Genomic DNA, 72,089 nt, shown 5'->3' on the forward strand with positions numbered 1-72,089 from the left:
AACTTGGAAATACAAAACATTACCAAACCCATTTAAGGTTAAAAATTTAATTGATGTTCAACAAATAAAAAACAGATATAATACAAATGAGCAAATGATAAAGCTTGGGTTGCTGAATATTCGATCTCTTACTTCAAAAGTGCTAATAGTTAATGATATGATTACAGATTATAACCTAGATGTGCTGTGTTTGACAGAAACCTGGCTAAAACCAAACGATTACATTGCTTTAAATGAGTCAACCCCACAAGATTACGGTTATAAACATGAACCTCGTCTGAAACGCAAAGGAGGAGGTGTTGCTGTAATTTATAGTAATATTTTCAAAACCACTAAGAAATCTAGTTTTAAATATAATTATTTTGAAGTGTTGGTGCTTAATGTAAAAATATATAGTGTAAACGATAAATCACGTTTGAAAATTCTACTGGCTACTGTATACAGGCCACCAGGGCACCATACAGACTTTATCAAAGAATTTGCTGACTTTTTATCAGAATTAGTATTGGCTGCAGATAAAGTGCTAATTGTTGGTGATTTTAATATACACATATACAATGAAAAAGATGCATTGGGATTGGCATTTAAAGACATTATAAACTCAATTAGAGTTAGACAACACGTGTCAGGACCGACTCATTGCCGTAATCATACTCTAGATCTAATACTATCACATGGAATAGATGTCGATGCCGTTGAAATACTGCAGCAGAGCGATGACATCTCAGATCATTATCTAGTCTCGTGTAAATTACATTTAGCCAAGGCTGCAAAGCCGACTCCGTGTTATAAATATGTTAGACCGATCACTTCTGCCACTAAAGATTGCTTTATCAATAATAGGGCTGTCACTTTTGTGAAAAAATCCTTTTCGATTTTCGAGACATAAGTGTTCATTGAATCGATTGTAAAATCGATTTTCCATGTTTAACCCCCTGGGGTCTGAGGTGTTTTCTGGGTCCTGGAGGTGTTCTGACATGCTCTAACATTTGTGCTTATTTCTGTTACTTGTGACATTTTCATGGCTAAGGTCTTATTACACTGCATTCAGCACAAACTCTGCTACAATAATATGTCAGCAGCATGTATGTAAAAGTTTGTAATTTTGAGATAATAACATTTATGCGTGGTTTGTGAAAATGACCAAAAAAAAAGTCACTGAAATAATGTCATGAAACACAAACTAATTATTTATTCGCAAGGCTTTTGAAAATTGTATCACGTAGCCTAGAATATTTGCTTCAAAACTATGTGAAAATCATCCTGAATACTCATTCAGATAAGACAATATTTTGATTTAAAATTTGTATGACATGTTTTGTGTAAGAAAGCTTTATGCGAGGAGGCGTAAACTACCATGAATATTGAGTGTTTCACACCTGAGAGAGACAAAGGCCCTCCCATAATGGCCCTATTAGGAGCTCTCAGGCACTATCATTACATTACCTTGCACAAAGAATGAGGAGATTTAAAAAAGAATGGCTTTTTGATTGTTTGAATTTATTTACAACACAACATAATCCAAAGATACACAACAAATGGCAAAAAGCACATTATTTAACACACTGAACTAAAGACAGAGACTTAACCAGTCACACACCTTTCCTTTCCTGAAACATAGTACATAGCCTACCTGTCATTTCCAAGGTGTTTGATTTTTCACTTTACCTCCTCATGCTCATGTTGAAGTCAGCAGGACGGGTAGCTACCTAAAATAAATATATATATATATAAAAAAGCTGTGAACATGCTGATATCAAGAAGAAACCAGGGCTGCATGATTGTGGGAATACATTTTAGATTTCTGGTGAAAATTCCTTTTTAAAATTTACAAAATACACACACACACACACACACATATATATATATATATATATATATATATATATATATATATATATATATATATATATATATATATACATATATATACATTTGTTGTGCCTTGTAGGCATATACCTGCAGGGCTGAATCAAATAATAAGAACAATAGTATAGCAGGCATAGTTAAAAAGGAACACTTCAGTAACACTACACTAGAGAAAAACATATTGATTATCATATGTTACTTCAAATGTTTACAATCGATATGACGTTATGAAATGAGATTGGAGTAAAATCATGGTGCGTTTTGCTTTTCAAATGCACGTCGCGCGAATGACTCAAACTCACAGCGCGTGCAGGGAACATTCACTGTAGCATCGAGCAACAGTTCAATGGCAATATGAAGTTTATGCAACAATAACACTAACTAATATAATTCAGAATTATTTCTTACCTTAAAATCGTTCTTGTCTTCAAATCGCGATCTTCTTCTTCAGATGTAAACCCAATAATCTCACAGCATGTCTTCCAAACTCGACGCCTGCAGAGGACTGATAAAGTTTGCCGCTTTGTTGTTGAGGTAATGGGGGCGTTCGCGCGACACATGGACGATTTGCATCTCTATGTTTTGCGCGTGTGGGTGTGGTCACATTAAAACTAATGAGGAAGGGTTAGAGAAACTGAATATCTTGTTGGTTTTATACAAATTACTTAAACAGAGAATATTTGTTTTCGTTTTGAATCAGATAATTTAAAACTACACACTTAAATGATTATAAATATATAGAGCTCACAAATGTGTGACAAGTATTCGCTGAGTTTTGTTTATGTTTAGAGACGTGCTCAAGAAAAAAAAAGTTCACGAGACGGAGAGGCAGAATGCACACCCTGTTTAATTTCTTTATTTTACAAAAGCACAACGTTTTGTTTTGATTGTAAGTGGACACATACAAAAGTAGACATCTTACAGATTCTTTTTTAATTTTTATTAAGTCTGTATGACCATATATGACGGAGTATTTTAAGTTTATTCAGCTGCTATGTGAAAAAAAACGTGCAAATCACGCCGGCGTGATTGCCGACCCCAGGGGGTTAAAGACGTTTCCATTTTTAACGCCAAATATAGTAACACAGCCACGTCGAAGTGATCTGAGGGCGCGGGCGCATCCTTCTGTGTGACGTGTACGCAGACTGGTGCATAGATATATATACACTAGATTTCGCATTAAAGACATTCGTTCCAATGAACTGCCGTAGCCAAGGCGACATCTAGTGTATACATCTATGCACCAGTCTGCGCACATATCACACACCAGGAAGCGCTCGCGCCCTCAGATCACTTGGTCGTGGCTGTGTTACAAGAGGTAAAAACGATATAAATACCGTTCGTTTTCTCACACAAACCGCTCGTTTCGGGGATACGATGGGGAATTGTTTAATTTGGACGATGGGGAATTGTTTTAATTTGGACTCTGTGCATGCTCTTTGAGACAGTGACCATAGACCTGCATGATATGACTGTCAGACAAGAACGGTTTGAGACAAACAATCTGTTACCTTAAATTATCCGTTTATCTCTGTAAAGCAGCTTTGAAACAATCTACATTGTTAAAAGCGCTATATAAATGAAGATGACTTGACTTGATTTTATCAATCAGATTTTTAATAGCGTTTGGAATAATTAATTTATCACAAATAAATGACTAAGAACATGCAATTGTGTCATTAAAGTAATTTATGTCACACAGATGATCTTAGAAGTCATGAGGTTTTCACACTGAGCATCTACAATGAACTGGAAAGCGGAAATTTCTATTCTAACCCTAAATCAATTTTGTTTATCTGTTTGCGATCAGATCATTTTAAACCGCTAAACTCTGGGAAAGTTTTCAGTCCAGTGATCCAGTAAGCGAATTCATTTAAACAATCAGTCTAAAACAGCGCTAACGTACAGCCTGGGACATCAGCCGCCGGGAATGTTGGGCCGTTTTTGAGTGCCGGTCGGCTTAGAATTTCTGTTCCGCACTGTTGGCTCTATCCGAACGCAGTCTGTGTTTCTGCCGAATTGGTGGTGGAGCTCATCGGTGAGAGAGATCACTTTGATTGGCTGTTCAGCTTAGCGAATCAGCGCAACTGATGAAAGCAAACAAACGACGGAGTAAAGAGGGAACATACTACAGACGTTTGTCATTCATCTCATTTCCCAACACGGTACAACCAGATGATATGCAAACTTCTTGACTGGATAAAGCAAACCAGCGTCTCGCTAGTAAAGTTCTGATGGATGCGGATTGCAATCAAGTTGAAGACAATTCCGGTGATTCACGATGCTTTCTGCACACATTCAGGATAATGTTTTGTCATGTGTATGTTGCTGTGTTTAGTGATTATGAATGGCTCGGAGTACTGTAGTAAGTATATGCAGCCGGGTCCAAGAGGTTTGTTTTAGTTTTTTTTTTTGCCATTGGTCCTGTTGCAGGGTTCCCACTCTAAACCAAATATCAAATTCCCTGACTTTTCCCTGACTTTCACTGACTACAAAGATGAATTTCCATGACCTAAAATGAACGGCAAAACAGGCTGCTGTTTTGCGGAGCATCGAGCGGTTTTGTTTTGTAGAAAGCCTTTCTTTAAAGTAAATTTGTTTTGTATAAATTGTATCTTAATTTTAATAATTTTTGGCCTGTATTTAATAAATGAGAAGCAAATATATAGCCGACAACATAATCATGGAGGCGCGCCGCGGTCACTTGCATTGCACGTGAATTGGAGCACATCTCATCATAAATTAACCGAAACTCTGTGTATGCCTCACATGAGAAATACATCTGAAGATAGCTTGGAATGTCTTTAAATGAAACAATTCAAAACGAAAAGAAATAGGCTACTCTCGGATTATGTAATCAATGATGTGGGACCTGATATTCATTTATGTGATATTCATGCTTTTTTTCTTACAGTAAAGCACAGTCCACAAACAACCTCCCTATAATAAGACAAATCTCTGGAGGAAAGACACTAAAATTACCTTGAAAAAAAGCTTGCAGAAAGTACACTTTTGTGAGTATAGTTTATGTACAAATATGTACGTATATATACACAAGTCAAATACAATGTGTTTCGGTTCATGATATGAGTCTTAACATGTGTGTATTAAGTGCGTGACTCACATCACATCTCTCTCCTCCAGGGAAGCAAACATAATGGAGAACAGGTCATTCAGGTTTGGAAGATTTAACACCTACAAAACTCTACAGAAGTGCATTCAGAAAATAGTCAGACCCCTTCATGACACTTGTGTTCCAGTTAATTTAGCTGGTTCATCTTTCAGAAAGTCTATACCTGGAGTCCACGTGACAAATTAAACTGAAAAACAGCTGGAAAATGCTTATCAGAGTAAAAAAAGTCATGAGGTCGAAGGAACGGCCTGTAGAAACAGACAAACTTCTCGTTTTAAATGGCAGCTGGGTTACCAGCCACTTACTGTATTTTACAGGACTACTACAGTAAACATTTACAGTATAATACTGTTATTACCATCATACAGTATCTTGCCACAACATGTATTTTACCGTATTGTACTGTTTTGTCTACAGCAACTCATTGCATTTATACAGGAAATAGTCAATACTGCTTTCTAAACTGTACTTACATTGAATGTGTCATTTTATAAATATGTTATAATGTCATTTGTTATGACAAAGGAAATGGAAAACAACATACACTGAGTTTTAAAACAATTATTTGTTTTTAAAACATTTGTATTTGTTTAAGGAAAAAAGCAGAAAAATGCCTTTTATGAACACATAAGCTGAAATGTCAATATTTAAATACATTTAAAGTGCGGTAAACAGTTACAGTATCAATGAACCATACAGCAAACTTATTCTCCCATTCTCCCAAATGCGGACTGAAAACAGTTTTTCAAAAATATATTTTTCAGTTCTGCTATTTTTGCACAATGTTGCCAGTCTTGGAAGTCACTTTCCCTTTCTTGGTTCTTGAGCTACATTCAGGGTTGATGTCAAATTGCCTAAAATGCAGAAAAGGAGAAAAAAGAGGGAACTTGTGGGTTGCGGGTTTGCATGTGTGGGTTTGGTAATCGACAGAGTCACAGATATGAGCTGTGTGTCATGAGAAGGTTTTAGAGACTGTCTTCCACCGGCTCTCCACACAGCTGTTGGTTCATTTAGATCTGAGTGATAAGCTTGCACCAGGACTTTTGTTGTTTGCAAATGTAATGAGACTTTACAATTGTATTTACATTGGCAAATTTATTACTTCAGTCACTGTCACTATGCTGACAGGTGCTTTTCCACTGAATAAAGAAAGACATAAGAATATTTTGGATGACGTGGGGAAAGTTTAAATCTGAAGTGAACTAATCTTTTAACAGAGTTGCACTGCCTATACACGTAATTTTCTTGTATTAAATATGAGCTATTTTCACATGGATTTTGATCGAATCAAAATCTATAATATTTTCCAACAATGCACTTTAATGTTCATACATTGGTCCATCAGTGTCACCTCCTCTCAGTTGTGTGGTTCCACCATGGATCTGCGAGGAGCCAATCCCTCCTGGGCGGTATGAGGCCGGTATCCAGCCCCGGAGCGCTCTGCTCCAGCTCGACCCGTCGCCCCGGCTCCTGCGCTCCTTCCCCCCTCGACTCCAGCTCGAACCGTCGGCCCGGCTCCTGCGCTCCTTCTCCCCTCGACTCCAGCTCGACCCGTCGCCCCGGCTCCTGCGCTCCTTCTCCCCTCGACTCCAGCTCGAACCGTCGGCCCGGCTCCTGCGCTCCTTCTCCCCTCGACTCCAGCTCGACCCGTCGCCCCGGCTCCTGCGCTCCTTCTCCCCTCGACTCCAGCTCGACCCGGCTCCTGCGCTCCTTCCCCCCTTGACTCCAGCTCGGCCCGGCTCCTGCGCTCCTTCTCCCCTCGACTCCAGCTCGACCCGTCGCCCCGGCTCCTGCGCTCCTTCTCCCCTCGACTCCAGCTCGACCCGTCGCTCCGGCTCCTGCGCTCCTTCCCCACCTCGATTCCAGCTCGACCCATCGCCCCGGCTCCTGCGCTCCTTCCCCCCTCGACTCCAGCGCTGACCCGTCGCCCCGGCTCCTGCGCTCCTTCCCCCCTCGACCCATCGCTCCGGCTCCTGCACTCCTTCCCCCCTCGACTCCAGCGCTGACCCCTTGACCCGTCGCCCCGGCTCCTGCGCTCCTTCCCCCCTCGACTCCAGCGCTGACCCCTCGACCCGTCGCTCCGGCTCCTGCGCTCCTTCCCCCCTCGACTCCAGCACTGACCCCTCGACCCGTCGCTCCGGCTCCTGCGCTCCTTCCCCCCTTGACTCCAGCGCTGACCCCTCGACCCGTTGCTCCGGCTCCTGCGCTCCTTCCCCCCTCGACTCCAGCGCTGACCCCTCGACCCGTCGCTCCGGCTTCTGCGCTCCTTCCCCCCTCGACCCGTCGCTCCGGCTCCTGCGCTCCTTCCCCCCTCCACTCCAGCTCGACCCGTCGCTCCGGCTCCTGCGCTCCTTCCCCCCTCCACTCCAGCTCGACCCGTCGCTCCAGCTCCTGCGCTCCTTCCCCCCTCGACTCCAGCGCTGACCCCTCGAACCGTCGCTCCGGCTTCTGCGCTCCTTCCCCCCTCGACCCGTCGCTCCGGCTCCTTCCCCCCTCCACTCCAGCTCGACCCGTCGCTCCAGCTCCTGCGCTCCTTCCCCCCTCGACTCCAGCGCTGACCCCTCGACCCGTTGCTCCGGCTCCTGCGCTCCTTTCCCCCTCGACTCCAGCGCTGACCCCTCGACCCGTCGCTCCGGCTTCTGCGCTCCTTCCCCCCTCGACCCGTCGCTCCGGCTCTTTCCCCCCTCCACTCCAGCTCGACCCGTCGCTCCAGCTCCTGCGCTCCTTCCCCCCTCCACTCCAGCGCTGACCCCTCGACCCGTCGGCTCCGCCTAGGTCAGACCTCTGCTGTGGACTTGTGGGCAGTACGCTGCCCTTCGGCTCCAGCAAGCTCCGTCTTCCCTCCGGCCCCACCTCCACCCTCGGTCACACCAGCTCGTCCTCAGCCCTCATGATCCCCACTTCCAGGCGTCGTTGCTGCGGACGGCTAGGTCATAGGCGTTTCATCGCTCCCTCTGCTCTACGTCTGGAGTCGAGTGGTGACTTCTTCCTCCATGCACTATCGTCCTGGTCGCGCTGTAGGTTGGCAACATCCCATCCCTCCACAGTCCCATCTGCCGGTGTCCGCCATCCCTGCCCCATCTCCTCGGCCACCTCCAGTCCCTGCCATCCCTCCCTCACTTCTTCTTTACGGCGAGAGGTCGTGCCTGCTGGGAGGGGGCGCTGTCAGGGATATCTGGTTATGTTTGTTCCTAGTTTCACTTTCATGGAGTTTAGTTGGAATTCATTGGTTCCTGTCTTCCTTTGTTCAGTTCCCGCTCCTTGTCTGTTGTCATGGACACTAATTGATTTGTCAATCGTATAGTATAGTACAGTAGTATAGCTTAATAAAGCATATTTACCTAAATCTTCATCTTCGTGTTCCTGTCCTCAACCCTGAGGGTTGACAATATCATGATGTACAATGACCAATTCTTTTTTTTTTTATAATCATACAAACAATAATTTGTTGTTATACTGCATAAGTAATGAAACTAACGAGAACAAACACTTTTAACTTTTTTAATTTGGAAAATATTATTATTGTGTAGAATGTATCCCATTTGACTGTGTTATGCATTAGGCTAATACTGTATTGTTGTTGTATAGAATAATTAGCCTGTGTGGTCAGTTTTTAGATTGTTACTGTATGCTTTGTATTAATTATTAATGAATCAAAATCAATTATTAAAGTGATTATTAAATTCATGAATTAAAGGTAATGAACGCTCATTTTATATTTGCATTGTATTTGTCGTTTTCAGACATGACTGAGGTCTTTCTTCAGAAATGCCATAATGTGGGCTTTAAAATCTATTATTTGTTGTATAAAGTTTGCATCTTTTTTTAAATAATGAGCGGTGTTTAATTATTAGCTATGTTTTTTAAGATATTATTGGATTTCATATAGAGAAATGCAAGTTTAACTTGTTCAAGGCTTTGTTTCAAATGTTTATTTTGACTTTCATATGATTAAGTACAGTAATATTTGACATTAAATGCATCATACTCTGTTTCTTTACTTACTATTTTGTAACGACATGAACATGGAGGTAATATTATCACGTGATGCAGTCAGATGGAAAACACTTAACATGGTTAGACTTTTATTAATATTAAAAAAAGTTGTATAGGCTAGATATCATACTAACAATGAACTATATTGTCTCCATTAACTTTAAACATAACAAATAGGCCAGGCTTTAACATATTGTTCATTGTAGCTACTACAAAGTGACTTAAAATATTTAAATATTGTCTGTGTGAAATAGCTCATATCTAATGAAGGAGAATCCCAGTCTGAAGCAGCTGGATAGACCATGTCTAACTGTTAGTGGTTAAGAGAAGACACTGAACACGGTGGGTTTGGCTGTCGCGCGTGTGCGTGTGCGTGTGTGTGTGTGTGTGTGTGTGTGTTCAGTTAAACATTACCCGGAAACTAGCGTGCCCTGAGGCTTCAGTGCGACAGCAGAGAGGCAGTGCTCACTCGATCCTCGCCAACTCCTCATCGCTCCAGATCCAGATCCTGATCCAGTCAGGGTTTATGTGGAGGGACGGAAGCCTGCATCTGACCGAGACGGACGGCGACCGAAGACGGACACATAACGGTCAGACAGCGACTTTCTTTATTCGCTTATTCTCAGTCGATCGCAAGCATTATTATTTAAACCTGAACGCGCCAATTTAAAGTTTGTATGAAAGCTGTTTTTAGAATAATCACAGATCCTGAAGTACTTTGAATGACGTCTGGATTAAATCGTGTGTAATGAGGTGTAAGAAGCATTTATGTCGATGTTTGTGAAACACATCCTGTTGAATGAGGAGATAAAGCTGAGTATCGCTGATCTCCTCAAGATATATCGACATATATTTAATATACATTATTAACAAGTTAACATATAACTTTATATCATTGCCACATATTAGATATATTCTTACTGCTCAGATCTGATCCTGAACTAATTATTTAAATGTTATAAAATTAAAAATGACAGTTGACACCCATCAAAGAAAAGCATAAAACATTATCAATAGGTTATTTGTACACTTTATTCTCCACCCATGACAATTCTGTTGTCATGTTGTATTAAAACGGTGTGACTTTCTCCTGTTGAACATGTATAAGCCTATATACATATATGTGTGTGTGTGTGTGTGTGTGTAAACTTGTGTATAGTGGAAGTCAAGGGGCTCCAGTGTAGTTTGGCTCCCAATGTTTTCCCCTTTATTAAACTTCTTTACATCGATGATGTGAAACTGATCAGCATGAGGAGAATCTTCTCTGATGAAACACTTTCTGTAATATAAACACAACTATTCATCTAATGACTGTGCATTTGCAACTTTATTATGATCTAACTCATATGGTCCATGGTGGGAACATTGTGGATCAATAATTGTGTATTGGAAATTGTAGTTTATTTGTTATTGTTTATTTCATGGCCAGGCGTTTAGCAGTTTAATCTCATTAATGTCCTCATTTGGCCAAACTAATTACAGTTAACATCCTAAAAAGCATCTGCACTCAAAAAGTTTATGTATATTAAAGATTTGTGTATTTTAATTATATACAATATTGCCATCCATTTGAACTCAGTTGTAATAAAACTAATGAACTTAAAGTGATGCATATTTGTCAGTCAGTCTAACAATGAAACACATTATGTACTACTCAACTAATTGGTTTAAATACACAATAACCAGGTGTAAATATTTATCATCACTAAATCAATATTATTATATATGCCAATCTCATACATATAGATTGTTAGCTATACATATAGCAGTCAGCCATATTTAAACAATATTCACACTTTTTAGCTGCTTATTTTTTCATAATTAACAGATTTATTCGGATTCTAAGGAATGTAAATGAATGCATTTCGAAAACATTGTTATTTAAATAATTTTTATTATATAAAATAAAAAAATGTCCAATGGATACAAATACTTCATAATAACAGATGTTTTTTTGTTTTTGTTTTTTTTGAGTGTGTGAATGATGAATGCAGATCTGAATAGCAACAGTGTATAATGAAATATAATGATGTATTTCATGCACCTCTTGATTTAAGTTCAGTATTCTGTATTTTAGGTCACAGTCAAACTGTCCTGGACTGAGACATTGTTCAATGTGCAAATTATCCAATAATGAAGCACAGTTATTTTTGCCCTATGATCAATTAAGTTGAGAAGTTGCAAAAAGGAAATTACATTACAATTCTATGGATTCCATATTCAGCTGCACTATCAAATTATATTTTAATCAACTATCATTTTTAAAATACATGTTAATGAAATGTGCAAATATTACTGAAAAAAGCAGTATTTTCCTTTAGTTACAGTAGCATGAACCAATCAGGCTTTTACACAAGTGTGTATCTGTCCCGGGTGTGTGTGTGTGTGTGTGTGTGTGTTGGACTGTGGGTTTCCTGTGTTCATTGGTGTAGTTTTCATTAAAGAACTGCTTGTGAATAGATCTAGCCTTGTATTACCGTCTTTAATTCACCCGTCGCTGACAGTAACAGGTTTTCTTGTCAGATGTGACAAAACTATAAAACCCTCTCTAAAATAACTCCATCAGGTTATTGTTGTTGAAAACACGTCACTGTTGTTTCTCTAGAAACTGTCGAAGGAAACTTGTGAGCGTTTGTAGAGTTCCTGCTATGGAAGTTTTGTGTCTGTGTGTTACATTTTAGTTTGTTTGTTTTCTCTTTGTCTTTAACATCAACCTGCCAAATATATTACAGATGAAAATGAGCCATTTTGGCTTTTTACACATTGTCATGTTGTAGTGATGTGTATTGCCCCTGATTAAATAAACAATAATAAATAATCAACACATTTAAAAAGTCAGAATTATAAAGTCAGCTCACAGTTCAGAGATTTTCTTGCAATTTCAAGTTTAAATCTAGTAATTGAAATTACCCCCCCCCCCCACCCCCCGTTAGTTAGAAAGTAAAAATGAGAGATATAAAGTCACAATTACCCTTAAATAAAATTTTGTTCTCTAGTTCACTTTAAATCAGGGTGACCATACTTGAGTTAAGAGGACGGAGGCGTGGTTAAGATGACGGGCATGATTTTGGGGAGGCGTGGTTAAGATGACGGGCATGATTTGGGAGGCGTGGTTAAGTGGATGTGGGCGTGGTTAAGATGGCATGGGGCGTGGTTAAGAGGTGGGGCGTAGTTTGAGGAGGCATGGTTAAGGGGTGGGGGCATGGTTTGGTTAAGGGGTGGGGGCGTGGTTTGGTTAAGGGGTGGGGGCGTGGTTAAGGGGTGGGGGCGTGGTTAAGAGGTGGGGGCGTGGTTTGAGGAGGCATGGTTAAGATGGTGTGGTTAAGATGGCATGGGGTGTGGTTTGGTTAAGGGGTGGGTGTGTGGTTAAGGGGTGGGGCGTGGTTAAGAGGACGGGGGTGTGGTTAATGAGTGGGGGTGTGGTTAAGAGGTGGGGGCGTGGTTTGAGGAGGCATGGTTAAGGGGTGGGGGCGTGGTTTGAGGAGGCATGGTTAAGGGGTGGGGGCGTGGTTTGAGGAGGCATGGTTAAGGGGTGGGGGCGTGGTTTGAGGAGGCATGGTTAAGGGGTGGGGGCGTGGTTAAGAGGATGGGGGTGTGGTTAATGAGTGGGGGTGTGGTTTGAGGAGGCATGGTTAAGGGGTGGGGGCGTGGTTTGAGGAGGCATGGTTAAGGGGTGGGGGCGTGGTTTGAGGAGGCATGGTTAAGGGGTGGGACGTGGTTAAGAGGATGGGGGTGTGGTTAATGAGTGGGGGTGTGGTTTGAGGAGGCATGGTTAAGGGGTGGGGGCGTGGTTTGAGGCGGCATGGTTAAGGGGTGGGGACGTGGTTTGAGGAGGCATGGTTAAGGGGTGGGACGTGGTTAAGAGGATGGGGGTGTGGTTAATGAGTGGGGGTGTGGTTTGAGGAGGCATGGTTAAGGGGTGGGGGCGTGGTAAAGAGGACGGGGGTGTGGTTAAGGGGTGGGGGCGTGGTTACGAGGAAGGGGGCGTGGATGGGGGGGTGAATGCATCAAACAGTACTTGACAGATGCATTCACAACCTTGCAACTATGTTATTGTATTTTCATACATAAAGTAATACATCCTTTCGGTTCAACGTTTGGCCCGCAACAATAAAATAATATAACAAAAATAGTTTAGCTTTTAACACCTTTTACATTACACTATTTCTTTTCATGGCCATAGGTTAAAATAAAATAAAAATCTACTACACTATTTCAGTAAAAAAATATTAAAATTTTATATACATGTAAGTGCATCCTGCTCTACCCGGATCCCGACCGAAACGAAAACACAGGAATTTTCTCTGTAAATCATCTGTGAATTTACAATGGCTTTTTTTAACGCTGTTAGCTACTAACATCTTATCTCGCACGCGGCCGTAAACTGGAGCGTCGAGTCGCTGCTAAACTTCTGTGAACATAAAGTCCGCCTACTGTGATTGGTCATTTCAGATATTCTGACATTGATGAGCAGTGACAGACCAATGAGGATGAGATGAACACACACACACACTCACTCACTCTCACACACACACACACACACACACACACACAGCTGTTTTCTGACGGCTCTCTGCTTGGAGCCGTTGTGGATTGAGGAGCGCACTGATTATAACCAGACGGGCCGACGCCGGTTTCATGTGTGTTGTGTTCAAAGGCAAGCGCCAGTCAATTAAAAGTACGCTTAATGGTCCCATGAAAAACAGTGAAAACCGGACATTGTCATGAATTTATAAAAAAAAAACAGACGCCCCGGACAGTACGTAAGTGTGTCCGTGCAAAAGAGGACGTTTGGTCACCCTAGTTTAAATATTCTTTCATAATGGAGACAGTCCATTTCTCCATTGTGCAAATGAGACTAATGCAATCATTACGTCTCTCAGTGAGAAATAATCCGATTCCCAGAGCTCATAACTTCTCTACTTTACATTTCTTTGATGCGCCAATAACAAGCTGTCTCCTCTATAATGATCACACACACACACACACACACACTCAGAGCAGCACAGGAACAGTTTAAGAGAAGCTACAACTGGACGAAAGTTACTAGCCTTTTTTGTATGAAATACTTTCAAGAAAGAAAAAAATATGGATTTCCGAGGCCTGAAAATATTTGAAATAACGGTACATGTTTTACCAAGTTGTAGTTTGAGGGTGAATCTCACAGCTGTTTTCTGCACAAGCTCTTCTTCTCACTGCGTGTGCCGGTGTATGGAGTCCGTGATCCAGAAGCGCCGTGCACAGGGTTGTGCCGGGGCTTAAACTCAGGGCCTTACATTTAATAGTTATCCATTTCCCGAAACACTATGTCCTCCGCGGCCATTGCACCATATTCTACTTGAAATCTCCAATGGCGCCGTCATTATTTTTCAAAGGGCGGTGTGCCCGACACGAGTGTGTTCAGAGGACTTCCGTTGCTCAGTGTCAGTCACGCTCCGTCGGTCGTCTACTGTCCAAGAGCAAGCCATTGTAACTTGAGTGTGTCGAGTCTTCCGGCTGCACAAAAACAGTCCATGATGCTGCAAACTGTTCATCATTATCATATTATACTTTAGATTATTATCATAATCATAAACACTCCACCTCCACTAATATCCCTCTATCAAAGACTACATTACCCATAACCCCCTGCCCAGACTCTCAGCATGACTGTATCAGCTGCTGCTCATCAGCTTGTTAGTTTCTGCCTGTATAAACCTGGCTAACTCAGTCACGCTTCACTAGTCTTGTGATTACGGCACTTCTGAGCCCGGGTCCCAATCCAATCCACTTTATTTATATAGCTCAATTTAAACAAACACAAGGTTTCCAAAGTGCTGTACAACACAACAATAAAAGCCACAATAGGATAAAAGTAATAAAATAAAATAAAAACAAATAAATAAAATGCACTGCCCACACAACACAACACAACACATTTAAATCACATCAATCACGATTACCTGGGGCCTGTTGCACAAAACTAGGATAAGGGATTAAGCCAGGATATCTTGGTGATCCTGGCTCAATTGATCCGTAATCCGGTTGCACTAAAGCTGGATAGGGAGCAGGAGGATATGTTATGGTATAAATTACCATGGAGATTTATTCTGTGGAGCTAGCCTGCTCCAGACCAGGCTAAATTCCAGGATCTATTTAATCTCATCCCTAATGTCAGTCAGCAGTCACCACAAATGGAAACCAATAGTTATTTCACTGCTCACTATACATTATCACATATAACTAGACCCATTGTCATTATTTAAACGTTTGTGATCATTAATTTCAATCATTTTGGATAAATAATGATTTTTAGATGATGTTGCTATCATTAGATAATTTACAGTTTTTTATAAGGCTATATATAAAATGATAGAATATTAGGGCCACAGAGGGGAAAAAAAGACAAGTCATAATATTGTAACCAGTTGTTTTAAAGGAGGATAGTTGTTAAAATGACAGATGTGGGGCATTTCGTGAAATTGTACTTCAGTATGGTTTCATAAACAAAGACATGCTGATGTGCCAGAATATTAAGTATCACATTGTCATAAGTATCAAAACTGTAAAAAGAATATGTAGCTTTTCTGCAGAAAGAACCAGCCTCATAAATTTATGACTTTATCCTTGTTCTTCAGTGTGGCCCTAGTACTCTGTCATATAAACAAATACACAAATACACATTCCATATGAATATAAAAACACAATGTGTAACATTATGTTCCTTTATTGAATAAGGACAAAACAAAGCAGGTAAACCATCAGCTCCTTTCGAAACTGAAGTCACAGTGACTCTGTGTCAAAGCATATTATACTATTATACACATACTAACTAAAATAATTCAACACATATTAGTGTCACGACACGCACACACAGGGAATTAGAGATCCAAACGCAATGATATTTATTGGGTAATCCGTACTCACGATCAGTCCAGGCAGGGGTCAAATACCATGTAAGCAATCCAAACATAAAAATAAACAAACGACAGGGAAACAGGCTCAAAGCACAACGGAAGTGTGGGGACAATATACAAGGCTTCCGTGACAAACACTGAAACAGACAGGTATATATATACAAGTGCTAACAAGGTGACGAGAAACAGCTGAAGGCAATGAACAATCAGTGACAGACAGGATTATGGGAATTGTAGTGAGAATGTGGATGACACCGTTGGGAAGAGGACATCTAGTGGACACCAGGAATACACAAACCAGACACTGTGACATAACCCCCCCTCTACGGAGCGGCTACCAGACGCTCCAAGACCCACAAAACAAACAAAACAAGAGTCCAGGCGGGAGGTGGAATGGTGGAGGATCAGGGGGTGGGATGGAGGGCCAGGACCATGAAGGGGAACAGGAACAGGGGAAGACAACTTAACCGGCGGCCGTGGCGAAGCAGACAGTCCATCGGGCGGCCAGGGCGAAGGCGACCCCTCGGGCGGCCACGGCGGTGAAGATCCCTCGGACGGCCACGGCGGTGACGACTCCTCGAGCGGCCACGGCAGTGAAGACCCCTCGGGCGGCCACGGCGGAGAGACGACCAGGGTGAAGACGACCACTCGGGCGGCCATGGTGGAGACGACCAGGGTGAAGCCGACCACTCGGGCGGCCATGGCGGTGAAGACCAAGGCGGAACAGAGACAGACCCTGGCTCAGGAACAGTCACAGACACCACCGGCTCAGGAACAGTCACAGACCCCACCGGCTCAGGAACTGGAACAGACACCACCGGCTCAGGAACTGGAACAGACACCACCGGCTCAGGAACTGGAACAGACACCACCGGCTCAGGAACTGCAACAGACACCACCGGCTCAGGAACTGCGACAGACACCACCGGCTCAGGAACTGCGACAGACACCACCGGCTCAGGAACTGCGACAGACACCACCGGCTCAGGAACTGGAACAGACACCACCGGCTCAGGAACTGCAACAGACACCACCGGCTCAGGAACTGCAACAGACACCACCGGCTCAGGAACTGCAACAGACACCACCGGCTCAGGAACTGGAACAGACACCACCGGCTCAGGAACTGCGACAGACACCACCGGCTCAGGAACTGGAACAGACCCCACCGGCTCAGGAACTGCAACAGACACCACCGGCTCAGGAACTGCAACAGACACCACCGGCTCAGGAACTGGAACAGACCCCACCGGCTCAGGAACTGCAACAGACCCCACCGGCTCAGGAACTGCGACAGACACCACCGGCTCAGGAACTGCAACAGACACCACCGGCTCAGGAACTGCAACAGACACCACCGGCTCAGGAACTGCAACAGACACCACCGGCTCAGGAACAGTCACAGACACCACCGGCTCAGGAACTGCAACAGACACCACCGGCTCAGGAACTGCAACAGACCCCACCGGCTCAGGAACTGCGACAGACACCACCGGCTCAGGAACAGTCACAGACACCACCGGCTCAGGAACTGCAACAGACACCACCGGCTCAGGAACTGCAACAGACACCACCGGCTCAGGAACTGCAACAGACCCCACCGGCTCAGGAACTGGAACAGACCCCACCGGCTCAGGAACTGCAACAGACACCACCGGCTCAGGAACTGCAACAGACACCACCGGCTCAGGAACTGCAACAGACCCCACCGGCTCAGAAACTGCAACAGACCCCACCGGCTCAGGAACTGCAACAGACACCACCGGCTCAGGAACTGCAACAGACACCACCGGCTCAGGAACTGCAACAGACACCACCGGCTCAGGAACTGCAACAGACACCACCGGCTCAGGAACTGCAACAGACACCACCGGCTCAGGAACTGACACCACCGGCTCAGGAACAGACACGGGCACCGGCTCAGGAACAGGCTCGGCGGGCGTGACGTGAAGCTCAGGCTCGGCGGGCGTGACGTGAAGCTCAGGCTCGGCGGGCGTGACGTGATGCTGGATCGGGGCCGGCAGGGCGAGCAGCTCGGGCGGGGCCGGCAGGGGAACTGGCAGATCAGGTTGAACGGTCTCTGGATCGGCAGACGTGACGTGAATGGTCTCTGGATCGGCAGAGCAGACGTGACGTGAACGGTCTCTGGATCGGCAGACTTGACGTGAACGGTCTCTGGATCGGCAGAGCAGACGTGACGTGAACGGTCTCTGGATTGGCAGACGTGACGTGAATGGTCTCTGGATCGGCAGACGAGACGTGAACGGTCTCTGGATCGGCAGACGTGACGTGAACGGTCTCTGGATCGGCAGAAGTGTGTTTCTTCCTCCTCCGCCTACGATGGCAAGACGGTGGCATCGAGCCCACCGCCTCAGGGGAAGTTACACTCACCGGCAAGGGTATGTCGGTCATCCTGTCACGAGACACAGGCGTGACTGATGCATCCCACTGGCTCCGATGCTGAAGGTATCTGGTAAAACCCCAAAAGTCCAAGATCTCCAGCCCCTTCATTTCCCACCCAGGCAATGGATCATCAAGACAGGAATTAAAAACATCCTTTAATGCTGCCTCATTGTAGCCCATACCTCTCGAGAGTGTCCAAAAGGTCTGAGCAAGGCAACCCACCGGCTGGCCCCGCTGGCGTAGGCTCATCAGATTTTGGACTCGCCCCTTCCTCTCTTTCTCCGTGTTAGGAGAAAGGATACGAAACCCCATCATGCTGGATCTCTTTTGTGACGGAGTCCTTCTGTCACGACACGCACACACAGGGAATTAGAGATCCAAACGCAATGATATTTATTGGGTAATCCGTACTCACGATCAGTCCAGGCAGGGGTCAAATACCATGTAAGCAATCCAAACATAAAAATAAACAAACGACAGGGAAACAGGCTCAAAGCACAACGGAAGTGTGGGGACAATATACAAGGACTCCGTGACAAACACTGAAACAGACAGGTATATATATACAAGTGCTAACAAGGTGACGAGAAACAGCTGAAGGCAATGAAGAATCAGTGACAGACAGGATTATGGGAATTGTAGTGAGAATGTGGATGACACCGTGGGGAAGAGGACATCTAGTGGACACCAGGAATACACAAACCAGACACTGTGACAATTGGTCCCTCAGCAGCCGACCACTGATGTCATCAGGGAAGATTGCCGGATTGTCCCAGTCCATGGCTGGTGGCACTCTGGGGGCCCTCTCCTTCCTCAGGCAGGCCACATTGTGGAGGACAGCACAAGCCACAGTAATAGCACATGCCCTAACAGGGCTGAGCCTTAATTTGTGAAGGCAGTGAAAGCGTGCCTTCAGGAGGCCAAAGGTCATTTCAACTCTGGCCCTGGTCCTGGCATGGGCGTGGTTGTTGGCCTGCTGTGCTTCCTGGGGGTCAGTGAAAGGTGTCAGGAGAAAAGGCTGGCAGCCATACCTCCTGTCTACCAGCAACACACCAGAGAATTCACCTGTCAACACAAAATCTCATCATTACTACCTCATAAACACAGTGATATTCTTGACACAGCCATGATGGTTATAAATAGGGGTTGTGTGGCTTACCTTGTGATAGGCACTGATAGATTTCAGAGGAATTTTAGAAAAGTTATCTTGTTTCACTGGCAGATTTTTTTGCTTATTTTCCTAGGTAATTTTGCTCAAGAAAATATTTAAGATTTTTTTTAGATTTTTTTATTTACTGAAAACAAGACAAAAATACTAAGTAAGAAAGACATTTTTGCAGTGCAGTGAGCAACCGACCTTGGGTCCTTTGAAAGGTGCTATATAAATTAAAGTGATTATTACTATAGCTCATCTATTTATTCAATTAAATGTTATTTATATAGCCTAGCACTTTTCACAATTGTTTCATTCTGTCAAAGCAGCTTTACATTAATAAAAGCAGGAGAAACACAAAAAAAACGGTGGACAACATAAGAAGCAGAGTACAACAGCTGAGATTAAACCGCACTGAGCGTAGTAACGTTAAATAATAATGTAAGGCTTTAATAATAACTTATCATAGCTTTATACAGTGTGATGGAGTTACTTTACACAATTTCACGCATATCTGCAGTGCATTTCAATTAAAAATGTAACCGTTTCATAATTACAGTACAACTGCGTTTTTGGAGATGTGAATTAAATATTTGAATTGTAATTGTGATGTTTCAGCGGAGCGGTGAGTGTGTAATTGTGATGTTTCAGCGGAGCGGTGAGTGTGTAATTGTGATGTTTCAGCGGAGCGGTGAGTGTGTAATTGTGCACTACTTACGCATTCAGGCGGTCTGCAATACTTTGCCACGCTTTTTCTCTTTGCTTTATGACTGTGGCGGTGTTGCCTTTCTTCTTAATTATATATTTTACCTCCTCGTATGCCTCCATGAGGATTTGCGCTTCCGACGGGGAAAAGTACGCGGCTCTAGTTGCCATGGTAAATCAGTTAATCTGTGATCTGTGGCAGGGTCTATTTGAGTGAGCCGTGAGCGCGCACCTATCCAGGATTGGTTTCACCTGGCTTAATGAATCCGTGTCTGCTCATCCTGGCTTGGTCTTTGTGCAACCAATTAAGCCTGGACGCACATGTTTTGGCTTCATTGAGCTCAGCTGAGTCATTTATCCCGGATGTCTTAATTCTACTTTTGTGCAACAGGCCCCTGATGTTAAAAGCTAGAGTAGAACGATGGGTTTTAAGCAGAGATGTAAATTGAGGAGCTTGTCTGATGTGTAGTGGCAATACATCCCATAGTTTTGGAGCTGCAACAGCAAAAGCTCGTTCTCCTCTGGGTTTTAGCCTAGTTCTAGCTGGTCAGCTGACCTGAGAGAGCGGCTGGATTTTAGAATGCGTGATTTTTTTAAAACTTTATTTAAAGGAGCCGCAAAGCAAATACAAACTGAACATAAATCAGTATCCTATTTTGTGCAGACTGGCTACACGTAGGGTATAAGTTAACTATTAAAATCTTTTAAATGTGAAAGTAACAAAACACCAACAATTTCAGACACCTTTTTCCATTCGTCGTTCTTTTTATTAATGTCCCTGTATGTAAACAGGGACACGTCGTACAATACGGGAAACCCGCAACAGAAATAATCAAATTTTCCTCCATTTTGCTTAGGAACTAATGTGGTCGGAACTAAAGTTTACAGGATTGTGTTCTCTGGTATCCTCTCAGGCGGAGGACTTCTACATTCTGATTGGTTGCCGCAAAACCGCGTCATAGCTTATTACCATAAATTTGATTTGATTTCAACTCTTCGCGCCGCTCTCGCCGTCCAAGCCGCGCCGCCCCCGCCAGAGCTCGCCGCCGGCTCTCATTGAAAATGAATGGCTTCCGGCCACTTTGACGCTCTCGCCGCCGACGGTGTGAACGCACAGCTAGAATGACCAGGCAGCCAGTGGAGTGAAGCTACAATTAGTGAAATGTGCTCACACTTTCTTGTGCCAGTTAGAAGACGACCAGCAGCATTTTGAACCAGTTGCAGACGGGCAATGGAGGACCCGCTAACCCCCAAATACAGTGCATTGCAGTAATGCAGCCGAGTGGTCACAGAGGCTGGATCACTGTCTCAGTGCTGTCTCTGAAGACTCACTACGGCTTTAATCTGGGTGTCAGACTTAAGGTCAGTGTCCACCTTTACCCCCAGATTAGTAATGATTTGCTTGTGATACTGTGCTAAGGAAACCAGATCAACCAGGGGGGTCACAGAAGTGCCACTACCACTGAAGACCATGACCTCCCAGCGGCTCTGTGGTATTCACGGTCCCTGAATATCCTGGCCTTTGCCTTAGCCCTGGACATTATCTTCGTATGGACTGCTCATCTGTGTTTCGACCTTTGCCTGGCCTGTGTGTGTGTGTGGATTAACCCATCACACTGCGCTTGGATCCTCAACCTTCGAGTCTCGGAGCAGTTACGTTATAATTACGTTATTCTTCCTGTGATTTACTGTTAGCAGCGAATGAAGTGAAGCATCCGCACACTCGCAGAAACCAGCTTACTTCTGTGTGCAAATAAGGTGTAAACAAATAAGAGGTTTTGACAAGGACAGTTACCAAATTACTTGGCACTAAATAAATGTAACAAATGATTATTATTAATACTATGTGCTCATGTGTTTCGTTCCTCATCTCTATCAGCCGGAGTGCTTGTGCTTCTCAAAATGGTTTTATGAGAAGAAATTAATGTAAACAGTCAGTTATGTCTTAAGGAATTAAACAGCAGGACAAACCATATCTTATATTTCATAAGCGATCTGTGCATTAGTGTGAATGCAGTTCATCGGGTCTCCCGCTGTCTATGATGTGCTCGTTCATAACCAAACCGCAGTAAAGATGAGGAGTCTCCACAGCTCTCGAGAGAAGGCGTTCAGGCCCACTCCTAAGTGCTGAGAGCACTGATTATTGCTTCTGATGTTTTATCCTATTTATTATTTACCAGCTTTTACGTTTTGAAGCTATGTTAGTTTAAATATTTAAAATTAACATGCAGTTTTAATTAAATTGTTTAATGTCCAATTATTTTATATATGAAATTAAATAATAAAAGATTTTAAAGGGGACATAGCATAGTTTCTGCCAATCTCATGATAATCTTGAGTACATGATTGTGTGTGTGTGTGTGTGTGTGTGTGTGTGTGTGTGTGTGTGTGTGTGTGATCTTCCGGGAGAAGTTCCCATGCGAGGAATTCCTCCCTTTAAGACGTCATACAGGGCCATACTCGAATAAAACAGCAGCAACCATTACTGTAAATGATGATCTCATCCAGATAGGCAGTGGCACATGGGGAACGCGGCCGGAGGATCCCGTCCACGAGCCGGTGCCCTGAACAACCCAAAAGGAAGCATAACTAATTGGTGTAATCCAGTGTTATTAAAATGGCGGACCGCGGTCCAGATCCAGACCATGGCTTGGTTCCATCCCGACCACAAGACATAACTGCGCATTTTACCATTTCTACAGATTAAAGTGAGCAGTGCGTCAAAACAACGGAGGGGTTCACACCACAAGCACTCAGGGTGGTTTGTAATGATTTTTCAGAGCTACATCTATATCAGTGCTTCATTCAAGCCCTATCCGCTCTATGTGCTTTTCTTCTCTCCCTTGCTGAAAACGTAAAGTGCCGCATTAAGAGCTGCAGACGCCGCGGTTATTTTAACAACAGTAGCAGAAACACGGCGAGCAGCAAACATAGAGTATTTAATAATAAACAATGTTAGAATTTGGGAAATTATTTAGAGATGGTAAGGAAAGACAAAAAAAAAACTTACTTACCTTTATTTTGTCCTTATGATGAGATTTGATTATTAGATTATGCACATTGTTAGTTTTTAGTAGTTTATTGCTTTGAGTAAAATATCAAAATGGTCCACACTTTTCTTAAGAGGTAAACCTGAACCTCCAGTGTTTCTCAGTCCCAAGGCCTTCTATGTGCCATACACGTAGGTGTCTAAATGTAAAATAATAATACAAATATCCTGTCAAAATATCTGATCTAACCTTTTTATATTCATATCCAGTTGGGAGAAATATTTTTGGCAAAAATTCTTACATCACTATTTTTGCTCTCTGGGCCCAAGATTCTCACATCAACTTTCTTCTTTCTTGAAATTGAAAAATTGTTTTTTTTCAAAGTGCAAACCTGCAACATAAGGTAGCTTATGCCCTGCCCCATGTGACGACATTGCCCTCCTTCTGGCTTCAGTGCTGCCCTGCCCCATGTGACGACATTGCCCCCCTTCTGGCTTCAGTGCTGCCCTGCCACATGTGACGACACTGCCCCCATTCTGGCTTCAGTGCTGCCCTGCCCCATGTGACGACATTGCCCCCCTTCTGGCTTCAGTGCTGCCCTGCCACATGTGACGACACTGCCCCCATTCTGGCTTCAGTGCTGCCCTGCCCCATGTGACGACATTGCCCCCCTTCTGGCTTCAGCGCTGCCCTGCCACATGTGACGACACTGCCCCCATTCTGGCTTCAGTGCTGCCCTGCCCCATGTGACGACATTGCCCCCCTTCTGGCTTCAGTGCTGCCCTGCCACATGTGATGACATTGCCCCCCTTCTGGCTTCAGTGCTGCCCTGCCACATGTGATGACATTGCCCCCCTTCTGGCTTCAGCGCTGCCCTGCCCCATGTGACGACATTGCCCCCCTTCTGGCTTCAGTGCTGCCCTGCCACATGTGATGACATTGCCCCCCTTCTGGCTTCAGTGCTGCCCTGCCACATGTGATGACATTGCCCCCCTTCTGGCTTCAGCGCTGCCCTGCCCCATGTGACGACATTGCCCCCCTTCTGGCTTCAGTGCTGCCCTGCCACATGTGATGACATTGCCCCCCTTCTGGCTTCAGTGCTGCCCTGCCACATGTGATGACATTGCCCCCCTTCTGGCTTCAGCGCTGCCCTGCCACATGTGACGACATTGCCCTCCTTCTGGCTTCAGTGCTGCCCTGCCACATGTGACGACATTGCCCCCCTTCTGGCTTCAGTGCTGCCCTGCCACATGTGACGACACTGCCCCCATTCTGGCTTCAGCGCTGCCCTGCCACATGTGACGACACTGCCCCCATTCTGGCTTCAGTGCTGCCCTGCCACATGTGATGACATTGCCCCCCTTCTGGCTTCAGTGCTGCCCTGCCACATGTGACGACACTGCCCCCATTCTGGCTTCAGCGCTGCCCTGCCACATGTGACGACACTGCCCCCATTCTGGCTTCAGTGCTGCCCTGCCACATGTGATGACATTGCCCCCCTTCTGGCTTCAGCGCTGCCCTGCCACATGTGCCCACTCAATGCCCTCTGAGTGGGCACATGTGGTACTTCTTTGCCAGACAACTCAAACTTGGGAAATTAGATCCATGAAATTACCACCACTCCGAAGGATCATTCCAGGGCCGGCCCGTGGCATAGGCGGAATAGGCACATGCTAGGGGCGCCAAAATTAGTGAACAAGTTATTTTTTATTTATTTATTCAGTTTTTTACTAATACTATTTTAAAACCATTAATTTAAAATACTACATCAATCTCGCGCCACGTCTAGACACGGTGAAAGTTCCTGATTGTGACGGATGGCCGAATTTATATGACACATTATAAATTAGCATTATAGTCTGCGATAGATACAGTGCCAAAAAGAAGAGATGATAAAAGAAGATAAAGACAGAGGTAAAGTTATGTAATGAATGAACTGTTTATCTAATTGCATAGTAGTAAGATACTATAATTTAATGGCAGTTATTTTTACCTCAAACTTTAGGCTAACAGTTCTCCAGAGGACCCAGCCAGTGTGATTTGTAACAATCATGTCAGTTTTAGTTTTGCAGTTTTGTGGGGATATGGGATTTTTCTAATTTATTTGCCAAAATTAGTATCTATGTATACAGGTTTATAAAAAAATAGCAACGTTTTATGTAAAATTCACATTAAAGAAGACATTTCGCAGTTTCATTCAAAGTGAAAACATGAAACGTGCCATAGTTTAGTGGAAGATTGACACTTTTGCTAGTGCTCAATGAATAGTTTGTGCATGAATGACGTTTGGACGATGACATCACTGTTTTATCCAGAGCGGCTATATATAAATTAACTAAATGAATAACTTTTTTACAACAAAAATAAACAATCACTGAATTTACTTAACCCTCTGGGGTCGGCAAACGCGCGTGCGCGTTTTGCTCGTTTTTTTTTACATAGCAGCAAAATAGACCTAAAATACTCCGTCAGTTTTGGTCATACAGCCTTAAGAAATATGAAAAAATAAGCTGTTAAATGTCAACTTTTTTATGTGTCCACTTACAATCGAAATAAAACATTGTGCTTTTGTAAAATAAAGAAAGTAAACAGGGTGTGCTTTCTGCCTCTCCGTCTCCGTGAACTTTTTTTCTGAAGCACTTCTCTAAACTCAAACAAAACTCAGCGAATACTATTCACTCAGACATGAGCTATATATCTCTATAATCATTTAAGTGTGTAGTTTTAAATGATCTAATTCAAAACTAAAAGAAATATTCTCTGTTTATGCAATCGATATAAAAAGAGCGAGAGATCAGCCGTTCTCATTATCGTTCTGGCAGCTCATTACTCTGCTAATGTGACACGCCCATCGTGATTAATATCGTGATAATCCTGGAAATTTTACCTCAAACGTGCTGGAGTAGCCTAACAACGGATCCAGCTGCAGATCATCAGTAAGTGCTTGCATGTGTTGCTTCAGATAATCTGTGTTTGAATAGCGCGCACTGTCGATGGGCGTGTCACATTAGCAGAGTAATGAGCTGCCAGAACGATAATGAGAACGGCTGATCTCTCGCTCTTTATATATAGATTACATAAACAGAGAATATTTCTTTTAGTTTTGAAATAGATAATTTAAAACTACACACTTAAATGATTATAGAGATATATATCTCATGTCTGAGTGAATAGTATTCGCTGAGTTTTGTTTAAGTTTAGACACATGCTTCAGAAAAAAAGTTCACGGAGAGGCAGAAAGCACTCCCTGTTTACTTTCTTTATTTTACAAAAGCACAATGTTTTATTTCGATTGTAAGTGGACACATAAAAAAGTAGACATTTAACAGCTTATTTTTTCATATTTATTAAGGCTGTATGACCAAAACTGACAGAGTATTTTAGGTCTATTTTGCTGCTATGTAAAAAAAAACCGATCAAAACGCGCCCGCGCGTTTGCCGACCTCAGAGGGTTAAAAAAGTTGAAGAATATTGTGTCGTGCCATCTTCCCAACGCGCAGGTGACTGAATGATGAAACTTAAAGCATTTGCTTGGGGGCGTTTCCCTGTTTTGCATAGATGGCTTAACACATTATCTTGTGAATAGCGCGCTCCGTCAGTAGGCGTGAACGAATTAAAGTCAATGAGCTCATAATGAACTCGACTGGAATCACTCTCTTTTCATACAGATTACAGAAGCTGAGAATATTTGTTTTTTATATAAATTACTTCATTTGAAAGATGCGATCTCAAGCTTTATGCCCGTGGGTATGTTTGCCTGTTTGACTGCAGTTTCGCGGAGTTACAGATCATTTTCCAACGCGTTTCAAATTGGAGTTCATTGACAGAGAGAGTGCAGAACTCGCATCATGTAAATTTTTCTTTATTTGGCAAAAAGCAAAACACTTTATTTTTATTGTGAGTATACAGAAAAAAAATTGAAACTGAACAGGATCGATTGATGTATAACACGAAAATGAAAGATCAAAATTAACAGAGCATTTTGAGTTTATTTTGCATTGCTAAAAAAAAACGAGCAACGCCGGCGCGTTTTTGGTCCCCAGAGGGTTAACATCTATTCCATGTGATAGTATTAGATCTAGAGTATGATTACGACAATGAGTCGGTCCTGACACGTGTTGTCTAACTCCAATTGAGTTTATAATGTCTTTAAATGCCAATCCCAATGCATCGTTTTCATTATTTAGTAGTAGTCCTTTATTGTCATTGTAACCTGTACAATGAAATTTTAAAAGTGCCAAACAGTTAGTGCATCAGTAAATCAATATCAATAAATATCAATAAATAATTTAAAAAAATAAAAATATCTCCTTATTAGAGATACACACACATGCCACCATTAATTTTGTCATAATTATAGTTATTGCACAATCTAACTCGGCCTATATAGTATTGTTTTATAAATGTTTTTTTATGGCATTAAGGGTGGTTATTGCTGTCGGATAACAACTGTTTTTAAGTCTGTTTGTTCTTGATTTGATTGTCCTGTATCGTCTGCCTGATGGCAACAGTTCAAACAAGGAGTGGCCGGGATGGAAAGTGTCTCTGATAATGCTCTGAGCTTTTTTGGCACAGCGAGCACTGTGAAGGTCAACCATTGTAGGGAGAGGGCAACCAACTATCTTCTCTGCCGTATTAATGACCCGTTGGAAAGCCTTTTTCTGGACTACAGTGCAGCTGCTAAACCACACACATAGGCAGTATGTTAAGATAGATTCTATGCAGCACCTGTAAAAGGATAACAGCTGTCTCTGAGTGATGTCGTTTCTCCTGAGGACCCTCAGGAAGTGTAGACGTTGTTGGGCCTTTTTTAGCACCTTCACACTATTTACGCTCCATGTCAGACCCTCCTCAATGTACACACCCAGAAAACGGAAGTCCGACACCTGCTCCACTCGATCGCCGCTGATGATGAGTGGTGCGATGTCAGTCTTTTCCCTCCTGTAATCAATCACCAGCTCCTTGGTCTTTACAGTATTAAGGAGAAGGTTATTCTCCCTACACCACACCGACAGATCTTTTACCTCCTCTCTGTAAGCTGACTCGTCTGCTCCAGTGATGAGCCCCACAACTGTAGTGTTGTCCGCAAACTTCACTATGATGTTGTTGTGGTGGGTGGAGGTACAGTCGTGCGTGTAGAGAGTGTACAGCAGGGGGCTCAATACACAGCCCTGTGGGGAGCCGGTGCTGAGACTAAGGGCCGTAGATGTGTGATGGCCCACTCTCACCCTCTGGGTGCGACAAGTGAGAAAGCTTTTAATCCACATACAGGTGGGGTATGGAATGCATAGGTCCATCAGTTTGTTCATCAGTTTTTGAGGAAGGATGGTGTTGAATGCAGAGCTATAGTCCACAAATAGCATCCGTACGTAGCTCCCCTGCTGCTCTAGATGGGACAATGCAGCATGCAGGGCTGTAGCTACGGCATCCTCTGTGGATCTATTAGCTCTGTATGCAAACTGGTGTGGGTCTAGGCTTTTTGACAGGCATGATGTAATGTGACCCCGGACCAGCTTTTCAAAGCATTTCATCACCACTGGGGTGAGTGCGACTGGCCGGTAGTCGTTGAGGCTGGAAATATGAGGTTTTTTAGGCAGGGGGACAATGATGGAGGACTTCAGGCATGGTGGAACTGTGGACTCAGCCAGGGACTGATTAAAAATCCTCATAAAGATTCCAGCCAGCTGATCCGCACAGTCTTTTAAAACACGCCCAGAGATGCCATCTGGCCCAGCAGCCTTCTTCGGGTCCACGGCCTGTAGTGTACGCCTCACCTCATGCTCAGTGAAGGTGAAGTTACTATGGACCGTGAGGTGTGGTGTCGCTGCCATACTTGGTTCCACCTCAAAGCGGGCAAAGAAAGTGTTCAGTTCCTCTGCCAGCGAGGCCTCACCCTCAGCTGCTCCTAAAGTGGACCTGTAATTGGTGAGCTGTTGGACTCCCTGCCACACCTGCCTGCTGTCATTACTTCCCAGGTATGCCTCAATCCTCCGCCGATAATCCAACTTGGCCCTTTTGATGCCTCTTTTCAGGTCAGCCCGGGCCACTGTGTAAAGGGTCTGGTCACCAGACCTGAAGGCGGTGTTCCTCTCCCTCAGCAGCCGATGGACCTCCCTAGTCATCCAGGGCTTTTGATTGGGATAAACCCGGATCTGTTTTTCCACGGTAACAGTGCCTATCCAGTGACGTATGTAACACAGTACACTGTCCGTAAACATCTCCAGGTCTTGATGTAAAAACACATCCCAGTTGGTCCTATCAAAACAGTCCTGCAGCCGGTGGATGGCTCCATCAGGCCAAATTGTTATAGTTTTTGTGATGTTGGGTGTACTTTTCCTGAGGGGGGCATATGCAGGAATTAACAGCAGAGACAAATGGTCAGACTGCCCCAGGTGGGGTAGTGGTTTAGCCCTATAACCAAGTTTGATGTTAGAGTAAACCTTGTCCAGAGTTTTATTTCCTCTGGTTTTGCATTTAACATGTTGATATAAATGAGGGAGTACTGATTTCAAGTCTACGTGATTGAAATCCGCCGCTATAATGTGTACAGCGTCAGGATATCTACTCTGTTGGCTGGTAATGCTGCTATGCAAATGACTGCTAGCCATTTTAGCATTAGCATCCGGTGGTATGTAAACAGCTGTTATCATGACAACAGAAAACTCTCTCGGGAGATAAGTGGGTCTGCATTTCACAGACACATACTCCAAGTTCGGGGAGCAGTGACTGTCCACAGTTACTGTGTTAGTACACCAGTTGTTATTCACGTACACACACAGCCCCCCTCCTCTGCTCTTACCGGAGCTCTGTGTCCTGTCCTGTCGCTGCCCGGTATAGCCTGTTAGCTCCATCACCGAGTCCGGGATAAGTGGGTGAAGCCAGGTCTCCGTAAAAAGCAGAATACAGCAGTCTTTTACGGTGTTGTTAGTTGCAATCTGTAGCCTCAGCTCATCCATTTTGTTGACAAGTGATCGATCATTAGCGAGAAACAAGCTGGGAAGTGGAGGTTTGAGTGGCAGCCTCCGTAGCCTGGCGAGTGGGCCAGCCCTGCAGCCCCGCTTCTGCCTCCTCTCTCTACGCCGCCTTCGCCTCTTTCCGGCGGGGATGATATTCCACGAGGAGCCGGGGTGCCGTGCTATCTCCTCCGGTATATTGTGTGTGTGGAGAAACTTGGCTGTAATATTCTGTTCATAACAGACTCCTATCTTAAGGAGATCATGCCGACCGTAGATGTTATTGGCCTGACAGAAAACACTCAGTACATATATAAACACAAAAAAACAACGCAAACTGTAGCACCAACTGAGAGAGCACCGAGCCGCAGCATCTATGTGCGCCGCCATTTTGACATAATCTATGTGTATATTAAAATCACCAACAATTAGCACTTTATCTGCAGCCAATACTAATTCTGATAGAAAGTCAGCAAATTCTTTGATAAAGTCTGTATGGTGCCCCGGTGGCCTGTATACAGTAGCCAGCAGAATTTTCAAACGTGATATATCGTTTACACTATATATTTTTACATTAAGCACCAGCACTTCAAAAGAATTATATTTAAAGCTAGATTTCTTAGTAATTCTGAAAATATTACTATAAATTACAGCAACACCTCCTCCTTTGCGTTTCAGACGAGGTTCATGTTTATAACCGTAATCTTGTGGGGTTGACTCATTTAAAGCAATGTAATCGTTTGGTTTTAGCCAGGTTTCTGTCAAACACAGCACATCTAGGTTATAATCTGAAATCATATCATTAACTATTAGCGCTTTTGAAGTAAGAGATCGAATATTCAGCAACCCAAGCTTTATCATTTGTATTATATCTGGTTTATATTTGTTGAACATCAATTACATTTTTACCCTGAGATGGGTTTGGAAATTTTCTGTATTTCCTAATTTGGGGAACAGACACAGTCTCTATATGATGATATCTAGGGGAAAGAGTCTCTATATGATGATATCTAGGGGAAAGAGTCTCTATGTGATGATATCTAGGGGAAAGAGTCTCTATATGATGATATCTAGGTGAAAGAGTCTCTATATGATAATATCTAGGGGAAAGAGTCTCTATGTGATGATATCTAGGGGAAAGAGTCTCTATATGATGATATCTAGGTGAAAGAGTCTCTATATGATGATATCTAGGTGAAAGAGGCTCTATATGATGATATCTAGGAGAAAGAGTCTCTATATGATGATATCTAGGGGAAAGAGTCTCTATATGATGATATCTAGAGGAAAGAGTCTCTATATGATGATATCTAGGTGAAAGAGTCTCTATATGATGATATCTAGGTGAAAGAGTCTCTATATGATGATATCTAGGTGAAAGAGTCTCTATATGATGATATCTAGGTGAAAGAGTCTCTATATGATGATATCTAGGGGAAAGAGTCTCTATATGATGATATCTAGGTGAAAGAGTCTCTATATGATGATATCTAGGTGAAAGAGTCTCTATGTGATGGGATTTATCTGACATTGGTGACGTGAGGCCGCTAGCAGACGGTCGGTTAAGCCAGTCTGTCTGCTTCTTGACCTGAGCTCCAGATTGTCATGTTTGAGCTCTAAGACTATGAGCCAAATTACTAGAGAGAAGAGTAGCACCATCCCAGGAGGGGTGAATCTATATTTTGCGGACACCAATTAAGACAGCCAGCCATTGAGTGAGCACAATCTGCTAACTATCTCATCACTCCTGCGAACAGGAAGCAAATTACAGTGCTTGACATCGTACTTGCCCGTAGGTGTTTTACCATTCGTTGTAAAACTGTGGACCTATTTTTCTCAAACGCATCACACCCATTCTTCCGTTGAGAGCTGGAAAACTACGATAAAACCTGTTGGAAAGCATCTTTTTGCAGCGATTTTTGTGTGAGCATACCAGTGAACACCCCTGACTACTCGGTGAGTTTCACGTCTTTGTAAATGAAAGTTGAATGCGTTTTAGTAAGTATTATTCCTGTGCACCTATGCAGCCATTGTGGAGGGGGCGGGGTAAAGCGAAAGAAAACGAATATTCTCGAGGCAGCAGCATCTGTCTAAATTTTATTAACCGTTCTATTTAATCAGAAACGATCTGAAAACAGGGCTTTAAGTGTAAAATACAGAACTTGTCCTTTAAGTTCATTATCCCTTGTAGACTTTTCTTATTTATCGTGTATTTTAACTGTGCATTCCTCCATAATTCCCTAAGTTTCTCTCTTCTTGATGGAGGAAGATAATTCACTCTGAATGTTAATGTTTGTACCTCCCCTTTCAGTTTTTTCTCTTGATATCTGTAAATAGACAAATTCAATCATGTACACACAAGCATTTCAGAAATATACACTGCAAAAAATAATCAGATTAATAATTTATTGCATTTACTTTAGCATTCAAGAGTGATTGAGTGAGTCTGCATGCATGAGCGAGTGTGTGTGTGTGTGTCTCCCTGTATTTCCTTGTTCTTTCTGTACTCGACATCTACTGAAATCTACCTCAAACTGAAAAATAAAAAAAAGGGAAACACTTGAGTGACAAAATGCTGTTTAACATATGCTAAAAACATGCTAACTACAATATGAGAATATAGTTTTTCAGGTAATATTGACTGAAAAGTAATTTAATTTGGGTATTTTTGTGTAAAATGCGTCATACAAAAAGAGAGCGCAAAAAGGAACTGAAGCAAGATATACTTCATTTTTTTTTAAACATGAAGAGAGAAAACTCACCTTGTGACTTTGTGTCCTTCGGAGGTGTTCCCGTTTAAAAAAAGGAATATGGCGTCACACCAAATGATATCACTTTTTTTAGGACAAATATTTTAGTTAAGGGTGGCTTCAAAATATTATGCCTGAACTTTTAGTCAAGCAGACTCACAAGTAGACATCTGTCTTATTAACCCTCTGGGGACCAAGGTGTTTTTGGGGTCCTTGAGATGTTTTGACATGACCTGATAGTTGTATTTTTTTCAGTTGCTTATAAACATATTAATGGCAAAGGTGTAATTACACTATATTTAGCACGGACATGGCTATCATAATATGTGAGCAACATGTATGTACATGTTTGCATTTTTGAGAGAATATTATTTATGCGTGGTTATATCAGAAAATTTAAGTTTGAGTTTTTTTAATAAGACCACAAACGACCAACTTCACATATTCCTAGTGGTGCACGATATATCGGCCGCCGATATAATATCGGCCGATATGGTCATTGTTTTACAGATCGGTATCGTTCCGATGTCAAAATATGGCCGATGTGAACAGGCCGATTATCATTCCTGTGTATTTGACGTGCGTGTGGGGGCGGGGATGTTTGTTTTTGCACGAGCGCATTTCAGCTGTGAACAGCGCTGGTGTGTAGGGGCGCGCGCTTTACAGAGGGTGCACCCTTTATCACGTCTCTCGTCAGAGCGAGGGGAATAACTGATACTGTGGGAACCACTTTATATGTAGTGGTGCGTAGCCTACTTTATAGTGGGCACACGATCAACATTTGTTATATCTCCCGTGCTGGACGGAGCGAGGTTTGAACCCGTGTTTGTGTGTAGGGGCGCGCACTTCATTGTGGGCGCGCAAACTAGTCATTACACCGTGTCCTAACTACACTCGACGCCGCGACACGCGATAAAAGGTATTTTTTCCATGTTAATCAGAGTTTATGTCCACTCCTAACCAGCCGCGACACGCGACGATTCCATTTTAGAAACGGTTTCTATTTTTCTGCTACGTCGCGCTGGAACAAACACAACGTGTGGCAATGATAATCTCAGGCACTGTTTATGTGCTTTATTTAATGTTAACAGCGTGTAATGTGACTTTGAATATAATTTAGTACTCCAGCTTTGTAGCTGTAAAAGCAACACTGGAGAATTCACCTCAGATCTTGAAATTAAACAAATGGAAACAAGAACGTTCAAACTGAAGAAACAAATGTATTATTTGACAAAGATTGTTTTAGTAACTCAGTAGCCTATGTATTTGAATGCTGTTTAAATGTTGTAATATTTGTGAATTTGATTATGTAGCTACTTATCCATTTTCTTGCGATTGCCGTCAAGATTACTCTCTGGTGCTGTGCACTTGACTTGAGAGCCCGCCCACACGCTGTTCTGATTGGCTCTGGGTTTTGATTGATTTGTACGCAGCGTCGCAGCTAGAGTGGACAGACAAATTATTTGTGGCTGGATCTTATCGCATCGCGTCTGGTACACACAGGTAAAGGTGCCCAATATCAGTCATTTCTGAAAATAAATTACATGTGTAAATTACAAAAATGTGTTTTCTATGCAGAGATATCGACATCGGTAAATATCGGTATCGGCCATAACAGCAATATTAATATCGGTTATCGGTATCGGCCACAATATTCACATCGGTGCATCACTACATATTCCCACAATACTTTTGACTAATGGATGTTGTCGGCTAGAGTGTTTACTTTAAAATGATCTGAAAATCATCTGGGCTAATCGTTCACTTTAAACAATAGATTGATTTACATTTTGTAAGACACTTTTTGTTTGGAAAGGCAATATGCAGGTGGGCGTGAATGATCCAACAAGGTCATGAATAATGTCCTCATTCACACCTGAGAGAAGACAAAGACCTGCTAATGCTGCATACTAATGAGCCTTTCATTCAGGTGTCACTGAGCCTGAGGTGTCACAAGAAAGAATGCAAAGACAACACACACACACATATACACACACACACACACACACACACACAGACACACACATATATATTACTACAGCATTGGTTCAGAGTTGGAAACATCTTGAAAAAAAGTGTATTTTTCCACAAACTGTATGCTTGCAAATTGTATAATATCCAAGGTAAACATTTCTAGTAATTGTGCAGTTAATTCTCATTCGTATTTTCAGAAAGTTTTGGATGTAGGCTATCCTCTCCCCAAATTTGTCACTAATAAAACACAAAAATAATTTAAAGAGAAGGCTTATATTGACCTTTTAAGATTTTGTTTGCACCTTGTAAATTAGGTTTTGATGTGGCAGTAAAAACTTTATAATCTATCCAAAACGAAATGTTGTCTTTCATATTTCGTCTGTAACATATCGTCTTTTATAATATATATTAGGGCATAAATGTTAATATGCAGTTTAATATGTTGCTTATACAAAGCCATTTTATTTCAACTTATTCAGTCGATTTTTACTCATCTCAGTAGGCAATAGATATTTCATTCACACACAGACACGCGTGAGCTATAGTAAACAACATGCATGCATATGTGCCGTTCATTCATTCAAACACAGAAACGCGACTCAAATTTAAACAGTCTTTTGCGGTTTACAGACACCAGTTCATATCGCGATTAGAACAAAGCACTTACTGATGATCTGCAGCTGGATCCGTTGTTCGGCTACTCCAGCACGTTTGAGGTAAAATTTCCAGGATTATCACGATATTATTATTCCTCACAGCGAGTGTGTTGTCCAGCTGTTGTGGGCGTTGACTGGTTTGCATGTGTTGCTCCAGATCTGTGTTTGAATAGCGCACGCTCTCGATGGGCGTGTCACATTAGCAGATAATGAGATGCCAGAACGATAATGAGAATGGCTGATCTCTCGCTCTTTTTATATAGATTGCATAAACAGAGAATATTTCTTTTAGTTTTGAATTAGTTAATTTAAAACTACACACTTGAATGATTATAGAGATATATAGCTCATGTCTGAGTGAATAGTATTCGCTGAGTTTTGTTTAAGTTTACAGACGTGCACTAGAAAATAAGTTCACGGAGACGGAGAGGCAGAAAGCACTCCCTGTTTACTTTCTTTATTTTACAAAAGCACAATGTTTTATTTCGATTGTAAGTGGACACATAAATAAGAAGACATTTAACAGTTTATTTTTTCATATTTCTTAAGCCTGTATGACAAAAAATGACGGGAGTATTTTAAGTCTATTTTGCTGCTATGTAAAAAAAAAACGAGGAAAACGCGCCGGCGCGTTTTTGGTCCCTAGAGGGTTAAAGTTGCAATATGTAACAATTTTGTAATAAAAGATCCAAAAATCACTTGGACAGTGTGATATATTTCCTGCAGTTATGTACTTACAATATCCCAAAAGTCTCAATTTTAAATAATTGTCCGTCCCGGAAAAAAATGTCGCCTGTCAGTGATGCAATATCCGCTCTATCCTTGGTTTCCGCAATATCACATGGACACATGCGGAAGTGGTGGTTATAGCTGTTGTGTACATCATGGATCACGATTACTCTTTGGCAAGTATTGAAGTGCCAACAAAACGTAAGCGTCCATACGCGTAAATACAATCGGATCTGTTGTTAAAAAATATTAACCCATTACTTGCAAATGTCCGTTCAAATTTAATTTTACTCCGATTGGTTTGAACACGTAAAACAACACTTCATTAACTATAAACATCCTAAAACTACACAGCATTAACCTAACAAATCATTTGACAAATAGCTGTAACAGGATAGCATAACATTTTGCGTTCCTTGTAGTTAATTCATTATCAGGACATCAAATTTCACGTTCAGACGTACAGGTAATACAAAAACTAATAAATTACCTCATCTGTGATCATAATTCATTAATTCCATACGTCTCTGGATGTTGAAAACGACATCTCCCATCGTTCCACTCACCTTCACAGCGTCATCAAGCTTCGCCTTTGTTATTGTTGGAAACAGAGCCCTCTTGTGGCTTAAAATCTTACATACTGTAGCTTTAATATATGACTGAATAAATAGAAAAATAATTCATTTTCTTGTTTTTATTTCAGAATCAAAATTTGTGATATGTGCTTGGGACAGTCACGCCATATGAGATTTTTCTGGTTGGGCTGAATATTTTTTTGGGAAAAAAAGGAATATTAATCTCATGAATGCTCTGTATGTTCATATAAAACAGCACTTTCTGAACAAGATCACCACAGTTGTTGACATATGTTTCTATAAATTATTTAACTTTGACACATTGGACCAAAAAAAGGCCATGTCATGTCAACCAGCCAAATATATATATAGGCTAAATGATCATGAACACAATGACGGGGTGAAATGGGCTGTGATGCATGGGGCACCAGGTCAAATCTGGCCTAGGGCAGCAGAGGGTCAGGGCCGGCCCTGGATCAGTCTCACTCTCTGGTGCCACTGCAAGAATGCGGTTTAGCTCTTGCTCAATGATCTGCTTCTGTGAACATGAGGCAGAGGCCCTGCTGGTCTTCTTAGGGTGTATTCACAATGGCGCTACGATGAGCATTTACTAGCTACTTTTAAACAAATGCGGGTCGGGTACAATATATATATTTTTTTTTTTTTTGCGGTCCGAGTTTCGGGCGGGTTAGTTGAAAACGTCGGTCGGGTGCGGGTTGTTTATACATTGACCCGCGGATCACTGGTGTGAACATGACCCGACCCAATAGCAGAAAGCACTGCACCTTTTTTGACAGGGTCAGATTTTTACTATGTAATTTGGGGTGATGAAATGTTCGGCACGCATGTGATTCACGGACTAACTGCTAAATTAAACCATCATAGAGTGGATGTTTTTAATTTGGAGGGGTTTTGTCTTGCCAATTTACACATTCAAACCATTTTGAAAGCAGAAGAAGAGGTGAACATCGGGACTCGCACGTTATCTGTGCGTGCGCATGCAGAGAGAGGCGCTTTCAGACAGCGCTTGAACACTGAATGGATTACTCTTTTTCGTTTCCATGCCCTTGCACGGACACATGCTTACAAAATAATGTTAAAAAACTCAGTCTCAAGTTTCAATCGTCACAGCATTTTAACACTTTTGTGTCGTTAGCTTGGTCGAGAATAGGACATCAAGTGTGTGGATGTCAAATTTTTGACATCAAATTGACGTCAAAAAAGAGGTCAAATCAGATTGACGTCTTTTCAACATCAATTGCCCACTGGGCTGTAAAAAGGTGACATGTTTCCGCATTAAATCCTTGTGTGGGGTTTAGGGCATTCTCCCCCAATAGAAAATTGTGATTTTAACAAGTAAACGAAGCATTCTGGCAACATTTGCTTCAAGAAAACAAAACAAAAAAACATTTACACTAAGGCTGGGTATTGACACAAATTTCACAATTCGATATTTATTAACTTGGGGCCTATCAGTTAGCAAATTGTATGTACTGTACCATGTATGGGGAATTTTTGGTGATGTAAATATATTTATTCTGAAGCAATCTTCTTCAAGCAATCAGCGTTCAATCAACTTTTACATACTTAAATCTGCCTATTTCTGATATGTAGCATGTATAAGTGCTGCAATGGTGGGTAGAAATAGTAGACCAGTATCAGAAAAACTAGGTTTAGCTCAAGGAGGAAAAGGTTGTGTTCAATGAAACACAGACACAAGGTTGCGGTGCAAAGTTGTGGAGTATATTGCAATGAAATAAGATGACAGGTACAATATTTACATGCACAGATAGTATTCCGTTCAAAGTTGTTAATGAGCCAATCCAAGCGGTTTCAATATTCATACACCATGATCTGAGTGCTCGAAGCCGCAACAGTTCACACCCAGCCCACGCAAAGGCCAGAGTCCAATACTTTAAAAGAAAAGTTCATGAGAGGGTCAGTGTTAATGGTAAACCGAATGGTGGAGGCATCTAAAAAGCTTGGCAGGCATAAAAGTCAAACCAGCAGTTTAGAGAATTAAATTACACGTTTACAGGGCTAAACGCCCACCTGCAGCAGCTCAAACACCACCGGCTCCCACACACCAACAGTGCGCAAGCTCTGCGTCAAATCTCGCGATACTAGCGCGAAGTCTCGCGATAACGTGAACATAGTGTGGAGTCGTGAGAAGGGAAAATAAGGCAGAGAAAATACCTGGGTTACAGATATTTATCTCAGGGCCTTTTTACCTTAAATGTAGTGTAGAGTCAGAGTGAACTGTGAACTGAGGCAAGTTTGCAGAACCCACGTGTAGTTTAATTATACTCAAACATGATCAAACATAAAACAAAGGCATGGCTTTTTTTATGGCTTGATAAACATGGACTTAAAGCATATACATGATCTTACCATCAGTAGTTATATGTAACAATACTTGTCAAAGACACATGGCAAATATGAGGGCTTAAATACACATAAGGACTAATGACTAACTAGACACACATGTGAACATGATTAGACAATGAACCAAGGCAACAGGTGTGTTCTACATGGGCTGTGGCTGGATGTGACCGATCGCCGAGAGTTGCAGGTGGGGAGGAGCTGAAACCGGAGACGTGAAGTCGGACACTTTCTGCTTCCCGTAGTGACTCTCACATGGTGTTTGCATACTTTACCACAGATGAAGTGAAATAAATGCAATATTTGTCCAATACCCAGACGTTTCAGATACTTGATGTATGTACTGCTAAATACATTGTCTGTTTATAAAGGTCAACATAAGCCTATACTATTAAATACCAATGTAGTGGGGTCTACTTTTTTTAAAATCAGTTATATTTGGATAAACATGACACAATATAACATCGCTACATGAAAAGAGATGCTACTGTTATAAAAACAGATTTGTGAACATTAGTGGAATTGAAGGTGTTCGAATAAACACGAAACACACGTGAATGTTGTCGTGGTCGATTCGGCCAATCGTGGAACAGCTGTGTCGTCATCAGAGCTCGTGCAGCCGCTCTGGAGAAGCTACCCTGGCTGAGTCCTCCTGCTGCTCTTGAAAGGTTTATCTCTACTTTGATGGCATATGTCATAGTCATGTGGTGTCGGCGCTGTATCAAGTCGGACACAATTTCTAACCGGCATGCACTGCTTCGAGTCAGCCACCGATCGGTCTACGCAGAGCTGCATGAAGTCACATGGCAAGATCACATGAGGGCAAGGGAATCACATGACAAGACAGGAAACATAACTGACATGAAACATTAACCAAAAACCAAAACATATCTCCCCAACAAAAAACAAAACTAGACAAGAAAGTTCAGAAGGGCGGTCTTGGGGAGGGATGGCGGGCCAGGTCCTTGCAGGGGAACAGGACATGGGCATGGCAATGGCGGACCTGGGCCGTGGAGCGTGGGCGGATCTGGCAGGCTATGAAGCCTCCAAGGCGGATCCGACAGTTCAGGGTCCCAGGGCGATCAGATAGTTCTGGGTCCAGGGTGGATCCGACAGTTCAGGGTCCCAGGATGGATCTGATAGTTTAGGGAGGCGCAGCCTTAACCAGGTACCTACTGCCCCTCCAAAAATGATCTTAAGTGGAGCTATAGGGTCGTGGCTTGCAGTGGGCTCACACTCTGGAGTGACGGGCATCTTGGGACGAGACTCTGGAGTGGCGGTCATCTTTGGACTTGACACACACACAAAATAGTCATGGCCATGATGATCAGCGCTACATCATCCGGAGCGGACTCTGGCTCGGCAGGCATGACGTGAAAAGACTCGGGCTTGGCCATGTCTGTACCATGGCATCCAACTCCAGCCGGGCTGGATGATTGGGGGAGAACTATAACGGACAGTGTGTCGTTTCTTGAGACGTAAAATAGCTCCCTCCAGATGAGCTTCAGGACCTCGGGGTGGAGTCTCCACTCCCCGGGCTTCAGTCCCTGCCTCAACAGGATGTCTTCTCCTTGAACTGTTCTGCTGTTGTTCATAAATCCCAGAAGTGATGTTGTACAACAAAGACATTGTCATGTCACCATCAGTGTCCCAAAGTGTAGCCAACGTTTCATTGGACCTGTATTACTTTTTGTTTTGTTTGTTTTAATAAATGCATTTCACTGCATTTGAATTCCAATCTGCCTATTCCCTGAAACACCCTGCGTTACATTTACCTTAATGCATGTGTTCCTAAAGGTTGCACATTTAAAACGTGATCAAAACAGTAATCTATTTTAATGACAAAATTTTAAACAAGTGAGCAAGTGACAAATATTGAAATTGGAATCGGCCCGGTGCATCACTTATTCTAAAATGTAATGTATTATTTACATGGGATAAGCATCCAGAGGAATTTTAACATTTAGACGTCTTTAATCTACACAAAATTGCATGCTCTCATCTGGCTTTGAAATTAGCACCACAGGCGATGGCCAAGGGGATTGAGAAGGTTCAATTATGCCATTCTGTAACATCCTGCCTATCTCCACTCTCTTGACATTTTTAGGGGTGACACTCTATAAGCTTTATTCATCTGTTGTTATGATATGGTGAGTTTGCCTAATTTATCTGAAGAGATGGTAGGCTAAGACATGCAAGAGAGGCTGTATCTCTGAATGATGGCATTTTATCAAATTGCTATTTCCACTGCTATATACGAAAAGCCGTATACAAATTGGTTGAAATTGAGAATCGTGGAAGAAAGGAAAAGTGGCAATCCATCCTCTAATCTTGAGCCTGTAACTGCATTCTTCCACATTCAGCCATACTCCAGATCAACCAAGGAAATCAAGGCCTAGTATGATTGGCAAAGAAAGCTGATAATTCGATATAGCATGATTGTCCACTGTTCACACAAGCCTGTGCCACACATAGGCAATAGGTACTCTTTGTTCTGAAATATGTGATTTCTCATCTGCTAGCACAAAGACCCTGCTGAACTTTTCCTGCACGTCTTCACTAGGTTCCAGTATCAATACTGGTCTCAACTGGTAAACCACAGACTCCTACGACAACTTTGAGTAGTCAGAGTGAACTAAAGAGTCATGATGAGTTTAGTGTGTTTTAGTGTCTTTCAGAGGCTGGAATGGAATATTTAATCGCGATTCTTTACAGCTCGCAAAAAGACTGTTTAAATATGAATCGCGTTTCTGTGTGTGAATGAATGAACAGCTTTTACCGAACTATATTGCTATACTGAGATGAGTAAAAATCGACTGAAATACGTTGAAATAAAATGTCTTTGTATAAGCAACGTATTAAACTGCAAATTAACATTTATATGCCCTAATATCATAAAAACAATGTTACAGAGAAAATATTAAAGACAAAATATCGTTGACTAGTTTTGGATAGATTATAAAGTTTTTACTGTAAAGTAGACTGCCACATCAAATAAGCTTTTGTTCGCCAATTTCTGCTCATAGGTAAATAAATATATAGTATGTTTTGTCAAAAATAAAATCATCAACTAAGATGTTATTATAGTGTTTGTTCCAATGTAGGCTATATTCAAACTAATGAATCATTAACTTTGAAATACGTATGATAAAATGTATTTAATTAAATAGCAAAAAATATATTTACAAGGTAGATGTAAACTATTTTTATTGTGTTTTATTAGTGACAAATTTGGGGAGAGGATACATATTCCAAAACTTTCTGAAAATACAGTATTAGAATTAACTGCATAATTATTAGAAATGTTTACCTTGGTAATTATACAATTTACAATCATACACAATATGTGGAAAAAGACAAAAAAATTCAAGATGTGTTTGTATGTATATCTTTTGTCCTTGCATTCTTTCTTGTGTGACACACCTGAATGAAAGGCGTATTATACAAGTCATTATTCGGGTCATTGTCTTCTCAGGTGTGAACCACATCAGTCACGCCCCTGCGCATATTGCTTTTTCAAACAAAAAGTGTTTTACAAAATTTAAATCAATGTATTGTTTTATGTGAGTGATTAGGCTGGATGATTTTCAGATAATTTTGAAGCAAAAACTCTAGGCGAGAACACCCATTAGTCAAAATATTTAATGTGTTATGTGGCCTTATTTCAGAAACTTAAATTTTTAGTTTTTTGAATAACCATGCATAAACATTATTCTCTCAAAAATACAAACATGTACATGTTGCTCACATATTATGGTAGCCCTGTTTGTGATAATTAGAGTGTAATTACACCTTTGCCATTAATATGTTTATAAGCAACTGAAAAAGCACAAATGTCAGGGCATGTCAGAACATCACAAGGACCCCAAAAACACCTTAGTCTCCAGAGGGTTAAACTGGTATTGTGAACATGTATTGTATTTATGACTAGGACTCATAATGAGGATTTAAAGTGGATTCAAAATGTGCATACACATGGCTCAGAGTTTACTTACAGGTGCACACATTCTCCCGTCAAGTTCGTTTTTAATACATCACAATCAATGCGTGGGAAGTGGCTTACGTTTCCAGCCCAGTTTTGTGTGTATGCCACATTTATAAATGAGACCCTTGGAGGCGTATGGACCCAAATAAAGTTCCTGGGTACCAAGAGACGACATTCTTGATCCACCGTTACTCACCTCCTTCTACGAGGAACATCCTGATCGCGCAGCACCACACAGTAGAGGTCGACCACTCCACATCAGGGCCCTCGGGAGTGGATACTGTCATGGATTTGGTCCCCGGTCCTCGGGAGTGGCCGTGGAGGGGGGGATACTTTCATGGATTTGGTCCTCGGGAGTGGCCGTGGAGGGGGGGATACTGTCATGGATTTGGTCCTCGGGAGTGGCCGTGGAGGGGGGGATACTGTCATGGATTTGGTCCTCGGGAGTGGCCGTGGAGGGGGGATACTGTCATGGATTTGGTCCTCGGGAGTGGCCGTGGAGGGGGGATACTGTCATGGATTTGGTCCTCGGGAGTGGCCGTGGAGGGGGGATACTGTCATGGATTTGGTCCTCGGGAGTGGCCGTGGAGGGGGGATACTGTCATGGATTTGATCCTCGGTCCTCGGGAGTGGATACTGTCATGGATTTGGTCCTCGGGAGTGGCCGTGGAGGGGGGGGTACTGTCATGGATTTGGTCCTCGGTCCTCGGGAGGGGATACTGTCATGGATTTGGTCCTCGGGAGTGGCCGTGGAGGGGGGATACTGTCATGGATTTGATCCTCGGTCCTCGGGAGTGGATACTGTCATGGATTTGGTCCTCGGTCCTCGGGAGGGGATACTGTCATGGATTTGGTCCTAGGGAGTGGATGTGGAGGGGGGGATACTGTCATGGATTTGGTCCTAGGGAGTGGATGTGGAGGGGGGGATACTGTCATGGATTTGGTCCTAGGGAGTGGATGTGGAGGGGGGGATACTGTCATGGATTTGATCCTCGGTCCTCGGGAGGGGATACTGTCATGGATTTGATCCTCGGTCCTCGGGAGTGGATACTGTCATGGATTTGATCCTCGGTCCTCGGGAGTGGATACTGTCATGGATTTTGTCCCCGGTCCTCGGGAGGGGATACTGTCATGGATTTGGTCCTCGGGAGTGGCCTTGGAGGGGGGGATACTGTCATGGATTTGGTCCTCAGGAGTGGCTGTGGAGGGGGGGATACTGTCATGGATTTGGTCCCCGGTCCTCGGGAGTGGATAATGTCATGGATTTGGTCCTCGGTCCTCGGGAGTGGCCGTGGAGGGGGGGATACTGTCATGGATTTGGTCCCCGGTCCTCGGGAGTGGATACTGTCATGGATTTGGTCCTCGGGAGTGGCCGTGGAGGGGGGGATACTGTCATGGATTTGGTCCTCGTGAGTGGCCCGTGGAGGGGGGGATACTGTCATGGATTTGGTCTTGGGGAGTGGCCGTGGAGGGGGGGATACTGTCATGGATTTGGTCCCCGGTCCTCAGGAGTGGATACTGTCATGGATTTGGTCCTCGGTCCTCGGGAGCGGCCGTGGAGGGGGGGGGGGGTACTGTCATGGATTTGGTCTTCGGGAGTGGCCGTGGAGGAGGGGATACTGTCATGGATTTGGTCCCTGGTCCTCGGGAGGGGATACTGTCATGGATTTGGTCCTCGGGAGCGGCCGTGGAGGGGGGGGGGTACTGTCATGGATTTGGTCCTCGGGAGTGGCCGTGGAGGGGGGGATACTGTCATGGATTTGGTCCTCGGGGGTGGCCGTGGAGGGGGGGATACTGTCATGGATTGCCAGGCTCCAACGTTGCTCCCTTTACTACATCCCAATCACCAGAGTATTAATCACCCGCACCATCAATCACTCTCAGTATAAAAGCAGACTCTTCAGTGTCACTCATTGTCTAGTCTCAGCTTGGACTGTGTATAACTACCTCCTATGATTATCCTCTGACCTCATTCCTGTATTACCTGCCCTTGTGATGCTCCAGTGTCTCCAGCGTTCTCTACACAGAAATAATAAAAGGTTGTGGTAAAAACTCACCACTTTAAATTATATTTTTATTTTGTCTTGATCTGCTGCCGGGATTTTTTAAAATTGGGGTTGCATATAAAATAAATGCATATACTCTTATATACATTTACATTTATTCATTTAGCTGACGCTTTTATCCAAAGCGACTTACAATTGCTATATATGTCAGAGGTCGCACGCCTCTGGAGCAACTAGGGGTTAAGTGTCTTGCTCAGGGACACATTGGTGTCTCACAGTGGATTCGAACCCGGGTCTCTCACACCAAAGGCATGTGTCTTATCCATTGCGCCATCACCACCCCATTAATAATAAATACATCTTAATATTAACTTCAGCATTTAATAATACATGTTTAAAATCAAAATCTGTAACTGTAAGCAAGAGGTCACTAGACTCTAGACTTCCACATTGTCCGTCCTTTTTACGGACAGGGTCATAAAAATTCCGTCATAATCTATTATTACTGTCATTTGAATGTTCCTGTTTTTTTAAAGATAATAAGCCATTTCATAGGCTCTGTTTTTGCTCACATTTTCATTTTTATTCACGAACTTACAGCTCTGGCAGATTGGCTAGATTAATATAAGAAGAGAAAGTTGAACAGAGATTGTGAGAGGGCTCTGTCACGATCGCAACAGCACTATATTCACACACACTCACACACACACACACACACGATCCACTCGACACACTCACAATCACACACACACACGATCCACTCGTTTTCATGTTTTTCCTACTCTTGGGTGCGCACTGGGGTCAGGTTAATGCTCCAGTTCCATACATAACACACACATATCCACTCCATTACCACATCCGTTCCCCATATCCCGTGATAAACACACACAAACACCAGATTAGTTCTTCAAAACATGTTTATTGTATTTATCTGCACGTTATGTCTCGTCTTTAGTTGTTTGTTTGTATTACCGGAAGCAAATGGCAAACCGGTGGCGATCCAGAAAGATAGATATCGGTGGATTCCCGCGCTGCGCGATCGCTCCGGTAACTGGACGGTCTTAAATGTTGTTTGTTTGGGGTTAACACATATGTATGGTAATGAATATTGTTTATGCACAATATATACATAAACAAGCGTTTATGTATATATTATAATATACATTGTTATACGATGGATGTTACACATAATGTGAATGTGTATATGTTATGACACTGATGATTATGTGTATAATTATTTAAGTAAAGCTATAACCCTTGCCTCTGGGAGACTGTGGAGGAGTCCTGTGGGGGAGCTGCCGGTTTAAAGGCCAGGCTTGTTTGTTTGTTCAGGGTTGTAGTTTGGAGTTTGCTTTGGCAATGTGTAGTTGTGTGGCTGTCTGGATATTTTTACTACATTTTACCCATCTCACCTATTTTTTTAAAATTATTTTATTGCTTTTTTGTTGTCTATTTTATCAATAAAACAACTTGCACAAGAAGTGCTATTGCGGCCTTGCCATCGTTTTCTTGTGGGGGCCATTTTTTTCATCCCTCGTCTCACATGTTCTTGTCCTATAAATCTCTATAAAATTTTTAAATCTGTAATTTTACTTTTACTTAAGTATGTTTTGTACAAGGGGGGGAAATTTGGCCAGAATGGGAGTATTTGGTAATGAAACTATGAATGTGTGGTTGTCCTCGAGGATAGAAGTCCAGTTTGCAAATGTGGCTGCAAAAGGAGGAAACACAAAACACCATCCCTCCGTGCAGATAAAGGCATGTTTATAACTTAAGGCCGAATGATTTCCGGGATGCAGAGGGAATCCGCTAATCCAGTCATGTACAGTATAGCGCAGATCTCACGTCAAACACACAGACTGATGGATGAATCGAAAGTAGAGCTGTACAATAAATCAAATAGCGACATGGTCTGTGAATATTAAAGTGCAAAAAGACTGCTATATAAATGCCCCTTTTATGATATACTAGAGGCCCCTAATTTATTTTGGAGTCTCCTACTACAGGTTTACATGCATCAAAGTTCAAAACACTGTTTCATTTTCACCATTTTCTAATTTTTCAATGATTCTCAAACAACTTGCTCTGCTCTGATTGGCCAGACAGCTCAGTGTGTTGTGATTGGTTTACTCTGCTCTGATTGGCCAGCCAGCTCAGTCTGTTGTGATTGGTTTACTCTGCTCTGATTGGCCAACTCAGTCTGTTGTGATTGGTTTACTCTGCTCTGATTGGCCAGCTCAGTCTGTTGTGATTGGTTTACTCTGCTCTGATTGGCCAGCTCAGTCTGTTGTGATTGGTTTACTCTGCTCTGATTGGCCAGCTCAGTCTGTTGTGGAGCCAGTGAAAATGTGAACCACTGGGACTTGTTGGCTTTGAGAAAAAAGTGCTGAGCACTTATCAATGTTATATGAATTGAATATTTCTATTTTGACAAATCTTTCTTTCTTTCTTATTTCAGACACCAGTGCAAGAATGGCTACGCAGAACACAACATCTCCTACGTTAAATGGTTCAGAATGTCCATCAATTGATGACTTCCGCAACCAAATCTATTCTACAGTATACTCCGTCATCACCGTCTTTGGGCTGATAGGCAATGGCTTTGCCCTCTACGTGCTCCTGCGCACCTACCGCCAGACCTCGTCCTTCCACATCTACATGCTGAACCTGGCCGTGTCGGACCTGCTGTGTGTCAGCACTCTGCCCCTGCGGGTGCTCTACTACATCAACAAAGGCCAGTGGAACCTGGGGGACTTCCTCTGCCGCGTGAGCTCCTATGCCCTGTACGTGAACCTCTACTGCAGTGTCTTCTTCATGATGGCGATGAGTTTCACCCGCTTCCTAGCAATCGTGTTCCCGGTGCAGAACCTGAGGCTAGCCACTGAGAAGAAGGCATGGATAGTCTGCGTGGGCATTTGGATGTTCATTTGCACCACCAGTTCACCCTTCCTCCTGTCTGGTCAGCATACTGATCCAAGGACAAACAAGACCAAGTGTTTCGAACCGCCAGAAACGGCAGGCAGCCTAGATAAACTAGTCATGCTGAATTACTTTTCCCTGGTGGTAGGTTTTACTATACCTTTCCTGGTTATCTTGCTGTGTTATGCAGGCATCTTGCACACTCTACTTAGAAACAGTAACAGTATGAAGAAGCAGCGCTACACGCGGAACAAGGCCATTCGGATGATCGCTGTGGTGATGCTGGCTTTCTTGGTCAGTTTTATGCCCTATCATATACAACGCACGCTGCATCTCCACTTTAAAGGCCGCAAAGACACTACCTGCGATGAGGTTATCTACATGCAGAAGTCTGTGGTCATCACCCTCTGCCTGGCTGCGGCCAACTCCTGCTTCGACCCGATGCTCTACTTCTTCTCTGGAGAGAACTTCCGTCACCGCCTCTCCACCTTCCGCCGGGCTTCTGCAAACGTGTCTCTGACCCAGCGAGGCCGCCACGTTCCCCGGAGCTCCCCGCCGGTGGAGGAGAGTGAACTGCAGTGCTGTAATGGTTCAGACAAACTTGGGTAGAGGGAAGGAAAATGAAGAAGCAGAAGCAGATTTTAAAGAAAAGAAGAGAAAGCTTATTCTTCAAAATAGTATTAATAATTAAAGATTCCTATGTACTACATTCCAGTATTAAGACAAATAACCTGCTCTGTAGATCTTGTGCATGACTTGGATTAATATACATTTCAAGAATTATGGGAATATATTTGCAGGTAAAAACATATTCTTGGGATATAACATTTTTTCAAAATGCATTTCATAATTCTGAACCCTCAGTAATGGTTATTGGATGTGGTGTGGTATTCATTATTTAACAATTTAAAAGAACACTTAATATATAAACAGAGCACCTTCTACGTACAATGTGTATTCATTGTCTAATATGCACTTATGACAGCTTTTTGGGATGTATCAATGCTTATTGTAAAACAAACGTTGGACCTTAGAGCAAAACAGACAGAGATGACATCAAAACTGCACAGAAAAGAGAAAGAATTCAAGTGGAATCAGCACTCCAGGGCCATACACCACAGAGACCCTGTCCATGTGGCACCAGTAACACTGAGCTGACCAGTCATCTTATATCGGTTAGCCCTCTCCAGCGCTGGCAGCATTAGGCAGTTAGCCCAAGACAGATGTGTCCGCAGATGGTATAGTGGATACGGGCGTGTGATCCCCTCCCAAGATACCTCAAATTTTTCACCATCTTTTTTAAATCATTCATTGTTAATGTCATTATGTGTAACTATTGAATAGTTTAAATATGTGATGTTTGGTACATTTCCCAAATGTTAATATTAATCAACTCTGGGTAAAACATCATATTCTGAAGGATAACTGAAGTAAAATTAAGAACTGTAGAATGTAAGGAAATATAAACAGAACAAATGCAGTGCATTACAGTTCATCCGCAGTAAATCTATAGTAACGAAGATGAACAAGTGGAGTAATGTCACATCTGTTTTAAGTTTTGTTTCATGTGTTTTAATGTCTTTTATTCTGGTGTTTGGTTCATGTCATGTGATTCCCTGTCCCCTCATGTGATCTTTGTGTCATGTTCTCATTAGGTGTGTTCGACTTCCACTGGATGTTATCGATCGGTGAGATTTGAGTTGAAACCCATTGTGACGCTCCGATGAAGTCGACTCAATTCACAGAAGTTTTCATGAAGCAACAGAAACGCTTTCATTCAAAAGTTTATGGACTGCAAAATACAGCGCCTGTATGCACAAGAATACTGTTTAATCAGCCTATATTATTTAAATAAAGTGGGTCTATTAATTTTGATCCGGTTTATTTTCATAAACACGACACAATATAACAATATAACTGCATCAAGTCGAACACACCTAAAGATTTGTTGTCCAGGGGCCTGTGCCATGATGGTAGTTGAACAAACTCCGGGTTACAGGATTAGTTTTGAGTTGACCAAACCAAACCAACCAGGCCTTGTTGGTGCCATGCTGCGGATCATCAGCTCTCTCTGGCTTTATACTGAGTTCAGGAGTTTAGCTGTGACATCAGTGGCGAACAGCCAATCACATGCTGAGAAAGAGTGAAACTGCGATTCATTTCTCGGGAGATTCACTTCTCTCTTCTGCAGAATATTACGAGATAAATATTAAGAATTTAATCAAATTTACACAGCAAGAAGAAAATGAAAGAGGAAACCTCAAAGAAAAAGTATTGCTATATCAGTGCAAGTAAAAATTGTGAAGTTAGTTAATACAGTTGATAAAGGTATTGAGAGAATTGAACTTTTAAGCTCACATGTAGTCATTGTATAGCTTAATCTGTTGATTCTAAAGCGTATTTATATTACCTTTATATATTTATTCCTTTAAACTGTGCGTAAAAATAATTGATAAACTAAAATTGTACGTGTGATTGATTAATAATTACATAAATAATGTCTAAATCATACAAAATTATTATTCTAAATAAGTGTTACTAAAAGCCAGACGATTTTGTCTTTAAAAATCATTTGCTATGTAGGGACTTGGAGTAGAAACGGGGAGTGACTGCATCCTTTGCTCACAGCTGATTGGTCCAAATTTTGTTTTGAGACCTCTTACCTGGAGCATAACCTGCCCCGGACCAGGTTAGCTGTGGAGCGTAAGTTACTATGGCGATGAACACGGCTAAAACCCAAACCACTTTCATGGTGCCTAAAACCCAGGGTTGGTGCAAACTAAACTAAAACATATCTAGCTAGCCACCTAAACCGGCTTCATGGTATAGGCCCCTGTTATCTGGTTTGGTAGTTCTGTATTGTCATCGGTTGAGTTTGTCATGTGTTTGTCCCATTGTCCTGTATGTAAGCCCTTGTGTCCGCCATGTTGGTTGGCCATGTATTGAAGTATGTTTAGCTGTTCCATGTGGAAAGTCATTTATAGTCAAGTCTATTGCACAATTTCATATTTATGTTTTGATTAATGTTTTAGGTTTATATTTTCACATTTTTGGATCATATAAAATGTAAATAAACTACACTTGGGCTTCTACGCCATCGTCCTCATCTGCTCCTTCTCCAGGCAGCGTTACAGAATATATGACCAGCCATGAACCCAGAAGTCGTGTCTCCTTCGCCTCCGTCAGGGCGATCTGTGGACTAAGGTACAGGTGACCTTTTAACGATGTGGCCTTAAAGGGCATTTTTCATAATGGACATAATGTGATTTCAATTTCTGATCTATTGTTTGCCCTTTTTTTCCAAACGAATCTCTAAGTCCTTCCACGATACCATGTGTCTGTTATGTTCCCGAGTACTCTCATGGTTTTCCCAATCATTCACTCCTCTGGTAATTAGATTATAATCTCTATTGGAGAAGATCTTACAACAGAAGCAGTAAATACTGTTGGCTTTTTTAGAATAGACCAGCCAGCTTCTTCATTTTTTCACCATTCTGTAATTTTCTAAAAAGGTAATGGTGATGGCACTCTCCCCATCTTCTCTTTTCGGAGATATGAAGTCTGGTGCCAACTGACATGGTCCTCTGTGCACTAATTGTGTTGTAACTTTGGCCAGGCCACAACACACAACCTAGAACTGAGTCCCTCATCTGTAAACAACACTGAGTGAATTCTAGGTAACTCTCATTAAACTAGTTAAAAGTTTCTTCTACTCACAAAAAATGATAGTTGTGGGATACAAAAATAACTAGAAGAAACGGTTATTGGTTTTACTTCTAAATGCAATCTAATGAAGATGGTATGTTAGTGTTCATGTATAGAAATAAAATATTTTTAAGAATGTTTTTTCTCCAACGTTAAAAAAATATGTTCAAATTAGAAATACCACACATTTGTGTTCTATCAGTTTGTTGTACCCTGTCCAGTGTATGAGATTGTCTTGCACTACGGATCCACTTCCTGCTCAGCTACTGTTCGGACGCTTTTGCTTACTGCTCCGCGCTTTGCTCTATCGCTTTTATATTTTTATATTTTATCTTCTTTTATCAACTAATTTCAACTCCAGCAAATCAGCACAGTGCTCAAACGCTTGGATTACAACAAAAAAGCTGAATTATTTTATTCGACCAGCCTCCCACTGAAAGTTTACATTCCGGGGAAGAGAAAACACAACTGCATAAGGATAAGAGAAAATGCCTCTTCTGGAATCTACTTGCTGCACTAACTGCCACAGACTTTTACAAAGGATTGCAGTTCTTGAAACAAAGTTATTTGCGGGACCACCAAACCAGACGGAACACACAACAGAGCCCCGTCATGGACGCCCTCAGCACACAGCCGGTGAGTTTCATGAATCTACTGCTCCTCCACAGGCCATACTGAGTGTAGAGAAACAAGCCGATCGACTTACAAATCGATGGCACTATCAGGGAGCGAGACCCAAAGGCACTCGAGACATCAGATTGTCACGAGTATCACATATTGCCGCAATAGCATCCTCTACCCCAGACACGGCTCTGACAAGGATTGCAAACACTGGTCTCCTACCACCGCCTATACATCTTGAGAATAGATTTGAAGTATTAATGAATGTAAATGAGGAATCTCCAAACGTGATGAATGTGATCGAACACAGACTGGATAAGCCAGTAGCTAACACTGATGCTAACCTGCGCTCAAGGTCGAGCAGACAGCGGCACTCAGCTCAGAGCCTAGCCGAGCACACGACTCTGATAGTGGGTGACTCCATTATCCGACACACTAGTAGCAGGGATACAACTACGTGCTGCCTTCCACAAGCAACAACTTCTGATGTAAACAGGGAACTTGAGAACATTCTGATGAAACATAAGACTGCAAATCGACTCATCATTCATGTGGGGAAAAATGATATTCATAAAGAGCAGTCAGAACTCCTTAAGAAGGATTTCAATGAACTGTTTGAAACACTGAAAAGACTGAAAGTACAAACATTCATAAGTGGACCACTCCCAGCAAGAGGAACAAACAGGTTTTCACGGTTGCTTGGGCTTAATACATGGCTCCAAAAAACCTGCAATATAAAAGGAGTGAACTTCATTGACAACTTCAATCTTTTCTGGAGTCAGAGGCAACTGTTCCAACAGGACGGACACCACCCAAACAAACTTGGTTCAAGAGTGCTAAAGGACAATATCTACTTCTCCCTCAATCATCCTTCTGCAGTGTGTGCCAATCCACTCAACCTGAATGGCACACACACACCTGGACACAGTATGAATGACCACAGGACTTCACTCCAGCACCTGAATGGACATGCGGTTGACACGTCACACAAGGACAATGATAACACCACTCAGCCACAACAACTTCTGCTCACGGACACAATCTCAGCTGAGCCCTGCCCACAGACAGACTGTGACATACTAGCATGTGAAATGAAACATGCACACCTGCCGATGGCCTAGTCTGGCCAGATCCTGGGGCTGTCTCAGAGCTGGGTTTGTCTTCTGCACCTACAGGTAAATCAGACATGGCATTGACACATACTGTTGGTACTCAACCAGAATAATACTTACGGCGGCGGTAAAATTGGGATGTGTAGTTGCTGCCTTTTACTGCTAAGTGGCGCTACAATAACACTTTGAAAAGTGTCCGTTTATTCTCTCTATTGCGTAATCTGCCACGGCTCGTTGAGAACTGGTAGCAAATACATTGAAGTGAATCAGTTAAACGAATTCATAATCCCCAATACTGAAATTACAGTACAAATTTAGAACTGAAACAAATGTTGGCTTCTATTATTGCAGCAAATTTAAGCAAAGTAGGCTAAACGGACATTGTGTGCCAAGTTTTTCTATAGGCTAATTTAGAATGGCTATGCATGTCAAGGTTATGCATCATCAGAGGTGTAAAATACAAAGTACAAATACTTCGTTACCTTACTTAAGTAGAAATTTGGGGTATATATACAGATGGTACTCAACCAGAATACCTATTACCGCCGCGCCAGCCACCGCCGCGGTAAAAAGAATCCAGTCCGCGGTAAAAATAATCCAGTCGCATTTCAAAGTCATTCGCAAAATGACCGCCAGGTGGCGCAGAGGGACATTGTGCAAAACAGCATTGAAATGTAAGCGGGGTTAATGTCAATTAACAGATAAAATAGGCTACTATAGAACATTGTTTAGGACAGAAAAATAGAGTCATAATTTAAAAATAGAGACGAGAACAATATAGGCCTAGGCTTTATTTCATATTGTAGCCTACGCCTAGACGTCGGTGGGCGACAAAAGCTATTGCCCGTTGGGAGCAGCGTGATAAAATAATAAATAATAATAATAACAAAAATAAATTAGGTGCAATGAAGCTGATTATTTTTTACGATTCTATTGAGGAATGAGACGAATGATGAATGCAGACAATCAAACAAACAAAACATTTTTTTTATACAGGATAGCCTTTTTTTTGGGGTTCCTAGCCTTTAAAGAGTTTGTAAAAACATGTTTTTTTAAGCAAGGTGTGATATGCCAGGGGGACGGGGATTTCCTTCTGGTCTAAACATCCCTGCTTCTGCTGAATTATTTGAATAATTCCCTCGACAGTAATCAATGCTATAAATGACTTCACCAATAGACCATTTAAAATATATAAAATAAAGATATGCAACAGGCACGTTTAAACGACAAACAATAAAATCAGAACCAGTTTCAGTTACGATCATGGTTCCCTTAATGCATGCACGGCTTTCAAAATGTCACAAAGCGTTTTGAGATTGTTTTGAATGAAATATTGAAGTTTATAATTAAGTATTTTGGCACACCACGCCGAGTGGCGCTATCCATTGTTCTAAAGTCGGGTTTTATTCTGGCATGTTGAATTAGTGTTCGGCAGACGCGGCGGCGCGTTCATTTGGATTTATTTTTCTCATAACAGACAGCTAAAACATCTAAGCTAAGATGCTAAGACATCCTGTTCCAGGATCCTGAGCAGAACCAGAAAATATGAACATATCACACCAGTCCTCAGGTCTTTACACTGGCTTCCAGTCACATTTAGGATTGATTTTAAAGTATTATTACTGGTATATAAATCATTTAATGGCCTAGGACCTCAATACATTGCAGATATGCTCACTGAATATAAACCCAACAGATCACTCAGATCATTAGGATCACATCAACTAGAAATACCAAGGGTTCACTCAAAGCAAGGAGAGTCCGCTTTTAGCTATTATGCAACCGCAGCTGGAACCAGCTTCCAGAAGAGATCAGGTGTGCTCCTACAGTAGCCACATTCAAATCCAGACTCAAAACACTTCTGTTTAACATTGCATTTACTGAATGAGCACTGTGCCACTGTTCGTCCGACTGTTTGCACTGTATTTTATTTTATTTTTATTTTTTACTCTAAACTGTTTTAATTATTCTTATTTCTTTTGATTATTTTAATTTCTTCTATGTAAAGCACTTTGAATTACCATTGTGTATGAAATGTGCTATATAAATAAACTTGCCTTGCCTTGCCTTGCCTAAAATAACTTAGGCTCTAATAGGCTAGTAGTTTTTTAGTCATACAGATCAGAGTAGAGTAGCCTACATCGTTCAAAACTGTAAACTTTTATTCATATTAGGCTAATGAAAAAAGTTTGGAAGAAGCTGGCCCAAACCGAGGTAGCGTTTTATTTCTTCAATTATTGAAATAATTAAATGTTTAGTAATAAACTTTTATGACAGAAATATTAGCCTACTAGCCTACATGTAGCCTAAATAATTAAATTCTTTCATTATCAACACTTTAATAGCCTAATGCTAATGTCTAGAATTAAGTGTGAATTGCGACTTCTCTTTGTTTTGAGTCGGTCTCGAGCTCAGATCGCCTGTGGGGGGTGGGGGGTTCAGGAGGTGTTAAATGTTCTGTCTTTCATATGCAGAGTGAGCCTGATGACCAGGCAAAGGCAAAATACTTTTAAAGATACATCTCTCGATGTGTCCAAATGTAGGCCCTTAAATTATAAATATTGTAGTTTTATGTATTGTATTTAAAGGGGTTTCACACACACTTTCAGTTGAAGTGTTCAATCCATTTGTTTCAACTGGTTTTGTAGAGTTTTAACATGTTTGAGCAGTGTGTGTGTCAACAATCTGGCATTATCTAAACATGAACTATCGACGAAACGCGTTCTTGCCAACTAAACGAATGCAAGTGAGCAGCAGATACAGAGCGCTTTTATTCGCGATCCACCTCGTTTTATTGTACGGTGAATTCAACCATTTATTGTACGGTGAATTCATTCTGTGTCTTTGAAGCAAGGCTAAATTATTTGTTACAGTTTTTTTTCGTGATTTGTATGGATGACACAGCGATATATAGAGTATTATCAGCTGTATGATGGGTTTTAAATCTGTAATGTTTAATGTCGAGAGAGACCCGGCGCGCGCAGTGCAGGGAGACTAAATAAACTAAAATAAAAGAGATCCAGCGCGAGAGAGAAGCAAAGAAAAACGCATGATCTTAATTTATGTTGCTTTGAACTATTTTCGTTTTGTAGACTAGCCTACTGTTTTAATTGTTTATTTAGCTGCAATTTCTTTGGCAATACAAATTTAAAATGTTGCAAGAATAAGATTCTGTTTCTTACTTAATAAACTCTAACTCGATGCAACCCTGTTTTAAATAAATAAACTGCCCCCGACACTTTATTTAAACCTTGAAATGTCCAGGATCTGTTTTTAAAAATTTCTTCCTTTGCTATGGCGGGTATCAATTGTCAGTCATCTCAATTTCGTGGATGATTCACAAAACAATAATTTAGCAGATTAAAGCTTCATCTGACTCTGGTGCCCTTACTATCTTGGTGCTGTTAGATTTGAGTGCAGCCTTTGACACGGTGTGTCACTCTATACTGATTGAGAGACTCGAGACTTGGCTTGGTATTTCCGGTACAGTATTGGAGTGGTTTAAATCTTACCTCACTGATCGTACCCAGTTTGTTGTTTTAGAAAATAATAAATCTAACGTTGGACAGGTATGTCATGGTGTTCCTCAGGGGTCTGTTCTTGGCCCGATGCTTTTTAATATTTATATGCTTCCTTTGGGGCAGATTATTAGAAAGCATGGTTTGGGGTTCCACTTCTATGCTGATGATACTCAAATTTATATTAGCACGAAAACTAATATCACAGGTATCTCAGCAACACTTTCTGACTGTCTGCAGGAAATTAAACTATGGATGTACCACAATTTTCTTAAATTGAATGGTACAAAGTCAGAGGTTATTTTAGTTGGTACCCCTGCAGCTGCTTGTAATGGTAGAAATTTTAGTTTACACCTTGAAAATAATGTAGTATTCCCGTCATCTCAAGTTCGCAATCTTGGTGTAATTTTTGACTCTCATCTGACACTTGATGCACATATCAAGAGCATTTCAAAATCTGCATTTTTCCATCTAAGGAATATTGCCAGGATTAGGCCTTTTCTTTCATTACCTGATGCAGAAAGGCTTGTCCATGCACTCGTTACCTCTAGGGTTGATTATTGTAATGCCCTTTATCTTGGTCTACCTGCAAAATCTATTAAGCGGCTGCAACACATACAGAACTCAGCTGCACGTGTTCTTACACACACTCCTTTTGGTCAGCATATCTCTGGGGTGCTTAGGAACCTCCATTGGCTTCCGGTCCATGCCCGTATTGATTTTAAAACTCTTATTTTAACATATAAAGCTGTACATGGAATTGCACCATCATATATATGTGATCTAATTACGTTATATATGCCCTCTCGATCTCTTCGCTCTGCCAACTCTTTCCTCCTTAAACAGCCGTCTTGCAGACTAAAAACGATGGGTGAAAGAGCCTTCTCTGTGGCAGCCCCTAGGTTGTGGAATGCACTTCCCTTAACTGTTAGGAATGCCCCAACATTACAAAGTTTTAAGAAACAGTTAAAAACCCATCTTTTCTAAGATGGAGTTTGTGTCTTAATTGGTGACACTGGATATTGTATTCTACCTGTGTTGCATTCTTTTTTATTGTATATGTGTATGTATGTATGTATATATATGTATATGTGTGTGTATATGTGCATATGTATATATATATATGTATATTATTGTATTTTTTTTAATTATTTTTGTACTGTACTTGTTGTAGCGCTTTGGGTATAAGAAAAGCGCATTACAAATAAAATGTATTATTATTATTATTATTATTATTATCATTTTCATTTTCTGACGCGATCGGCTGATAATCTTCCTTCATCAGTTTTGTCGTCTGTGCAGCGGCTCTACTGGAATATGTCGCAAATTTATGTTGTAATGTGCCATTGATAAATAAATAAAACGCTTGACTTCAATAAACAGTTACCTATCTAAGCATCAAGAATGGTAAAACATTTAACGCTGTCAGCCAAAGCTAGTGAGATTCAATCTCGCATCGCTTGAAGTTCCGTGAAGCTCGTGCTGTTGCGTTGTCCACAGAGCTATCATCGGACCGCTGTTAAGACGTTGCTCTTCCAAAGCCTCATTGATGTAGCCTAATATTTTTCTATTGCAATGTTTTGTGTTGAAATGTTTTCATTATTTATTCAATGTATTACATTTAATTTCAGTCTTGTGATTATGAATTTGTTTTACTACATGTTTCACTTGAATTGATCTGTTACCACATTTCAATCACTCTCAATGAGCCGCGGCGCAGCGGCAGATTACGCAGCAGAGAGAATAAACTGACACTTTTCAAAGTCTGCGTCTGTAGCGCCTCTTAGCGGTCAAAGGCAGCAAATACACACCGCAATTTTATGGTAAAAGTCTTATTCTGGTTGAGTACCATCTGTACTTTACTGGAGTATTTATTTTTTAGCCAACTTTTTACTTCTACTCTTTAAATTTTCACGCAATTATCTGTACTTTCTACTCCTTACATTTTAAAAAAAGCCTCGTTACTCCTATTTTATTTCGGCTTGTTTTCATTCCGGCTTGTCATCGTTAACCGCATGTGTTATTGGTCATTTTTTTGAACGATGACAATAATCAGACTAAGTGATGTTTTTTGAAAATGTAAAAATGCAGAAAGTGTTCTGTGATAGGTAATTCTATCTTCCGCTTCATGAAACACATGTTAATGCTCAGTAGTACGCATATATGGTTCTTTAATGTATTTGCATTGCACTAAAATTGAAATAGAAATAAAACTGAAATTCATTTCTATGGGCATATATGCGGCTGAAACAGGTAGCCTAATGCATCCCAAATTTTTCAACATTAACCCTCATAGCATATGAACAAAGCATATAAGAATAAAAAACTTACTACTAATCCTCACCTGGATCCATTGCTCCTCGAAGTGAAACCAGCACTTCTGAGGTAAGTTTCCCAGGATTATTCCTCATAGCCTCGCAAGATGACACACAGTACATTCATCTGATTAAAATTGATGTGTTTTATCGAGCTGATGTGGCCGGTTTGCATGTTTGCATGTATTGCCTCAGATCATTTGCGTTTGAATAGTGCGCCTCAGTGGGCGTGGTCACATTAAAAGACAACGAGCTATAATGAGAACTCGCTCTTTTTATATAGATTACATAAACAGAGAATATTTGTTTTAGTTTTGAATTAGATAATTTAAAGTACACACTTGAATGATTATAGAGATATATTGCTCATGCCTGGGTGAATAGTATTCGCTGAGTTTTGTTTAACTTTACATACGTGCACTAGAAAAAAAGTTCACGGAGACGGAGAGGCAGAAAGCACACCCTGTTTATTTTCTTTATTTTACAAAAGCACAATGTTTTATTTCGATTGTAAGTGGACACATAAAAAAAGTAGACATTTAACAGTTTATTTTTTTCATATTTCTTAAGCCTGTATGACCAAAAATTACGGAGTATTTTATGTCTATTTTGCTGCTATGTAAAAAAAAAACCGAGCAAAACGCGCCGGCGCGTTTGCCGTCCCCAGAGGGTTAACATTTGCTCCAAAAAATGCAGACTCTTGCAAACATGTAGAGGCAACCATGGCAATGGCGATTGCAGACCATTGTTCCATTCTTTCCTGTGACCACATTGGTAAGGCATGCAAAGCTGCTTTCTCTGATTCTACTGCAGCCCAACATTTACAGATGCACCGTACCTGTCACAGTGTCTGGTTATGTTTCCTGGTGTCCACTAGAGGTCCTCTTCTCACGGTGTCATTCACATTAGACTACATTTCCCAGCATTCTGTTCCACTCACCACTCACCTGATCATTGCACCCATACGGAAATGTAATATATGACATATATGTCCCTATATCGCAAGTGACGCCGTCAAATATGGTAAATATAAGACAATATATTGCTATCACATATATACAAATCTCTAGATATATGTTGATATAAGTTTATAACATATATCAATTTCCCACATTAAATGAATATATTGACATATATTAATACGATGTATATGATTTTGGTTTATATAATATTGTATGTTATGACCATATATGTCACCGATATGTTTAATTTATATATGCCAATTTATTTAAACAACATACATATAACATGCCTATGGTTTCCTTGATACATTCCTTGTTTTCCTTATTTGAACAGCTTGAACTTTTAACAAGTCTACACGATCCACATTTCTATCCTGTTTTAGAGTTAGCACAATTTTGTATAAAATAATTTATTTATTCATTATTTTACCTGATCTTAACTGGCTCATAAAAATAAAAACAAATACTTCACATTATATTTCCAAACTTAAATTTTATTTAATTTTCATATCAATATATCATCAATTTCTATATGTAAGAAAATACATAATACATGCACTATATATGCAGACGCATACAGAATAATATACAGTTGTGTTTGTCTCCAAACTAAAAAATCTAGGGACCCCAAATATAATTTCAACATTTCTCTAGACTGCACTGATGCAGCTATGTAAATATGGGCTTCCACTAGCATTCAAAGACACGTTGGTGCTGCTAAGTTTCAACAAAGCTTGGCAGAGCTGCAAAAAACTGATGTCACTGATGTCAGACATGAAATAAAAAATGTAAACTGTTACTTCATAATAATTAAGAAAAGTCCAAATATAATCACATCTGTGCTGTTCCAAAGGCATGTACACACATTTGTGTTGAATTGCTGAGGCATGTACAGCAGTTAGGTGAGACAGCACCTTCTTGACTGGATGAAAGTGTAGAGGATTCTGAACACAAAGAGAAAATATGTGCTTGCCCTCCTCAAAAAAGTGACCAATAGCATAACAAGTACTGCCATTCCCTACATCTGTCACCATGAATGTTTTAACAGAGAAGAATGTGTTGTCAGTTTTTATACGAACTACACTTGAATTCCTCTTCTTTGAACGGTGGTATGCCTGGGAATGAACAGTTGCACCATTGACAAACACTCGATCATAGTTCTTGAAATACACCTCTGGTGCAACTCAGACACATCATCAGTGATGTATCCTGGGTTCATTGGGTGTTTCGGGTCTCACAACATCATACACCCTCGCCCAGGCGACCCCGCCAGGGTTGATCAGACCCTGGCTTGTGTCTGAGTAGCTTGTATGATCCACGGATCGCCCCGCTTGATCCACAGCCATCTTGACGCCTTTTCGGCGGCATCCGTGATGTTCTTGGCGGCTTTCCTGATGTGCAGTCCCTTCACTCCAAGCATCTTGAGGGCCCTGGTGAGTGAATGGCCGATGAATCCTCTGCACCCGACCTCGATGGGATTGCATCGGGTCCTCCACCCCCTGCTTCGGCATTCGCCTGCCAGCTCCTCATACTTGGCCTTCTTCCTCTCAAATGCCTCCTCCATCCGGTCTTCCCAGGGAACAGTCAACTCCAGCAGGACCACTTGCCTTGTTGTTTCTGACACCAGGACAATGTCCGGCCTGAGCGTGGTCACTGCGATGTTTCCTGGGAATTTGAGCTGTCTCCCTAGGTCGACCTTCAGCTGCCAGTCCTTTGCTGTTGCGAGCAGCCCCCCTGATTGCTTCAGGCGCTGAAGTGGTCCATAATAGTCTACAACCTTCTTCTCTACCCGATCACCAACACTATGCAAAGCAATATAGTCGTCATGTGCCAAAAAAATTTCTTGGGTGGTCCAAAAGCTGTAACTCCTAAACACCTCACTGCATGCTTTCGCTCTTTTTTCCCCCTCAATAACTGACCAAGAACAGCAGTACACTCTGAGGAGGAGCTTTTGACCATTTCTAACAACTCCATGTTAAAGGCCTCAAATTGAAAGGCAGAATGGGCCCATAATGGCACCCAATTCTGGACACTTCTAGAGAGATGGAGGCAGAGGTGAACATTGTAGGTGACATTGCCTATACCATAAAGGGGCTCCATCTCAGATACAAACTGATGAAGAAGATCCTGTGATTCTAAAAGCTGCTGAGATGAAATCGATGTGGTTAACAGCAAAGCTATGCCACTCGCAAGTTTCAGCCAATGATTAAGGTATCTCTCAGGTAGAATGCCCTTAAGAACGGAAACACAGTAGTAAAGTGGCCACATCAGCCATTCATGGGCTTTCCAGTAACGTCTTTCTTTTATGGATCGAGGTGTTCTGGAGACATTACTTGGGGGCTTTATCTTTAACCCTCTGGGGACCAAGAACGAGCCGGTAGTGTTAATTTTGTCACCTATTTTTAATTTAGTCTTAGTCTTAGTCTTGTGCCAAATGTCCTTGTTAGTTTTAGTCATATTTAGTCATTCACATATCTTTTTTTGTTAGTCTAGTTTTAGTCGACTAAAAGTCTCATCATTTTAGTCTAGTTTTAGTCAAAAGAGAACTTAAGGTATCTTAGTCAAGTTTTAGTCGACTAAAAGTCTTCATTTTAGTCAAGTTTTAGTAAAAACAATAGTCTTTTATTTTTAATAACACATTATTACTGAGATTATTTCTGATTAACATTTCAGTATAAAAGTGTTTCACATATCTCAAATATTGGTTAATGTCATAACCTGACAAAATACACTTGTTGAATGATTTTTGTTGAATGCAACTGTTATGTCTGGTTTTCAATTTCGGATTTAGGAGACACATTTACAAATGATGAACCTGTTCTGAAGAGTATTTTATTTTAACCAACACAATTCAAAAGCTGGGGCCCAACAGACTCCGACTGAAGTTACAAAGGCGCGGGAAGAGGTTTCAGGTTGGGGGTGCTCCCCGGTGCTCCCGGTTTTTTCACGATACTTCATGAGGCACACGCGCACGCTCTCTCTCCCTCTCTCTGTCGTGCACGCGCTATGCGGTTTAGAGCACAGTCTCTGTCTAGCGGGCGCGCTCGCTCTAGATTCCGGAGATTTTAACTAATTCGCGGGCATCAGTGAGCCGCTATCAATATGCGGGAGACTCCCGGGAGGCTATTTTTTTGGTGCCCCCTCAGCTCTTTTGGTGCCCTACGCGCACAGCGCGTGATGCGGCGGCACTGTGCTAGAGACGGTGGACTTGCACTCAGATTTTTTTTTTTTTTTTTTTAGCGGCGTGTGGACGAATTATTTCTACGCACACACCATTTTGTGTGGTACACACAGGATTCTAACCGTAGAAACGGAGCGCATTATTTTCTTTAGTGGAAGCAATACAATCGTAACCTGCATAATGTATGTGCCAAAACACCATAGCTTCGTAACGTTACTTGAGCAACAGCGCAAACTCATTCGGAATATTTTAAAGGCGTACAGCTGATGAAAAAGCAGAGACGATTGTAGACGAAAATGAAGAGAGATTTTATCTTAGTTTTTATTTTATGCAAAACATTTGCGTCTCGTCTTTTTTCCATCAACAATAATGCATGTTAATTTAGTCTTAGTCAGCGTTTTTGAACAGTAGTGCAGTCTCGTCATCGTCTCGTCTTAAGTCATGGAAAAAAAGTCGTTGACGAACATATTTCGTCTCGTCTCGTCTGACGAAATTAACACTACGCGCCGGCGTTGATTTTTTTTAGCAATGCAAAATAAACTCAAAATGCTCTGCTAATTTTGATCTTTCATTTTCGTGTTATACATCAATCGATCCTGTTCAGTTTCTATTTTTTTTCTGTATACTCACAATAAAAATAAAGTGTTTTGCTTTTTGCCAAATAAAGAAAAATGAACATGATGCGAGTTCTGCACTCTCTCTGTCAATGAACTCCAATTTGAAACGCGTTGGAAAATGATCTGTAACTCCGCGAAACTGCAGTCAAACAGGCAAACATACCCACGGGCATAAAGCTTGAGATCGCATCTTTCAAATGAAGTAATTTATATAAAAAACAAATATTCTCAGCTTCTGTAATCTGTATGAAAAGAGAGCGATTCCAGTCGAGCTGATTACGAGCTCATTGACTTTAATTCGTTCACGCCTACTGACGGAGCGCGCTATTCACAAGATAATGTGTTAAGCCATCTATGCAAAACAGGGAAACGCCCCCAAGCAAATGCTTTAAGTTTCATCATTCAGTCACCTGCGCGTTGGGAAGATGGCACGACACAATAATATTCTTCAACTTTTTTTAAAAGGAATGGAGCTTCATCACTACCTCCGCCTGCAACTCGGAGTGCGCTTAGCAATACAGTCAGAAATCAGAAAGAGTAAGTACATATTTACCCACTATTATTACAGATATTTTCACAAATTAATATGGAAAACATGTCGATTTTACTGGTATTCTAAGGCCAAATTAGAACCTGGAATTGATATTTTTCCCGCAGTGCTGAATGAGAAGAGCCATTAATATTATTAATAAACAGTGTTGGGAACGTTACTTTAAAAAAGTAATTAGTTATAGTTACTCACTACTTGTTCCAAAAAGTAACTGAGTTAGTAACTGAATTACTCTATAATAAAAGTAACTCGTTACCAGGGAAAGTAACTATCTGCGTTACTGTTAAAAAAAATTTTTAAATTTTTTTTTGATTGATTTTTTTTGCGCAGTTTTCACGAGTCAGTTGAAATGAGTAGAACAGACGGGTGTTTGTACATAACTTTCGATATTTATTGCACGACAGACAGCAAGAGGTTTATCCTGCACTTCAAGAATTATCTTTGTAAGAAAAGTAAACAGTTACACCATATAAAGTGCATAACTCTAGCTAATTAAATCAAACTCTCTCAACCAGAGACAACTGGTCAAGAAAACAACCTGGTGCACTAGCATCTGTGGTGGAGGTAGGGGTTGAACGACTTGAGATTTTTTGAAGTCGACTGCTATGACATCAAAGTCGAGTCGACGTCGACTAGTCGCTGACGTCATTTATAAAAAAAAACAAGAGATGGGACTGCTTTGCAACATGCCACAATTAGCAATTTATTACCATAAAATTATACAGACAGCTTTATAATATGTCGCAACTTAACAGTAACAATGCAACAATAACTCCTGTTTTAGTATAAAAAAAAATATTTGATGCATTATGTCGGCATAACAATCTCATTTACGCAAGATAGGCTGTAAGCTTACTCACTGTCACAGTCCTGCTCATTCACAGTTTTTACGTGTCGATCGTGGTTTTCATGTAAGAAGACAAGGGCATCGACGTGAGCTGGATGGAGGCTTGCCCGCTGTCGGCTGATGGTATTCCCAGCTAGTGAAAAAATTCTCTCGCTTGGGGTGCTTGTAGCTGGAACAGCCAAGTATCTTTTGCAAAGCTTGGCCAAACGGGGGAAATTTTCGTGGTTACGGGCCCACCACTGCAAGGGGTTCTCCATCGTGGGAATATGTGGTGCTAAAAAATATTCACGTATTTCTTCGGCTGCTGTGGAGTGTCCCGTTTTCCTCCCACTGTGAAAGTGTGGCCCAAAAAGCTGTTCAAAATCTTGTTCAAGTCGGGCCTTTTTTCCAGTTACTGGCTCACACACGCTGTTTACATCATCATCTAGGATCAGGATGAAAAGAAAAAAAGCTATAAATTCCCAAGTAATTCAAAATAAAATTCCAATTAATTGCGGGTGAATTAGAGATAAATCATTAATGTTTAAAAAAATATGTTTTAATGATTTTAATAAAGAGACATTTACATTTCCCGGTAAAACGCAATTTTACTTTCATTTTCAACAATATCTCGAGCACCTCCTAGTAATCTTAATATAACATGAAAAGAAAAAGCTACAATGGCATTGCTTAACTTAATAGTTAACAGAAACTATGCTAGCGCAGTTTCATTCAGCGGACCCACCTGCTGCAAGCGGCTCTCCCGCATCCTGGACGAGGCTGTTCAGGTGGCTGTGAGCGGCCTCTCTTTTACCCTCTGGGATGAAATGAAGATGTTTGAACCGAGGATCGAGCATACAGGCCACAATGGGGATGGATTCTGTCAGATCGTCGGACTCTAGTTTAAACCGTGTTTCCAACTGCCGTCGAACAGTGTTCTTAAAGGCACGCACAGCTGTCATGTCAGATGCCTCGACGCGCAGAGTGGTGCTGATCATGTTGAAAATGACTGGAAAGATGAAAGACAGCCCAACGTGCAACTCCGCACACATTATTTCAGTGGCCTTGGCCAAAGGTTGCAGCACTGGAATCAGCTGTTCCAACAGCTCCCACTGTGATGCTCTCAGAGCGAGTGACTTTTGGATGGCTGGTTTGGTGACGGTTTCATCTGCGAGCACAGATTGCACCGCGATTCTTTGCTCAAACAGCCGCTGGATCATTACGTATGTGGAATTCCATCGGACCGCACAGTCAGTCTGGAGTTTGTTGGGTCTTATGCCAAGTTGTTCCTGTCGTTTCCTTAGGGCACAAGTGGCCACCGCTGAGTGGCGAAAGTGACTGACAACTCTCCTTGCTGCATCAATACCCTTAGAAACGTCAGGTAAGACTAATCCAGCTTTTATGGCTAGCTGTAGGGTGTGTCCGGTGCACCCCAGATCTTTAGGAAACATTTCACATAGCTCCATGGCTAAGTTCATGTTACTGGCATTATCGTGGACTGTGCAAAACACCTGTATGCCCCATTCCGCGATTATCTCCGAAAGACGGTCAGCAATGTTAGCTGCAGTATGTCTCTCTGGCATCATTGATGTACACAGCACTCGGGCCGTCAGCTTCCATGTGTCGGTGATGTAGTGAGCTGTTACTGTGATGTACGGCTCCATAGTGGAGGATGTCCACAAGTCAGTTGTTAGCGACACAGTCTGGTCTCTCATCTCCTCCACAATTTTTTCACGCAGGCTGTCGTACTGGTGTTTGATAGTGTTCCACAATGTGTTGTACGATGGAATTATGTAGCCAGGTTCAAAAAAGTGCAGCATTTCTCTAAAACCTTCTCCGTGCACTGCAGCTAAAGGTCGAATGTCTTTGGCGATGAAATTCACCAGTAAATTGGTAATTTGCTGCCGTTTTTTCTCTGTCACAGCAGGTTGTTTAGTGAAGTTTTTAATTGACTGCTGTCGAGACGGAATACATTCCTCAGCTAGCGTTAGCGGATGCCTTTTTAGATGCGTGTGCATTGCACTTGTACTTTTGTTGTACTTCAGGACAGACTTACATATTTTGCAAGTGACATTTTTACCAGCTTCATCTTTAGTGAAGTATTTCCACACAAATGATGTACTGCTGCTTTCTTTCTGCAATGACCCTCTGGGCTCTTCATCTGTTGTTGTCTGCAACGCAGCCATGTTGTTCGTATCAAAATTAGCGCAATCATAGTGTCACATGATCAACGCGACTAGTCGACGCCAAGCTTAAAGCGTCACGGCATTGCATTAAGGTTCAACCCCTAGGTGGAGGTATCGGTGTTTTTTGCCTCTAGCTTTGTAGATGCAGGTGTCAATGTGAGATGCTTCACTAAATTAGAGTTGCTTACAACGGATGTCGACGAAGTCTTCGCTCCTGGACATAATGTACACATTATGCACGTTCTTGCCTTTGACCACAATGAATTTGAAGTAGTACTTATATCTCCACCAACTTTATGTTGGATTGCTCCTGACTCGCCATCTCTGCTGCTCCATCAAATCTGTTTAGCGGTTGTGTGTGTGTGGCACCTGCCGCGTGTGCTGGCATGTGTGTAAAAATACTGGCTCTGATTGGCTACCATGAAACATGACTCTGCCTTAGCCAATCATAGTCGCTTACATCATTATTAACCCACCTCCTCACTAGCTGTGAGCCCAACGCATTCTCATCCTTGGGCGTCATATACTGACGCTTTTGACAAATCGTCTACATCCAACGCACATGGCACCCTTTAGCGTCAATATGAGACGCACAGAGCGAGCCAGGGGTGCGTTCGGAATCGGATTACACAGTTTATTCAATCAATGCTTTTAACGCACCGCATTTAACGTCCAGTAACGTTAACGCCGTTGTAACGACGGGAAAAATAATTAGTTAGATTACCCCGTTACTGAAAAAATAACGTCGTTACCTAACGCCGTTCTTTTAAACGGCGTTATTCCATACACTGTTAATAAACTATTGTTTTCTAAGTCGACTAAAAACATCTCCATCTCCGCTGTTAAGCAGATGCGCTTTTAGAGAGAAATGCACCTTTCATACGCATTATATAATCAGAATGTATTAGCTTTCGATTCGAATTTTTTCGTTTTAAAGTGGACATTTCAAGCTTTAGCATAGGCTATATTTTGTTTCTGTTCTCGCGCTCCAGTTCACGGAGATCATGAAGCGCGCCTGATTGTTTTATTTTATTTTACAAAAGCACAACGCTTTCTTGTTATTGTGAGTTTACACAAATAAAAGTAGTTGCGAATAATGTATTATTATTTTCTGTATGACCAGAAATGATAAGAGTATTTTAAGTTGTTTCCACTGTTGATAGGAAAATGCAAGTGTTCGCGTCCGCGGCTCCGTGCCATGCAGTGCGCGCTCCACACTCCACACAAACCCTTGGATATGCGTCAAAATCTTGTGTTTATTTGTGATAATCTTAGCCCTGTATTATTATTGTCTAACCCGTATTATGAATGACATTTGACGAATTGCTTTGTTCCTTTTTTGGATAAAAGCGTCTCTAAATATGTAGGCTAATAAATGTTATAACAATGATGATAATTATTATTATTATTATTTGCGTACACGGATCACAAACACACCGCGTCTTCTAAGTCAGGTGACTGTAAATGCGCAAAAACTGTTTCCATTGCAGTTTTGCGAAATATTCCTTTTTGCACAGTTGGTCGCAAGATTTGTGTGCTTTGCAAAGGACATGTAACCCGCAGCTACCCGTTTTATGGCGTAATAACTTGGGTACACGTGATCTATTTGTGTCTCGGACCAGATTACTGAAGGTAGGTTCGACTCACTGGAGCATAGGAAATTTATAACAGAAACTAAAGTAAGAAAGCAACTCAGACTCAAATGTAAATGTTAATAACTAGGAAATTAAATGTATTGTTATTGAGGAAAAAAATTATTGACTCTTTTGACAAATAAAATGATATAAATAAACAAATAAACAATAGTTCAGTTCACAATTGACACCTCAGTTCAATTTGATCAAGATTTAAAACCAGATTTCAGAATTGAAAAACAGTGTTCAGATTAACAAAAGAAAAACAACTTCGGGAATCAGATTCAATGTTCAGATGTCACTGAGGTCCGTGTATCATCCGATCATTCAATTGTTCCATTTAATCTGGCAAACCAAAAACGAAATAACGAATCAATATTTTGTTGTTCTGTTTTTCTGTATGAACCAAATATGAAAACTGACGTTTGTTTCATTGCTTTCTGCTCGAAACGGGAAATATAATAAACAAGGGAACCAAAACGAAATAATGGATCAAATTTACGTTGTCTTTATTTTTCTTTATTTGTTTTCCCATTTCCCACGGTGCCAACAATTCTGTTTTGCGCATGCGCAGTGGATAATCTCCAACCGCGTGGAACAGGTAACGTTAACAAGCCTACGAAGCAGTGTCACTCAGTGGTGCTACATTATGGATCCATCGTTTGTGCTTTTCAGCGGCGCCAAAAGAGTGACGCTGAGAGAGGAGGACATGACGGTGGAAAAGATTTCTAAAATATTTAAGGTATGACAATCGAACGTTGCTTATTATTCTCACACAGTTTATCTCCCAACTTTACGTAACGTTAGCTAGCTAACTAACTAAATTTAATGAATGCTAGTTTGCTAGCATTATGTTTTGAATGTGTGACAATGGGTGAACTATTAAGTAACTGTGACCGCTAACTTAGTTGGCAGCCGCATAGGTGTTCGTTAGTGGTGATGAAGTAAGTTATTGTGTTGTACAGAGAGGCGTTTCTATTATTTTGCCAACCCGTTATCGTGTAAATTAGGATAGGCTCAATGACATATAAGTTAAGTTAGGTGTTTCTGTATCACCTGGCTGTTACTTTCTGTATTCTGTAACTTAAACTCTAAACCCCTGGTAGTCAGAGCCTGACTTCCAAAATGCTGGAAAAGTGGAGCGGAGGGGGGCGTGCACCTGAGACGTGTGTCTCTTTAGTCAAGGGCGTGGTTAGCTGATACCCTCTTACTTCACAGGGCACCACAACTTCCAATAGGAAAATACAACTGCAGTAGCCACTCAGACGTTTTTACACCATATATTGTAGAATTAAAACACTTTATACCCAAATGTCAAAAAAAAAAAATTACTTGAATCAATGAACAGCATTAATAAAGTCCCAGTCTTACAGACCATTCACCAAAAAAAGTTGTTTTAGGGTTTAGTTACCCTTAAAGGCAATACAGTTCAATAATAGCACCACAAGCTCCATCATACAGTTGATGGAATGCCTCTCTAAAACAGATTCAACAAAAATGTATAACTTTATGACATTATAACTTTTGCATTATAATAACTGTACATGCTTTTTTTGCAGGGCTGTTGTATTGGATTACATGAATTTTAGCTTGCGTTAGGTGAACCTAATAAACTAGCAACCGATAGTAGTACTGGATTTATGCACCTAACAATAGTGAGTACGGTTATTGAATTCCATTGCCCGGATTTTGCCTAAATCTTACTACTTTTTAGGTACCCAGCCAGAGCCTGTACCTCACTGACGATACCAATGTGGCAGTTTTCCCTCAAGCAGAGGGCCACTTCAGTTCATTCGACCTCAGGGACAAGGCCCATTACGAAGTACACGGGGCCGGGGATGTGCTGGATGCAGGTGTTAACGTTGCTGCGGGGCCACTACCTACTCCTTCCACAAGCGGCCAGTTTCGCTTCTCCAGGTTGGCTAGCTCAGCAAGCCCCTCAGTGCCACCCAGGGCTCAATCCCTAAAATACTTTACTAGGTAAGTAAGGCATATTTTTTTTTCAATTTCCATGTCCTTGTCAATAAAATATAAATATAAATGTTCTCTTGTATGTTACAATTTTTGAATAAACCTAAATTTAGTTGTTTTGAATTCCAGGACTGTCAGTCTGGGAGAGGTACAGAGTGGAAAGCTTGTGAACACCAGAATGGTGGTTGTAAGATTTACTGAGCAGGAGGCTAGTGTCCCATCCATAATTGCCAAAGTAAAAGATGCCTTAGGAAGCAATGAACAACTCATACTGACAGACCACAATGGAGTGGAAATATTGGACTCAGAAGGAACAAGAGGTGCTTCATTTGAACAATTTTATTTACCATCTCAAATGATAGTTTAGGTAACCCTGTGTCTTGAAAATGTACTGTGACAATAGACCAATTTCAAGCCGACATCACAGTGACGTCACAACGTTCGCTGGTGGCAAAAAGAAAGGAAAACTGCAGGCGGCCAATACAAACCAGCACAGATTCGGCTACATAATAAGAATCTTTAATTACTATTAGTATTATTAAATGTCATCTTGTTGTGTTGTTGGGTGCAAGAATCGACGGAGTACAGGCTACAATTAGAAATTTTATTGCATAATGTTTACTAAATGATTGTGATTGTATCGTTTTGATTAATTGTGACTAGACTTTTTGAAGAAACTGGTTAGAAAAGGGTAATCAAATATATAGTTAAAAAATGAATATGCTGTATCTAGAATTTTTATTTCTAAAAAATATTAAAAACATTAATATTGCACCGTACTTTTTACATCTGGCCTTGGCGCTGGCTAGCAGAACTT

General features: G+C 41.7%; 2 protein-coding genes across 2 annotated transcripts; one reads left to right on the plus strand and one right to left on the minus strand.

Moving 5' to 3' along the window:
* Positions 1 to 8,461: 8,461 nt before the first annotated feature.
* On the plus strand, positions 8,462 to 51,296 carry LOC307007932 (cysteinyl leukotriene receptor 1-like). The gene is made up of 2 exons (XM_079630422.1): positions 8,462 to 9,588; positions 47,614 to 51,296. The coding sequence occupies exons 1-2, from the start codon at positions 9,525 to 9,527 to the stop codon at positions 48,681 to 48,683; spliced, it is 1,134 nt and encodes a 377-aa protein (XP_079486548.1). The 5' UTR covers positions 8,462 to 9,524; the 3' UTR covers positions 48,684 to 51,296.
* Positions 51,297 to 65,506: 14,210 nt separating this feature from the next.
* LOC307008032 (E3 SUMO-protein ligase ZBED1-like) lies at positions 65,507 to 67,667 on the minus strand (the record flags this gene model as incomplete). The annotated part of the gene is made up of 2 exons (XM_079630586.1): positions 65,507 to 65,926; positions 66,227 to 67,667. 2 exons carry the CDS (start codon positions 67,665 to 67,667, stop codon positions 65,508 to 65,510), a joined length of 1,860 nt encoding a protein of 619 aa, XP_079486712.1. The 3' UTR covers position 65,507.
* Positions 67,668 to 72,089: the final 4,422 nt, after the last annotated feature.

Source organism: Phoxinus phoxinus, assembly GCF_949152265.1.
Source record: "Phoxinus phoxinus genome assembly, chromosome: 12".
NCBI lineage: Eukaryota > Metazoa > Chordata > Actinopteri > Cypriniformes > Leuciscidae > Phoxinus > Phoxinus phoxinus.

Bases quoted from the DNA above. Each gene is read 5' to 3' on its own strand.
- LOC307007932 (XM_079630422.1), top strand. From the start codon at position 9,525: ATGTGGAGGGACGGAAGCCTGCATCTGACCGAGACGGACGGCGACCGA. The intron at 9,589-47,613 runs GTCAGACAGCGA...TTCTTATTTCAG, and splicing joins CCGAAGACGGACACATAACG to ACACCAGTGCAAGAATGGCT.